This window comes from Desmodus rotundus, chromosome 12 (genome assembly GCF_022682495.2).
Source record: "Desmodus rotundus isolate HL8 chromosome 12, HLdesRot8A.1, whole genome shotgun sequence".
In the NCBI taxonomy this organism is placed as follows: Eukaryota; Metazoa; Chordata; class Mammalia; order Chiroptera; family Phyllostomidae; genus Desmodus; species Desmodus rotundus.
In genome coordinates this window covers 70288082-70360170 of record NC_071398.1, presented here as the reverse complement: position 1 = coordinate 70360170, position 72089 = coordinate 70288082, and the positions used below count along the sequence as shown (strand labels likewise).

General features: G+C 41.7%; 2 protein-coding genes and 2 pseudogenes across 2 annotated transcripts; 3 read left to right on the top strand and 1 right to left on the bottom strand.

Moving 5' to 3' along the window:
* Positions 1–12702: 12702 nt before the first annotated feature.
* Positions 12703–13360, bottom strand: LOC112315360 (high mobility group protein B1-like; annotated as a pseudogene).
* A 16623-nt stretch (positions 13361–29983) lies between these two features.
* On the top strand, positions 29984–30775 carry KPLCE (KPRP N-terminal and LCE C-terminal like protein). The gene has a single exon (XM_024572864.2). It carries the CDS (start codon positions 29984–29986, stop codon positions 30773–30775), a length of 792 nt encoding a protein of 263 aa, XP_024428632.2.
* Positions 30776–45013: 14238 nt separating this feature from the next.
* Positions 45014–45306, top strand: LOC139440405 (late cornified envelope protein 2A-like; annotated as a pseudogene).
* A 13663-nt stretch (positions 45307–58969) lies between these two features.
* On the top strand, positions 58970–62773 carry KPRP (keratinocyte proline rich protein). The gene is made up of 2 exons (XM_024572772.3): positions 58970–59006; positions 60386–62773. The coding sequence occupies exon 2, from the start codon at positions 60414–60416 to the stop codon at positions 62055–62057; it is 1644 nt and encodes a 547-aa protein (XP_024428540.2). The 5' UTR covers positions 58970–59006; positions 60386–60413; the 3' UTR covers positions 62058–62773.
* The last annotated feature ends 9316 nt before the right edge of the window (positions 62774–72089 follow it).

Below are 72089 nucleotides of genomic sequence, written 5' to 3'. Positions count from 1 at the left end.
AGCCTATACCAGTTGTGTGCCCCAGCAAGTGTTGAGGTTGCTGGAGCAAAAGGGAAATATGTGGCTCACTGCTGGAAGAATGGGCAGGTACCAAGCCATTCTTCTCAACAATCCCAACGTCTCCCTCAAAACTGTAAGTAAGTTAAATCCTGCCTCTCTTCTCCTGGAGTTTGACTCAGCTACGCTAATACATGACTGTGCTGAGATACCTGATGAGGTATATTCTAGCAGAACTGATTTACAGGACCATCCTCTAGAAGAAGCAGACTGGACTCCATATGCAGATATGGAAACAGTTATAGGGACAAAGGAAAAAGAAAGGCTGTGCAGTTGTGACTCTTGAAGGAGTAGTGGAGTCCAAGGCCTTGCCACCAGGAACCTCTGCTCAGAAAGCTGAATTGATTGCATTGACAAGGGTACTGGAATTGTCGTGTGAAAAGAGAGTGAATGTATGTATCAACTCAAGATAAACTTTCCTAATTTTGCATGCACATGGTTTCATCTGGGAAGAAAAAGAACTGTTAATTTCCAAATAAAAAGGAGATTAAGCATGCAGCAGAAATTTTAAAATTATTAGAGGCTGTTCAGGTACCTTTACAGGTAGCAGTTATGCACTGCCCAGGGCATTAGAAAGAGGACACTAAAGTGGCTAGAAGAAGCAATCTGGCTGAATGGGAAGCAAACAAGGCTGATAAAGGAATGTTTATAATGCCTTTGGTACCTGTTCTGGACTTATCACAATTTGACCCTGATTATTTGATTGCAGACTTAGAGAAAGCTAAGGGCTGGGGTTTTGATGAAGAAGGTCCTGATAGTGGATGGAAAAAGAATATGAAAGGAGCTACACTGTTTTCCTGAACATTTAGTAGAGACAGTCATGAAGCATTTGCATAAGGCCGTACACTATGGAAGAGACTCATTAAACACCTATGTCAAACCATGGATCACAGGTCCTGGAGTTTCTGAAAGCATAAGACAAGTAATTGCTGGATGTGTTGTGTGCTGGAAGAACATCCCCAAGACAGATCCCCATCAAAGGAGAGAAAGAAAGCAATACCAAGGACAGTGTCCCTTGAGGACTGGCAAATAGACTTTACCCAGATGCCAAGGGTCTGAGAGTGGAAATATTTGTTAGTCTTTGTTGACACCTTTTCAGGTAGAAGCCTATCTCACTATAACAGAGAAATCTTTGGAGGTAGTGAAAGCCTTACTGAAGGAAATAATCCCCCACTTTGGCCTCCCTGGCAGCATCCAGTGATAACGGACCTGCTTTTGTTTCAGAAATTACACAGGAGGTTAGTAAACTTTAGGAATCAAGTGGAGACTCCACATGGCATGAGACCTTAAGCTTCTGAGAAGGTAGAAAAGATGAATCACACCTTGAAGAAAAATATAGCCAAGCTGTGTCAAGAAACTCATTTCCATTGGCATCAAGCTTTGCCTGTTGCCCTGCTCAGGCAAAAGGGTGGCTCCTCGAAGTGGGACTCAGTTGAGTCTCTATGAAATTGTGTCCAGGTGGCCATTTCAGGTCACAATTGGGGTGGGAGATATATGTATATAGATAAAAAACTGAAGGTAAAGAAAATGTACAACATTTAAGTCAGACCTTAGCTGTGATGAATGACTTTGCTTGTATTAGAGACTTCTCTCCCACAGGTTTGCTGCATTCCTTTGAGCCTGCAGACAAGATGCTACTCAAGACTTGAATGGCAGCATCTCAGGAAGGCCAAATAGGAGAAAAGTGGACTGAACCTTGGGACATGTTCCTCACCACCCCCACCATGGTGAAGCTGGCAGAAATAAAACCTTGGACTCATCACACCAGAATAAAGAAAGCACTGGAGGAAGTCCTAAAAGTCATCTTTAGAAAACAATGACTTATGTTCTTTAGAAGCAGGGTACAACCAAGAGGAGGGCCCCAAGAAGGGATTTGTAATGGGGTCCAGAACTCAAGGTATCCAGGAAATGTTAGAAAAATATAGAGAGGATGTCCTCACCCCCACAAGCCTGAGCCAGGGGGGATGGGACACATGGAACAGGGCCATTCAGAGCTGTTTTGGGTAGCAACAGCTTTGCAGCCAACCCCTGGCATGATCATTTAACATATCTATAACCTTTAACTGGTTTCATGGATGTGTTAAATAGCTGTGGCCATACTTTGAGCCAGGGGGATGGGAGCAAATTCCACCCAAGGTGGGACTGGGAACCAACTCCCCCTGGTTACAGGGCCTGCGTGAGAGCTTGGAGAAGATTGGCTCCATACCATGGGGCCACACCTGCCCAGACTTACTATGGCAGCACAGTAAAGCTGGAAGAATACGGGGATGCTGGCAGGTGTAACTGACTGTAGGAGGAGTCGGAAATGGGGCTGCAAAGGAACATGGGCACTGGGATTTAAACCTAGGCCCCGCAGCCATAAGAAAGGAAGGCCACACGGTTCTGAGGGGAAAGGAGAGAACCACGAGGTTCTGAAGCAAGTAGATAGGTGGAGGGCCACACGGTTCTGAAGTGAATAGGAGAGGACCATGCGGTTCAGTGTGGGAAAGGAGAGGGCCATGTGGTTCTGAGGAAGAGAGAAGACCATGCAGTTCTGAAGGAGTGAATAGGGAGGACCATATGGTTTTAGGGTGCTTCTTTTTGCCACGCAGCTTAGACAGCAGGAGAGACTTTGCCGGGAAGAAAAGGGGAGAAAGGACTCTTGCTGGTGGGCCATGAGAAGGTGCCACATGGTTTTGGATTAACTGGAGATTGCGGCAGCCACACAACTGATGGTGCTGGGAGCCTGAATCACAGACTTCTACTTCTTTTCCTGAGATATGGTACCCCACAATGGGCACAGGGAAAGGGAAGGACTGTGCATCTGTGGGTATTCTAGAGGACTTTAGTATCTTATTGAAGACATTCAGCCATTACTCTAAGTCTGTATAACTTTTAAATAAATAATTCCTTTCCTTTTCACCATCTCTGGCATTGAGAGACATCTTTCCTCTGGTGGCGGGCATTTTGAACCTAGCAGGTGTGTGTGTGTGTGTGGGGAACCTCCAGAGACAGAAAAGGGGGAATCCTTTCTGTAATAATTTATAATGAACCACCCCCCGCCTGCTCTGTAACACTTTCTTTACCTCTTGTTTTGAAACCAGAAAAGACACGGAAGTTTGGACTGCCTGTCACTACCAAACCCAATAAGCAGAGACAGCGATTGAATCTTTGTGGGCACTTTATTCAGATGGCCGGTGATCTGAGAAGATGGTGGGTTCATACCCTAACAGACCATCTTGTCTTTTCTTTCCAGGCCAGACGTTTTATAGCAGAGAATAAACAGGTGCAGTGAGGGCTTTGAGAATCAGGGAAGACTGGGTGAAAGAATCGTTCCTGTCCTGGGCAGTTAGCTGTTCCCAGGGGTGGGTGCTCTTCTGTTTCTCCCTGGAACACAAAGGCCCAGCTATTTCCAGTTGTCCCCAGGCGGTGGTCTTTAGCAGCGCCCCAGGAGTTCGGCTGTTTTCCCAGGAGCCAGGATGGGCCTTATCTGTAGTTTCTGAAACAAAAGCTTTAGCATGTACATTACTTGCTAGGCTTATAACTTTTTACCTTAAACTAAAATTTTCCAACTCTTGAGTCCCCTCTCAGTTTAACCACTTGTTGTGGACATCTTATTCCTTTCAAATGAGCTGAAAATACTTGGGTATATTTAGCAAAAAAAAAAAAAAAAAAGTTCTGAGTATTTCTGACTTTTGCCTTACAGGAGGAATTTATGTTGAACTTTCACTTCATGTCTTGTAGGTGTTTGTGCTGCCTTGGAAAGCCTTAGAAATTATACTGTGTTTGAGCATATAGAAAAGAAAATGACTTACTCTGATATTTATAATTGGGGACCAGTGGTAACTATAAAGGACAGGGAAATGTTTTCATTGAAGGTCGCTAATGTAGCCCCAGCTAGAGAGTGTCCAACTTCTGTCAACTGTACTAAAGACTGTCTTGTGCTCTCAGCAGGTGAGAAGATGAATTGCACCACCCCCACTGACGTATCTTATGCTTATGCTCGTGTTAAACTGCCAACAGGATGGTTTCTAATGTGTTAGAAACTGATTGGGAATTGATAGGGGACTCAAGAGTTGGAAAATTTTAGTTTAAGGTGAAAAGTTATAAGCCTAGCAAGTAAGATATATGTTAAAGCTTTTGTTTCAGAAACTATGGATAGGGCCTATGGATAAGGCCCTTCCTGGCTCTTGGGAAAACAGCTGACCTCCTGGGGCACTGCTAAAGAATACCGCCTGGGGACCAGTGGAAGCATCCAGGCTATTGTTTTTTCAGGGAGTGGCAGAGGACCACCCACCCCAGGGAACAGCTAACTGCCCAGGACAGGAATGTTGCAGTTTCTTCTACCTAATTCTCCCTGAACTTCAAACCCCCTCACGGTACTTTGTTTATTCCCTGGTATAAAAACATTGGCCTGGAAAGAAGAGGCAAGATGGTCTGTTAGGGTATGAACCTGCCATCTTCTCAGATCACTGGCCGTCTGAATAAAGTGCCCATAAAGAGTCAATCGCTGTCTCTGCTTATTGGGTTTCGTAGTGACAGGCAGCCCGAACTTCATTGTGTTTTCTGGTTTCAATCTCAAAGGTGCTGTGTTCTGATTTAGCTTCAGAGCTAATCTGGGAGCAACATTGCTCTTATATTATCAAGTACTCACACCTACCCCTTTGCCCTCTGGTGGAGATACTACAATAAAAAGAGACAATTACAAAGAACAAGAACAGGCACTTGTGAAATTGAAGCAGGGTGCAGCCAAGAGGAGGGCCCCAGGAAGGGATTTGTAATGGGGTCCAGGACTCGGGGTGTCCAGGAAATATTAGAAAAATGTATATAGGATGTCCTCACCCCCACAGGCCTGAGCCAGGGGGGATGGGACACATGGAACAGGGCCATTCAGAGCTGTTTTGGGTAGCAACAGCTTTGCAGCTAACCCCTGGCATGGTCATTTAACATATCTATAACCTTTAACTGGTTTCATGGATATGTTAAATAGCTGTGGCCCTGCTTTGAGCCAGGGAGATGGGAGTGACTTCCACCCAAGGTGGGACTGGGAAGCAACTCCCCCTGGTTACAGGGCCTGCGTGAGAGCTTGGAGATGATTGGCTCCATGCCATGGGGCCACACCTGCCCAGACTTACTATGGCAGCCCAGTAAAGCTGGAAGAATACGGGGATGCTGGCAGGTGTAGCTGACTGTAGGAGGAGTCGGAAATGGGGCTGCAAAGGAAGATGGGTGCTGGGATTTAAACCTAGGCATGGCAGCCATAGAAGGGGGAGGACCACAAGGTTTTGGGGGAGAAGGGAGTAGACCATGCGGCTCTGAAGTAAATAGGGAGTAGACCACGCGGCTCTGAAGTAAATGGGGGAACCACGAGGTTCTGGAGCAAGTAGATAGATAGAGGCCCATGTGGTTCTGAAGTGGGGAAAAGGGCCACGCGGTTCTGAAGGAGAGTAGAGAGGACCACGTGGTTTTGGAGTGCTTCTTTTTGCCACGCGGCTTAGGCAGCAGGAGAGACTTTGCCGGGAAGAAAAGGGGAGAAAGGACTCTTGCTGGTGAGCCATGAGAAGGTGCCACATGGTTTTGGATTAACTGGAGATTGCGGCAGCCACACAGCTGATGGTGCTGGGAGCCTGAATCACGGACTTCTACTACTTTTCCTGAGACACGGTATCCCGGACTGGGCACAGGGAGAGGGAAGGACTGTGCATCTGTGGGTATTCTAGAGGACTTTAGTATCTTATTGAAGACATTAGGTCATTACTCTTAAGTTTGTGTAACATTTAAATAAACAATTCCTTTCCTTTTCACCAGTCTCTGGCATTGAGAGACGTCTTTCCTCTGGCGGCGGGCATTGCGAACCTAGCAGGTGGGCGTGGGGGAAGGAACCTCCAGAGACAGAAAGGGGGAATCCTTTCTGTAATAATTTATCGTGAACCACCCCCTGCCCTTGCTCTGTAACAAAATGCCAGACTAGCTATTCACAATAGCTGATGCCCTGTGGCTGAGGAGAGAAGAGAGTGGAAGAAAACATTTCTGTTCATGCTGCCACTGCAGCTTTGCTGGTGGAGCTGGGCATGAGAAAATCGCTGGTGGGGCTGGTCAGCCCTAGGGAAGGGGTGCTGTCAGGGAACCCCAGGCCTTCTGCCAGCCCTGTCCTTGCCTGTTTCCCTGTCGTACATTGCACAAATCTGAGAGTTGGCCTGAGCTTTCACTTTCTTTCTGTTCTGGATATTTTTTTTACTCATCTATTTCCACATTTCTTTATTGAAAAACTAATTGTTGGGCATCGGCTATAGGCCAGACACCATACTGCAGCATCAGAAGGCATCAAGTCCTACCTGAAACTATCACTTGCACAGAAATTCTTGTCTTGGGGTCTGCTCTGGGGAATCTTAACCACCACTTTGATCTTTTGGCAAAATCTATTATGTAACAAAACAAATGAAGCTTAAACTACTGTTAATTGAAACTGGAAATTTGTTGAAAACAAAATACATTTTGTGTTTTTTTTTGAGATGCATTAAATCTTTATCCATATACACATTTTCTGCAAGTAAAATTGTCTTTGTGCCCTAAGACACATGAATTCTATTAGTGTGGTGCCATGCTTTTTTGTGGGTTTTATCATGTTAACCAGCCTCAGAATTACTCTGATAATTCTGGGATACAATGGAGAGAAAGGCGAGAAAGGCTATTCAAAGCCCAGGGAAACGAGAAACGTGCTAGAGGGCAGCTGACCACCAGATGCTCTCTGGGACCAACGAATAGGGATGTCAACGGTACTACGTAGGGATAATTAACCGGTTTTCTATTTTCTCATAATTTACAGCTATTTTACTTTGGTCAGAAATTATTTTTGCAAATTTAAAGTTGATTGGTAAAGAAAGCTAAATGATTACTCTTACAGCATGGAGGGTTTGTTTGTTGGGCTAAGCCCACAGGCAGGGGCCACCCAACCAGTTTTCTATTTCAGGAGATAAACAAGGGCTGTGGCTGGTAGCCTTGGGGATGGAGAGAAAGAGACTGCTGCATCATAGGCACAGCCACTCTGTTATCAGAATCTCTGCATGTTTGAGTCTAGAATTTGACCCACATAGATTCTTCTCTGGCTGGCACTGGAATTGCCTTTGTCTTCCTTTTGGTACCTGAGCCTGCTTGCTCCATATTCTTGAGTCAGGAGCTCTATGGTTCCTGAAGGATTGAACTGGGGAAGGAAATGAATGAAAGAAGAAACTCTATTTGGATCATGGGGCTTTCAGGTATTCTAACAATCCTTGCCTCTCACCTGTTCTTGGTCCCAGCAAGCAGGGAATTCAAGGGCAATGGCAGTTAGCTATGGCCCCCTATAGGAGGCCTGTTTGCTGAGTGGGTCCAGATGAAGCAGGACATTGATCCAGTCTCCTGGTCTAGTCCCTTTGGAAACACAAACACACTTTTAATAAAACAGCATCAGCAACAGCTAATAACTGACAATAGTCAACACTTACACAGATGTCATTTGGGGACAGGCACTGCTCTTCACATGTTATACATATTAACCCTTGTAATTCACAAAATCCTTTACAGATATTGTTATCTCCATTTCACAGATGAGAAATCAGGTTCAGAAAAGTTCACACAGCTAGTAAGAGACAGGGCTAGGTTAGATGTTAGATCTCCACAGGCCTAGGAGGAATGAAAATCACCAGGCGAGAAAATGGCACTGTGGGAAGCTGCCTGCAGACCCTACCCAGGAAGATTAGGGTCTGGGGATGGCTTATCTAGCATAACAGGATGCAGCTTTCACCCAGCAACCAGCTCTAGCCAATCAGACTCTAATACCCCAACTGCAGGTTGGCTCCAATTTCCCCCATGAGTCCCAACATCCCTCGGTTGGCTCCACTTTCCCTCTTATCCCCACTAATAAACCCTGCTCTCCTTAGCTCGCTGCATCCATCCAGTTTCTTGAGTGACTCTTACCTAACACTTAAATCCAATAAGTTTTTGGTCAATAATCTATGCTTGGACAGAATGGGGGATAGAATAAGAAAACTTTTTGTATATCGAATTCCAAAAACAGAATAAATGCTTTCTCAGATATTTTTTAGGCTTTATTTAACATTTGCATTAATTTTTTTTAAACTACAGAGATAGCACCATAGGCTGGATGTACCTGGAAAATGTCTGTAGCCTGTGCTAGCTTGACTGAATCTCATCATCAATGCCCTGCTAGCATATGACAGCCTCCCACCCTGGGAGAAGGAGATATCACATAGGACCACAGTGCATGGCTTCTAGATATCACACCCGTTTCAACCCCCCTGTGGACCCATCAGCAGCCTGCTTTGTACATGTGCCATCTACAGCCTCAAGGACCAGAGCTGCTTTGCACCTGTCCTGTCACTCACAGGGGAGTATCTTCATTTCTCAGTCAGACAATAAAGAACTTACATGTAACTTCACCTCCCCCATCCCATTTATAACCAGTTTTCTGGGTGATTAAGGATGCGGAGGGAAAGGAGGGAGAACACATTCTGAAAAAGTCATACTCTATGGTCTCTCTCTCCAGTTAGCTGTTAGCTGAAACTATCTGCTATTGAGGAGATTTAAAAGACCTAAATTAAAGCTTTGCAATGAAAACTTATGACATTATAAGTCTCTCCCTTAGCCTTCACAATTTTTAAAAAGTAAAGTCACCTAATGCCAATTTTCTCAAAGCCAAATTTTTGCTGTTCGAACTGGCTTTAGATTGAACATATACCATGGTGCTTTATGTGAATTGCTGGTTGAAAAATTAACCTGCTTCCACCTACATTAATGTCTTCTATGATCATCTTCAAGATTAGATTTATATTTTTCTACTAATTGAAATTCAAACCATTTTTCCCCATCATTGCCTTAAAAATTAGCCAGATAACCATTCCAAAAATATGACCTGAGAAAGGAAGTGGGAGCTTGTGATGGACAAGAAAACTCATGGTCAGAGAACTAAAGAGCAGCACTGAGCTGGGGCACTTGAGAGAGTCAGGACAGAAGAAAGTCTCAGGAGCTGTGACCCAGGCGAGGTGCAGGAGGAAAGAGCCCGCACCAGGACTGGAAAGGGACCACCAGATAGGCACAGACAGAGCAGGGCCAGGGGAACTTGCAGGGCCTGTAAGGAGGGGAGAACGCAGTGCATTCCAGATAAAGTCAAGGTCAATAAGAAGCCTGGCCTAGCAAAACAGAGCATTGAGGTTGAGAGTCAAGAAGATTAGAAGGAACTCTAAGGACTGAGGAACCACATGGCTATCAGCCCAGGGAGCACTCTCACTTTGCCCCCCTGCAGGAGACAACCAGCAGATTGGCCTGCTCTGCAGGCATTTCCCCTTTAATTCATCCTCTTTGCCATTAGAGTAGCCTCTTATGTGTGTGTGTGTGTGTGTGTGTGTGTGTTTCAAAGTAAACGTTCATCTTGTTAGACAATAAAAAAGGAGTCGTGCTTTTTTGTAGAAATCTAGAAAATATGTTGAGTAGAAATACAAATAACCAGCAGCAATTCGTGGCTATGTTAAATATAAGGGCTATTGTTCTCCTTCAACTTGTACTTTTATAGAGTTGTGATTATAAGATGGATGTAATATTTTATCTTTTACATAAGCAGTAGTTTTTATTCCTGGGAAACACCATAGAAACTTACTTGAAATCTTAACCAATTTTCCTCCAGGAATCTATGCAAAGCAATAAGGAACATAAGACACACACACATAGACACACACACACACACACTCTACACCTGCACGGGGACCTGTGATGAGGCAATGAGGCCATGGAGAACAGCAATGATAGGACGAAGGGCCTCAGTAATGGCAGTTCTCAGAAATCACTGTGAATACTCAAGTCCCAGTTAGCACCTATGAATAGGACAAAGATAGAACCAGGGGTGTCTGCGAGGCACCACAATTACTCAGGCACCCTAGAGTGGCAGATTGCAATAGCAGCATCTCAGCAAAGTGAATGGAATCTTTGGGGATGCAGAGGTGGGTCTCACAATCACAGCGGCCCATGGAGATACGGAGCAGGGGTTGGGGATTGGGGGATGCAGACTAAGGGCTGGTTTCAAACCCCACCTGAACACGTCAGATATTGAGTCCAGGTCATATGGCTACCTAGTCCTTCACTGTGGCAACAGAAGAGGGAGCCCTTGAGCAGACAGGCCTGGAAAACTACCCACCAGGTTCTTCCTCACCTCTACTCCACAGAAACCTCCTGCTAAAAGGTGGTCCAGTAAAATCCAGTTTTGCCGATATGTGAGACATAAGTGTAGAAACTATAAGGCATTATAAAAAACATTTTGAAAAAGTACACTAGAAATCTGTTATTACAAAAACACACAGGAGACAAATGTTGCAGCAAAGAAGATAAAAAAATAACAAATAATAATTTGAACATGAATATTAACATTTTCATGGAACAATTGACAATATGGGAAAAGAAAGACCTGCTGGCAGATGACAGCAGAAAGTACCACCAACAATAACAACAGCTCAGGGAAAAATGGCCGGAAAGTAGAAATGAAACAGAAATTGGTAGAACTCAAGATCAAAATGGAAAAAGAAGGAAATAAAAAAAAGACAAAACCATTTCAGAAATAAAGACAAGATGTCAAAGGACACACAAGAGGACAGAAATAACAGAAAACATGATAAGGAACATTGATGATAGAAATTTTATTGAAAATCCAGAAATATAAAAATTATTTTTAAAACATTGTGGAGAAATGATAGAGAAGACCAGCAGAATAAATCTAGCACACACATAATTAGAATATTCAAAGAGGCAAAAATGGAGAGTAAACCTTTTCAAATATAATTCAGAACATCTGTTCTGCAGGACAAGCAGATGTCAGTCCTTATTTGAACAAGCACATCGTGTGAGGTAGTGAGACACAGCCTAGTAAAATTATTACACTTTCAAAATGAATGAGGAATCTTGGTTAGCCAGACAAAAAGTTCAAGTCACTGTAAGGGAAAGAAAATCGGGCTTTTCCATAGCAACAGTCAATGGCAGAAGACAACAGAATATTGCACACAAGGTATTTCGGGGTCAGAAGTGTGAACCAAGGAATCTGATCCCTTCCAGCTGTCCTTCCACTGGAAAGACAATAGACAAACAGGTTAAAACTTCCAAGAGCCCAGAATTTTGCTTTGAGGAGCTCTTCATGAGGAAATAATTGGAAGATGACCATGAGCCCATTAAGTGATATCAGGAAGCTTCGTGGACAAGGGTGAGCTGAACTCATTATGTTAAAGACATAATCAGAGTTTAGTGTAATAAAGACAAAAGATTTTGTAAAGTAGTATAACCAACCTAGGACTACTATCATCATATAATAAAAATAAATGCAAACCACCTCACCAGAAAAATAATTTAACAGTGTAGATTGGCTCACAAGGAAAAATTCTGTTCTATATTCTATTTATGAGACACACCTAAAGCCAAGTAATTCTGAAAGTGAAAAATAAAGAGCTAGATAATTGTACACCAGGTAAATGTAAACAATAAGCAAGTAAGGGTTATCTGACTATTAGACAAACTATAATTCAAGCTTCAATGTGTTTAAAAGTCATTATTTTGCTAAGAGAAGTAATTGACATCAAAATATAATAATTATATCTTTTAAGTGGCATATAGAAACTTTTGTTTGACAGAAATTATAAGACACATCAGAAGAAATATAGAAGCATGCTAAAAATAGGATGAAGAGGATCTAAACATTAATAAGGTAGAATATATATATATATATATATATATATATATACAAAAAATGTGCTTTTTCACAATTGATAATACACCTAATTTTCAAATGTTCATGAACATTCATAAAAATGACCATTATAAGTCCATAAAGATTACCTTCAAAAAACCCCATAGAATATTGATAACATTCTCTGATTACAGTGAAATAACTCAGAGATTATGTAGAAAATAGGCAAGCCAAAAGAATGTTTCGTTAGTAAGTTAAAAAAAAATCTGTGTTTTCAATTCACAGCTTAAGCCCAAATACAAAATAGAATGGGAAGGAAACTAGAGATTTTCTCATTAAATTCAGAAAAAAAGACAAAGGATGTCCACCCTTTTCAATGCCTTTTAATATTGTATTTAAGATATTAGCCAATGAAATTAAACAAGAGAAAGCAATTGGAAGCATAAGAATTTGAAAGAACGAGATAAAAAATTTTAATAAAAAATTGTATTTACTTAGAAGCATTCAGAATGTCAGCAAAACAGCTGCAACCTTTTTTTTTTTTTTTGCAATTACAGAGTGGTATTCAGTTAACAGAACAACAATTATCTTGTATAAGCTGCATCAGAGACACTGAAGATGAAAAAACTACCATGCCCATATATAACTAGTTTGTGCTGTGCACCAATAAGAACCTGCTTTAAACTTCCATGCCAATTTACAACCCCCACACTGTACCAGGCAAGGTTAGTGGCTATTGAAAATACTACCAGGACAGGGCTATCTAAAGACACATTCAATAGTGTGTTAACTATACAAAAAAAAAAAAAAGACACTAAGACACTGTACAGTTTAAAAACAAATCTTACACAGCCTTACATTTCAATTTTTTTCTTTAAAAGGAGTGAGTTGTGTACAGGAGGGTTAAATGCTTTATAGACAAGAAAAAAAACTGCGCTAGAACCCACTTATTCATCATCATCATCTTCATCTTCATCTTCTTCATCTTCCTCCTCATCCTTTTCATTTCTTCATCTTCCTCCTCCTCCATCTTTATCTTGCTTTTTTCAGCCTTGATGACTCCCTTTTTTGCAGCATCAGGCTTTCCTTTAGCTTGGTATGCAACAATATCCTTTTTGTATTTTTCCTTCAGCTTAGCAACCTTCTTTACATAAGGCTGCTTGTCATCTGCAGCAGTAGTATTCCACATCTCTCCCAGCTTCTTTGCAACATCACCAATGGAGAGCATCCTGGCCTATCCATTGGTTAAGCCAGATGCTCTCCTTTGATTTTTGGGCCATATTCAGAACAAAACAAGAAAAATGCCGAAGGAGTCCTCTTGGGTGCATTGGGATTCTTGAACTTCTTTTTTGTTTCCCCTTTAAGAGGAATACAAGTTTTCATTTCTCTTTCATAATGCGCCTTGTCCACCTTTGCTATGTCTTCAAATTTACCTTTCTCTTTAGCAGACATGGTCTTCCACCTCTCTGAGCACCTCTTAGAAAACTCTGAGAAGATGACTGAAGCATGTGGGCTCTTCTTCTTGTGCTCTTCCTGGCAAGTTTGCACAAAGAGAGCATATGATGACATTTTGCCTCTCGACTTCTTAGGATCTCCTGTGCCCATGTTTAATTACTTTTCCTCAGTGAGCACAGAGTCGCCCCGTGCCTGTCCTGCTCACACCTGCCCAGGCACTGTCTCTGTGGAGCTCAATGTACTGCAATGGCTCAGAATGAGATAAAAATAACTCTGCAAATAATATAGTGATGTATCTAGAAAGCCCTAAAAAGTCCATGGAAATACTACAAACAGTAAGAGGAGTTAGAACAATAGCAGGTTATGAAGTCAATATAAAAACGAACAGCTTTCAGGCAAAGAAAAATAAGAGAGAAAATACAAAAAATGAAAAATCCCTTTATGATAGGAAAAAATGACAGGTATAAACACAATAATATATAGAAAACCTCTGTGGGGAAATCTGATGTGGATCCCGGCCCACGGGATCTGTTGTTGTGGCTGTAATATACAAATACACACAGACTACAGAAATCCTGTGTACTATAAAGGACACAAGGACAAAATCAAGGGGGAGGGTAGAGGTCGGGGAAAGAGGTGGGACTGGCTGGGGTGGGGTAGAGGGAAGGGGAGAAAATGCAGACAATTGTAACTGAATCAAAATAAATTAATTAAAATCAAAAAAATAAAAATAAAAATAAATAAAAAAATAAAAAGAAATCCTGTGGAGAAAAAGGGATGGCATGGCCACTCTCTAAGTGAGAGAGGGTGAGAGGGTTAGAGAGAGTCCAAGAGAGAGCCGACCCCTGCCTGGACAGGCTTTTATTGTTTTTCTGGGCACATTACATGGAGGATGATCCTCATTTACCATGCACAGGTTCACCACAGGTGATTACCTTTTAAGGACGACAAATGACAGAACACTGCTAATTACTTCAAAGAGAAGGATGTTACAGCTGGAGAGGGAAGCTGCTCAATACTCCATACTTGGGTGGTTTAGCACAGACTTTAGGAAGGTGAAGATACTCAGTGAACATTTACTGCCTTAATTCAGGGTGAGGGAGCTTTAGCAAGAGCAAGTCTCATAGCAGTCAAGGTACAGTGCAGGCCTGATTTCCCACTGGAGAACCTATCCATGGACGTGGGTCCTGCCCGCCAACCTCGCTCCCCACTGGCTTTTCTGAGTGGGGGCTGAGCCACATTTCCCATGCTTGGAACAGTTCCCCACAGAGATCCATAAACATATTCTTGAAAGACAGAAAAGTACACATGAACAAGTAGAAAGACATAACATAGAATAGGAAGACAATGTTATGAAGAGACCAGTCCTTTCTAATTTCTAATTTAATGCAGTTCCAATTCTAATGAAGAAATGCATATAAACCAACAAGAGGATGGCCCTTTCAGCCATCCAACTGGCAAAACTTGAAAACTAATGATAAATGTAGATCAGGATAGGGAAAATATTATTCTCTTAGGCTCTTTGTGGCAGTATAAATTGGGATGATCATTTAATAGTCAATTTGTATATTCAATTAAAAATAAAGGTTAATAGTCTATGTCCCAACAGTTTCACTGGTGTTATCCTCCCTAGAAACATATTTGCACATGTGCCATGGACTTCTATTTATGTGAACATTTAGTAAAAATCTTACAGGGATAGAGGATGCATAAATAAACTGTGGTACTAAATGTCATGTTTTTGGAAAATAGAAGAAAAGAGAGAAGGAGTGGGGAGAAGGGTGTGGCAGACAAGGCCAAGGCTGTGACATCTAATAAGCAAGCCCACCGTCCTCCTCCATCACAGCACTCTCAGATGATGGTGATTGACATGAGCCCACCAAATAGTCACTGGTTCTCATGAGGGTTCAGAAAATGATCCAGAAATTCATCATCAGTCATTGTCATTATGGTAACATCATCAACATCTTCATTATCACTAGCTCAAACAGCATCAAAGGCATCTTCAGAAAGAAACTATTTAGTGATGTTTTCCTAAAATTCATGCATTAACTGAACAAATATTTGTTTACCAAGCATGTAACATAAGACTGACCCTGGTTGTGGACATGGAGCTTTTAGTTGATCTGTGCCTGCCTTCATTTGTTATAAAGGTGACAACATGGAGAAATCAGTGCAACTGAAAGAATTTACTACTTCCATTTCCTGAGTAAGAGGCATATCATGCCACAAAAGGCCACTTGGAGAAGCACCAGGTTTTGGAGGCAGCAGCAGGAATCGGGGGGAAAAACATGGGCCACTGTCTTTACTGTGTTTTCCATGGGAAAGGAGAGACAGAATGGCTTTGTCTATTGGCTAGTTTGAATAACTTCAGTGGGCTTTTGGATATATCGGATGTCTCTAGTTGCCTGGGACCTGGCCTTGGGTTGATTTAGGGCAGGTAAAATACTGGCTTGATGCATGAGAGTTAGATAAGGAGGTGGAGTATGGACTTGGGATTGGTTAGTTTGTATGTGATGACAGGTGGGCTCACCAACAAGCTATTTTACAGTCTCCAGGAATTGCCTATCCCAGAAAGGGAAGTTTTTTCCTAGCCACCAGGGATCCCTAAAGATGTCACAACATTATAAAACACAGGTAATAAAAAAATGGGATTATTATGGTAGTTTATGGGGAAAGACAGACAATTAAGCAAGCAGTTATAGTACGAGCTATGATATGACTATGTATAGTTATGTTATAGGATATGTTATGTTATGTTATAGTATATGTATCGTTCTGTTCCGAGGAAACAAACAGGAACCTAAGTTACTCTAGGTTTCAGGAAAGATGTAAAAAAGAATTGGTTACTGAAGGTGTACACATTTCTGGATTTCTTCCCTAAGTAAGAACCATCTTGTTGAACCTCCCTCTTGTAGTCTGGGGCTCCCTCGGTTACTCTTGCAATGAAAATAGTTCCCATTCCATCTCTCATAGGCTTGATCCATTCTTTCAGGTCCATCTATTTTTATAATCAGTGTGTGTGAGCAGGTGAGTGTGCATGTGTCCCCCAATGTATGACATTCCAGTGTCAGATTGTCTTAGAAATTGTCTTGAAGTGCTAGTAATAGAGATCTGATGGCTTACTGAGGACAGGGATTTATTTATTTTTCTCCAAAATATAAAATCTGAAGGTAAGCATTCAGGGTCGGCAAAGTACCCTGTGATGTTATCAGTAACTCCAGCTCCTTCTCTTTTTGTCTCTCCATTCTTGGTACTGGCTGATGCATGAGACAACATGGCTGGCTGAGGTTCAACTATCACATCTCTCTTCTAAGGAGGAAGAAATAAGAAGGGAACAGAACAAGTCCTTGTTAAAAAGCCTTCCCAAAGCTTCCTCAGTGATTTCTACTTTGTCTCATTAGTTATCCCTATAGACAGAGGGATCTGTAATGTATAACTCTTTCGCTGAGCATGTTGCTAACCCAGAAATAAGGATTCTGTATGTTAGAGAAAAAAGTTATTAAGTTTGAAAGTAATAATTCCATTTGTGTATATGTGTATGAAATGCTTTTATATTACTACCCAACAGACATTTCTAATTCCCTAGTAAATATTCATTTTATTTCCATCACAATCCTTTGAAAAAGGTAGTGTAATCTCCATTTTGGTGGTGTAGAAACTGAGGAACAGAGAAGTTAAGTAACTAACTCAAGGCTACACAGCTGCTATATCGTAGAGAAGCAAACTCAAAGAGTCTTGCTCCAAAGTCCAGGCATTTAATCACTATTTTCTTGTGCCACTTTCTCTTCTAGAAAAGATGGTTGGATCCCCCAGAACTGCAGCCGACCAGCTCTGCTCCAGGACACTTGGAAGGGTGACTTCCAACATAAAAATCCATACACTTTTACCCACTGTGCCACCTCCATGGGCTCTAACAACAGCAAATGCCAGGGGCTCTGAGGTGAATCTGAGAGGCAGGGCAAGTTAGGGATCCAGGCTGGGATTCTCAGGAAGCAATTATAAAAGGCTGACAAACCCTGGCATTTCAGTGTGCTCTGTTGCTCCTGGAGGCAGACATCAGTGAGGGAAAACTGTGATAGTGGAGATGTCCAGGTTACTGCTTTCTTCACCCCCACCGCCACCCTAACCCCATGGCCAGTCAGCAGGACAGTGGGGAGGCCCTGATCAGCCCTTCAGGGGAAAGGAAACATCATTCAGAGAATCAGGCTGAAGGTGAGTAGCAGAGGGGGAGGAAGGACAGGAGCTGAAGGGGAGGGGACCCATCCTTTCTGAAAGTTCCAGGGGTCTAAATTTGACTTCCTTTAGCCTTTTCCTGTCTTACTGCAGTATTTTCATAGCCTGGGGCACTTCAACTCAAAGTTGAATTTCCTCATGTAGCCAGCAAGGATACGGTATTGTCAATTATCTAATGGTAGTTTTGAGTCTTAATCTAACACTCCACTCAGAGAAAGACTCTTTTCTCATGATATAATATTTTGTCCCTGCCCAACTATACATCTGTTTTGTGTCCTCAGATGAGCCCGTTCAGAACTTGTCACATTACTGTGCTAGGTGATCATAGACGCAGGATCACAGTGATCTGAGCAAACAGATCCTGACCCCAGCAGAAGGCAGCTGGAGATCCCAAGGCCTCAGGACAGCAGATGAAAGACTGTAGTAGAGACAGAACAAGTTGGATGTCAGGGAGGACCCAGTACCTACTCCACTTGTGTGACATTATAGCCACCTGTCCCTCTAGGGCCACCAGTCACATGAGAGCCCAGGCCTGGGTCTCATAAAAGGTGTTACTGGGACTGGCTGGCTCCTCACCCACTCTGGCTGTCCTGATACCTGTCCACTCATCTGCATTGGGTCTATAGCTGGGTGAGTGTTTAGGGAGCCCAGGGAAGGCTCTTAGCAGGGTGGAGGTAGAGCTGGTGAGCTGTCAGAGGAAAAATGGGTGGAAGAATCAGGCAACCCTGAAAAGGTGATAGTTAAAGAAATATGCAGAATAGATTGTTTTATTTGGATCTGAAATAAAACTCACTTTTTGATAGAGGAATGTAGAAGTGTGATATTTCTAGGTGACATTTGTTAAGAGTCTCCTCTGGGGCTGTTACCAGATGAGTGAGAACAGCTGTACTAGAGTCTATGTCAGCTTTGCCCTCGGGCTTGGCTTCCTAAAGCCTAGAGTCTTGGGTGCCCTTTTACACCTGGGTGCCAGCTTCATGGGATTCTGGAAAGACTGACACCACTTCCACTCTGGAAATGAAATACCATTTTTTTAAGCACATAGATCAATGTGAAGCTTATTAAACCTACAGGATGAATTCTTATATATTTCTAAGGTTAACTCATCACTTCCATGTGGACAGATGCACCAATGATGTGGGACTAATACTACTTTATGTTTAATGTACATAAAAGATTTTTATTCTCTCTGAACTCTGTTGAACTTCTGCTAAGATGTACTGACAGCAGAACCAGCAGCAGTGCCAGCCCCTTCCTAAATGCCCCCAAAATACCCTCCAAATTGCCCACCCCAGTGCCCAGTCCCATGTCCTCTTCCAGTCTCCTCCTGCTGTGGCCCCAGCTACTGGATGGTGGCTGCTGCCTGAGCCACCTCAGGCCCCATCTCTTCCACTGGCTCTGGCCCCAGAGCCCAGGCTGTACTATGAGCCCTTAGGGCAGGATGTCTGGCTGCTGCCATTGCTTTGGGAACTGCTGCTGAGCTGGGCCCTAAGGACCACTGAGGAGCAACAAAGGAAGAACCAAGTACCAAATAATCATGGGCCTGCCCCTGCCTGATGGTTTTTTACCATCCCCTGAAATTTCGTTCTATACCTCCTGGGCTCATCATGTTTTATGTAGACTCAGTATTGCTCTGGCTCTTATGAACCATATTCAAACATAAAGCTCAAATTTTATGGTTGAATTGTATTTTATTTCACTGTATTTAAGTTCCTTGTTAGAGCTGGGGTCCTTAAAATCTACTTACAAGAGAGCTTTAATTTAGTCAACCTCTTCCATTGCGGTGTGAGGCAAATGCAAAATCAGCCCCCTCTTTAATTCAGAGCTGCTCCAGTGAAAGTGTGGTAGAGACCCATCAGTCAAGGCAGGAGGGACAGGTGATGGATGGGTAGATTCAGACACAGAGGGGCAGAACGGAACCTCCATGAGTCTCCTAGAAATGACCTCCTAGATCATGACCATTCCTAATGAGGGTAACTATAGACTTACATTACACTTATTTAATCAACATTTTATTATTCTGTATTTGTTTCTAGAGTTTGTGTGTTTAGATTATAATAACACAAAAATTAACATCTTAAATTTTGGAATTTTTGTTTAAGTTTTAGAACATTATCTAAAATTCAATTTCCACATTTAAAACTGTTTATAAAACTGATGCAACAAAGATATGTGAGGGTAGTTTTAATGCATCTAATCCAGAATTGGATAGTAGCTCTTTAAAAGAATCAATGATAGATATGAAATTATATTTTATTGATTTCAATTGTTATTCTTTGTTTTTCCAAATATTTAGTGTTTCTTTGAATTCCCTACTTTGTAATTTTTTAAAAATAACTAGTACCTATTAATCTCTAAGACCTCGGTATTTTCTTATGGATTATGTGGATTTTGAAAATTATTAACTTGAGTAGTTTGGTCATTCATGTCCCTAACAAGTCCTACAAATTTTGTTTGGTGTTTTATTTATTATGTAAATTATACTTCCCTTTGAAGAGAATGGCATGATTTTTCATACTTCAACTCTTTTACAGTAGTATGTAATACTGCTCATTATGTAATTTCATTCTTATGGATCCTGAATAATTTCTAAATATTTCATGTTTAGTAATTCTTATGTAAAAAGCCATTTCTACTTGCAAATTCAACCCTGAACTTGCTTATATATATCCTATGATCACTTCAGAGAATTTTCTAATTCTAATCATTTTCAAATAAATTATTATATTTTTTATTTTCTAAGTCTATAATTATGCTATTTGCAAATTAAAGATATACCTGGAGTATTTAACTTGTTAAATGTTATACAAATTATTGAATAATCGTGTATGCAGGTTATCACATTCTTGAGTTTTCCTATTATTTTTTCCTTTTTATTAGTTATTTTGTTTATGATACTTATCAGTGCAGGCATTAATGAATGCCAAAGGTCTAAATAAAAGTATATTTAATATATAATTGAGAGCATGTTGAGCATTAATATTTTTGTGAATTGCAAAAACATGACTACTATCTGTTGATTTTCATAAAAAACAGAGCACTTCTTTATGCACCTGTGATGGTAATCCCTTGTAAGAACACAATTTGATAACCACTGAACTAATTCTTGTATACCCATAAGCACCCAGGACTGCCTTGCCTCTTCCATGAAGCCTTAACAGATTTCTTCACCTAACATGGATCTCTTCCTTTATGTCTAAAATGATCACTGGCTTTTATCTCTGATTGTATATACAATTAACTAGTAATCTTAAAAAAAAATACTGATGTGGGACTACCCAGAAAATCAGAATCAGTTGCTGTTGCGTGGTATCCTGGCAGCATTTTAAAAAGCTGCCTACTGAGCCCAAGCTGGTGTGGCTCAGTGGATTGAGTGCCGGCCTGAGAACCAAAGGGTCACTGGTTGTATTCCCAGTCAGGTCACATGCCTGGGTTGTGGGCCAGCTCCCCAGTACAGGGCGCTTGAGAAGCAACCACACATTGATGTTCCTCTTCCTCTCTTTCTCCTTCCCTTCCCTCTCTAAAAATAAATAAAATCTTAAAAAACAAATAAAAAGCTACCTACTGCCAAACATGGATTTGCCTTCAGTCATGCCCTGTCTGCTGGTTTCTCTTGTATTGAGGGTCTGCGTTACCATCTAACTTCTCAGGTGTCTCTGCTTCTCTCTCCAATTCAGTTTTGAACTTAGTGAGGACAGAAGCTAAAGTCTTTCTATTTTTCACAGGCCTGGGGCAATGTTGGTCACAGATTATAGGCCCAGATGTGGCTGAGATTGTTTGTTATGATAACTGTTCCTGTAGCCCATGATCTCATCCCTATTTCTGTGACACTCTCATCTGAGCTTTGAGTGACATGCCTGGGGCATTGCATTAGTGGAGAGAGATCCAGTGATAGGAGGACATTCCTAGAGAGGTGCTTGCCAGGAAACTTTTCCCAGCCCTCCCTCAATGCAGGCATTCTGAGTTGGTAACAGAAGTTGTCAGAAGGCAGTTAGTTCCTGGTCCTTCAAGGGAGGGAATGCAAGCTTGGAAATTAGTCATCTTCCTTGGCCTTGTTATCAAATTCATTATCAACACCAGCATCAACTTTGTCATTATCAGACATCTATTTCCTAAGATAGGTGTTTCTAGAAGTGCCTTGTGAGAAGACTAATAAAAAGATATAAAAAGATTTGGCTACCAGAATGAACTTTCTATAAGTAGGCACACCCAACACTAAATTTTCTCATCCTATGTGTCTATGGTCTGGGACAGAAGAAAATGTTTTTGGTTTTCTTGCTATTTATTTATTTATATTTTATTTTTTATTGTTTTATTTGTTAAATCAGTTTTTATTTTTCAATTTCAGTTGGTATACTATATTATATTAGTTTCAGCTGAACACTCCAGTGATTAGACATTATATAAATTAAGGGATCATCCCAATAGATCTCATACCCATCTGACACCATACATAGTTATTAGGATATTAGTGACTATATTTCCTATGCTGTATTTTACATTCCTGTGACTATTCTGTAACTACCTATTTGTACTTCAAGTCCCTCCACCTTTTTCACCCAGTCCCCCAACGCCCTTGCCACCTGGCAACCATCAAAATATTTTCTGTATCTATGAGTCTGTTTCTGTTCTGCTTGTTCATTTATTTTGATTTTTAGATTCAATTGTTGAAAGATATGTATTTATTGACATTTTATTATTCATATTTTTCTTTTATTCTTCTTAAAGAAGACCATTTAAAATTTCATGTAATACTGCTTTGGTTGTGCTGAAGACACCAACACACATCATAATTAAAAAGCAAAAGGTTAAAAACAAAGAAAGAATCTTTTTAAAAAAGATTTTGTTTATCCTTTTAGAGAGAAGGGAAGGGAGAGAGAAGGAGAGGGAGAGAAACATCAAAGTGGGCTTGCCTCTCACATGCCCCCTACTGGGGACTTGGCCCGAAACCCAGGCATATGCCCTGACTGGGAATCGAACCAGCAACCCTTTGGTTCTCAGTCCAGCACTTAATCCACTGACCCACACCAGCCAGGGCCAAAGAGAGAATCTTAAAAGCAGCAAGACAAAAGTGGTTAGTTACCTACAAGGGGATTCCCATAAAACTGGCAGCTGATTTTTTAACAGAAACTTTGCAGGCTAGGAGAGAGTGGCAAGAAATCTTTAAAGCGATGAATAGCAAGGACATACATACAAAATTCTTCTACCCAGAAAAGCTATCATTTAGAATTGAAGGACAGATAAAGTGCTTTCCAGACAAGAAAAAGCTAAAGGAGTTCATCACCACCAAACCAGAATTGCCTTTCTTTTTAAAAATAACACTGTTTTTAATTATGAGAAGAATTCCTTCTATACACTCATTTTCTTGTATGGTAAAAAAGCTTACTTTTTAAAATGATTACCACAGTGTATGTGTGCCCACGTGTGCATGTGCACACACAGGTATGCATACACAAGCGAAACTGAAGGGGGAAGAGGGAGGAAGAGAGAGATGGTGATGGTCCAGTGCTTTCCAGAATGGGTGGAAAGCAGTGGCTGGCCTCACCAGGGGCTAGTGTGACAGGGTCACAGCCTTCCTAGGATGCTGTTCTTCTGAGTGAAAAGAAAAGCCTTATTTCTTACCCTGCCCACCTGCTTTCAGTCTTTTGCTCTTTGCTCAGGACTAAATGAAACTATGATTATTGCACATGGTTGATAGTGGATAACAGGTAGAAATACTAGCAAAACTAACAAACAGTCCGTTAGTACTTGCTCACATGGTAGGCACAGGCTGTATTTCACATTAATATTTGCTTGGATGGTTCATTTACAAGATATTTATTGGTTATTTACTGTGTTCCAAGAGCAGATTTAAGATCTAAGGATATAGGTGTGAACAAAACAGATAATATCATCTTACTTATTGAACTTGTTCTAATAAAGGAAGACTGGTGACAAACAAATGATTAAGAAAAAAATGTGTTATCCACTCATTCAACAGAAGTGTTTTGAGTGTGCCAAGTGCTTGTATATGTCACTGTGGACAAATCAGTGAACACAAGAGATGAAGGTTCTTACCTGATAAAGTTTACATTCTGATGGGAGAAAATGGAAAACACACACGTGCATAAAATAGGTAATGTGTTACATCGTTATAAACTCTATGGAGAAAAAGAGAGCTTAGAAGAGGGACAGGGCACAGCAGTGGGTATGCATTATAATTTTAAACAAGGTTAGCACCAGGCCTCTCTGAGGTCATATTTGAACAAAGACTTGAAGGAGGTGAGCCAGGTTGCCACATGAGTACCTGGGAGAAGAACATTTTGGGCGGAGAAAAGAGCAAGAGCAAGTTCCTTGAAGCAGGAGTGTGCCTGGAGTGTCAAAGGAACTGTATGTAAGGAGGCCAGAGGGTCAGCGAGTATACTGAAGTACAGAGTGTGGGACATGAAGTCAGGGAAGTAAGGAGTAGGGCTGTGAGGTACAGTCTGTCTCTCCCTTTGAAAGCGGTAGTGAAGATTTTGGCTTTTATCATAAAAGGATAAGAAGTCATTAGAATGTTTTCAGCAGAAGAGTTACAGGATCTATTAATGTCTTCATGTTACAGATGAGGAAACTGAGTTTCAGAAAGTTCAGCAAATTATCTAAGATCACACAACTAGGAATTTGCAGAGCTGTGACAAGAACTGGGTACTCTGTGAAAGGAGGCATAAGTATGTAACATTGCAGTTGGCCGTGTGTTGAGGTCTTGGAGAGTTTGAGATAAAGAACCGAACATGCTATTTGCACTGGAAATGTGGACGGAATGGTTGGGAGGAAGGGATCCGAGAGGGGACGTGATCCATTGGATTCTATATGCAGGGATATATTAGGGGAACATGGATTTCCCTGTATTCTTTTTCAGTTCAACTCTGAAATGCAAAGATGAGGCAATTTCAGTTGAAAATTTCAGGAGGTAATTGAAAGATTAAATGCAATGAAACAGCTCTACAAAGTGGTAAGTAAAACTGAGGGACTAGTTACGTTGGGTGTATTATAACAGAATAAATGTGTCAGAAAATGGCCGGCAGGAGGTCAGGGAAACCAGCCATTCCAGGAGAAAGAGGAATATTTGGTCACCAATGTCTCCTGACTTCTGCAACCAAAAGGTCCCTGGTGCTGTCTTGCCCTGTGTCCCTGGCCCAGAACAGCCCACAGGACACTGAGCCAAGTATGGCTGTGGTTCTCATGTTTTGATGACTCACATGTGCACACCTGGGAGTCTCTTGTAATTCTTGAAAACACTCTCCACTCCACAGAGGATGCCCCTTAGAGGACTTCCATTAGCTCTTCTTGTGGTAGTCATGGTGAATTTGGGGGGAAGGGAAGGGAGATGAGGAGGTGGCCAAGTGAGGGCGCTCCCTAGCAAGGCTGTCTGGTGACCCGTGTTGTAATGGAACATGCCCTGGATGGGATTCAGACATTCCTGTCTGGAGTCTGCTCTGACTTGGTTGTGTGGCCTTGAGCAAGTTTCTTTCCTCTTTTGTGGGCCTGTTACAATGCAAGGGCTGAGCCCTGCACCTTAAAAGGTCCTTGCTGGCTGTCCATTCTGTGGCTATACAATATAATACCTCAATAATCTAGGAGAGATCCCTGATTGTCCCTGAAATAATGGTGCAGGGATTCTGGGGCAAGCCTCAGAGCTGAACCCAGAACACAGACACATAGACATGGGATGGGCTCTAAGGGAGGGGCCTCTGCACTATCTTCTAGTCTTACACAGAAGTGAGATTTCTTGCTGGGTACAATGTTCCTGTGTCTTTGCTCTTCTAGGTGTGTGGCTTCTCACTTCCTTCCACTTCTTTTTCACACACACACACACACAAAGGACCCAGATTTTGCTCTCAGAGTGTCTCCAGTCGCTGGTCAAAGGAAGCTCCCAGGATGAGAGGAAACCCAGGCCCTGCCCTCAGGGAGAAATATGTCAACTTGGGCACCTACCACTCTGCTCTCCTGATTGGGGCTGCTGGCACCATTGAGTGGCATCTTGGTGGGGTTCATGCCCTGAGGAGCACAGCTTCAAACACGTAATTAATGTCAGGATTTGTAGATACTGATGCTATAAGGGACCTTTAGGGATAATTTAGTATATGTTTCCTGACTAGGAAGATGGTAGTAAGTCCCGAAATTAGCTAACCAGAGGGACTGCAGAGAATTCTTAAAGACCAGATCTTCCTAAGAACAGCCCATTAGGTCAGATGACCTGTCTCTTCAGGCAGGGGCCAGACAGATGATGTGTGTTAGTCCCCTCCACCTCAGAGATGCCAGGATTCTGATTCTGTGAATTCATGAATATCTGTCCCTATTACCCTGTGAGTCTACTGGACTACTATTGCATGAATACACAGGCTTCTGATTCTATGAGCTTGTGTCCAAAGAGAAAAATAGGTTTGAAGATAACCCTGTGAGTCACCCTGGCACTTGTACCAGTCATCTGACTTCACCATGCCTTGCCTTCCTAGCCTATAAAATGGGCAGGGCACAACCCACCCACCTGTTTTGGTGGCACATGGAAACAGCATCTCTCACCAGGGATGTTAGTGCTGCCTGAAGATGTCAAACCCATTAGTGAGAACCTGACCCCAGGGAGCAGGAAGTGAGCCAATCAGAGCTCACAGATGGCACAAGACACACAAATTGGCTAATAACAGAATGGACGCTCACCACATGGAGGAAGGAAGCTGGTCTAGGGTGCACTGTCAGTGTAAAGCATCCTCATTCATTCATCCATTTATATGTTTGTCTAGTCAGTGGTCCCCAGGTCCTATGCTAGAGCCAGGTGTTATACAGTGAACGCATCCACAGTTACCACTGCGTGGAATTACATAAAGTCTATTGGGGATAACTCTGTGGATGGCTAGGATGTGGAAATGCACATTTCCTTTGTAGAATAGTCTTCTACAATCATAGACTGTCCCAGGAGGGGCCTCATCAAACTATTTTAGAGTGGAAGAGCCATTGACAGATGATTGGATAAAGAAGAATGTGATATATAGCCTGATGTTTTATGAAGGAAAGAGAAAATTTCATTCCATTATATATTCCATTATATATATCACAGTATATATATATTCCATTGTTATATAAAAAAGATGTCATAAAAAGATGAAATATTGTCATTTGTGACATTATGGACCTTGAGCATGTTATGCCAAGCGAAACAAGTCAATGGAAAAAGACAAAAAACATATGATTTCACTCATATGTGGAATATGAAACAAAAAGTAACAAAGGAACTAATAAAACAAGAAACCCCACATAGCTAACAGACAGCAGAATGGTGTTTACCAGAGGGGAAGAGGGGCAGGGGTAGAGACTAAACTCTGGGTGGGGAGCACACATTAGAGTACACAGATGTCAAATTATAATCTTGTACACCTGAAAATTGTATGTTGTTAACCCTTGTTACCTCAATAAATTTACTGAAAATAATTTAGAGTAGAAGACACAGCAGGAATCACCCTGTGAGGCAGTGACAGAACCAGGACAAGGGCTTTGTTCTATTTGTGCTTTGAACACTCTCTCTCGTTCATGTGCCCTGAAATGGCTGGCCTTCCAGGGCATTTTCTTCCTGGTAAAGTGGAGCTGTCCCATCCTGCGTGTGAGATAGTGGGCCTCTTGGCTGTGTCTATTAGGTGCTGAAAGGTATGTTTTCTAAAACATCATGGATTTTAATACCAGAAGCAGCATGTTGTGGTAGGAAAAATCAGTAAAATCTTAAGTCTCTTATTCCTGGGTTCAAATTCTGAACCTATCACTTCCAGTTGTGTGAGCCTGGACACATTTGTTTGTTTGTTTACTTATTTATTTGAGACACTATTATGGGGATGAAATTTGATAAGTTATGCCATGTAAAGTGTCTGGCCCCAATAAAAGGTCATCCCTTTTCTCTTTCCTTCATAAAACATCAGGCTTGGGTATTAATGGAGGGGGAAGAGCAGGCACTGAAACATCCTGAAACCACATTTCTCCTCACACCATCCCCTTGGGGAGAGGGACTGGTGGGCTTCACAGAGGAAGCTAAGGAGTGTTACAAGCCCACCAGAAGCACGAATGGCAGGAGGGAACAGGAAACTTTCCAAGCCGGGGGAGGATCTCCCCTTCTTGCCTCCACCAAATTGTTCAGGGACAGACCTTAAAAGACCTGGTTTGGAGTGGGAAATGTTTATGAAGTAGTAGGGGTTTGTGTTGTGGGTTTTTTTTTTTTAATTAAGGAAACTTTAGAGCATAAAGGCTTATGGGTCCTAGGGTATTTGAGGATCCATTGTGGACAAATGCAGAAGCACCTTTCAGCTGAGAGGCCACAAGCATCATGGTGGGGCCTGGGTTGGCTGATTTGAGGGCATGGCCATTGGGAACCAGTGCTAGACTCAGGAGCAAGATAACTTTCTATAGTGGGCAACTCAACATACCTTTGTGGAAAGAACATGGAAAGAACTTGTCTGAAACTAGACAAGCTTGGGTCCGAATGATATCCCACTTCCTACCAATGGGATGATCTTGGTGAAATTGTTAGGTCTTTGGGTCTTATTTTCCTTTCTGTAAAACATAGCCTATACCACAGGGTTATTGTGAAGATCAAATGAAGTAACAGATAAAACAGTAAGACAGCATTCAGTACATAGTAAGTTCTCAATACATATAATTTCTACCTCTCTTCCTATATACACTGCACTGGGGAAAGGAAATGAGGCAGAGATTCAGGGATAATGCTATGTCCAGAAACAAGAGACAATGGATCATAGTGATAAAGATCATGGTTTATGAAAACTAACTTCCCACATTTAAATTCTAGCTTCTCTACTTACTTGCTTGTGACAATAGGTAACTTCGTTAGTCTTTCAGGGCCCCAGGGATAGGGCCATCTATAAGTGTGTGCACCTCATGAACTGTTTGGCATGTAAAGAGAATTCAACTAAAAGTTAGGGTCTACTGTTATTGTTATCACACAGTGCTCATTTGGCTGGAATTCTCCCTGTGCAGGGCTCTTGGGGATCTGGGCATGGAAATGAGGTTCAGAAAGATGAGGATAGGGAGGTCATGGGGCATGAGACAGTGAGGACAGATAGCCTAGATACAGATCCTAGAGGCTGGGATCATCAAGAACTCACCTAGTTTCCCAAATAAACTTAGAATAACCTGTCAGCCTATGGAACAAACCATTTCTGAGGGCCTTGCTGCCATACTGAAGCAGAGACTACTGAGCCAAACTCTTCCAGTGCAGCAGCCCAGACCAGCAAGAGCCACCGTGGAAACCCTCAGAAAGAACACACCATTTAGGCTGAGAAGATGCTATCGTAGCTTCTGGCACAGCAAATGATAAATTGAGCCTCTAACCACATTTTGGAGAAGTCCATGAAGACTCAAGCAACCTAGAAACATCTTAATAGGGATAGATCTCATCTCCTAACTTCTTGTATAAGAAGACTGACTTGTTTCATGAAGAAAGTATCAGGAATCATTTATCTCATGTTCAGGAAAATTCAATCAAGCAGAGACATGCCCTGACTATGACTTAAGAGCCAGGCACACTGGGCAGGAATCTCATCAATGCAACACCAGCCCTTGTCCTCGTGATCACTGGTGCTTCATTCAGATGCCATTAAATTGCCTCACTATTGCCCTATAAAAGGTCTCCCCAATACCAGATCCTCCGATTACTGGCTTCTTCCAGTCTTGCTCCTGTCAGCAAAGAGGGTAAGTCTCTGCACCAGGGATAATGATGTAGCATGAGAAACTTGTTGAAGCTGGCATGGAAAACTTCAGGGTGAGGGTGGTCAGGACTAGGCACTGAGGGTAGCTGCTGAAGGAAGCTGATGGCAGTAGCTGGTAGGAATGAGCTTGGAGGATTGAGGGAGAGGAAGAGGTATGAGTGGAGCCATTAGGCCTATGGGAAAAGGGATTTTCAGAGAACTAGGTCACTGTTCTCTCTCTCTGAGTACAGTTATGCCGCCCTCTGTTGGGTCCATTAATGAGGTAAAAAGATAGTCTAGCTGACGTAAAGAGCAATGGTGGAGACTTACTCAAATTCGGCCTTGTTAGGGTCTGTCAGGCTCAGCTTGAGACTCATGTTGGCTTGGGGTCTATGGACGTGAAATTGCCTTCCTTGGGCATGCCTGGTTGGGCAGGAGGAAGGAAAGCCACTGTTGAACAAATTGATGGCAAAGTAAAATCAGTGGGAAACAACAATTTTCCAAGAAGAATTTATAATGGAGACACTAAAATGAGTAAGGGGAGGGGAGGCTTAGAGAGTTGGGTAGAAATGTAAACATCACTGGTTCAAGCCCTTCATTTTCCATTATGGAAACTGAAGCCCAGTGGTGAGTGGTGTCTTATCCAAAGTCACACAGCCAGATAAAAGAACAAGAGCTGAGCCTAAGGTGGCTGAGTCCACCTTAATGCCTGGTTGACAGCTTCTGGATGCCTGTGACCTTCTTGAAAGGCTATTGCTGCTACAGGTACCCCTGGAAATCTCCTTAGTTCTGATGAAAACTTTCCTTTCAGATTTTGCAAAGCCACAGAAAGATGTGTGACCAGCAGAAACAGGTGCAGTTCCCTCCATCTTGTGTGAAAGGATCGGGATTGGGGGCTGGGCAAGGTGCCAAAGTTACTACTGTGAAAGGCGTGGCTCCGTGCTCAACTCAAACCTATGTGACATGCCAAGCTCCATGCCAGACAACCTGTGTGAAGTGCCCACCTCCATGCCCAACTCAAACCTATGTGGCATGCCAAGCTCCATGCCAGACAACCTGTGTGAAGTGCCCACCTCCGTGCCCAACTCAAACCTATGTGAAATGTGCAACTCCATGCCAGACAACCTGTGTGAAGTGCCCAGCTCCGTGCCCAACTCAAACCTATGTGAAATGTGCAACTCCATGCCAGACGCTTGTGAAGTGCCCTGCTCCATGTCAGACCACCTGCGTGAAGTGCCCAGCTCCATGCCAGACCCAGAGATACTATGTTCAGTACACTTCTCCTTGCCAGACCTACTACGTTCAGGCTCCTGCAAGTGGCTCGGCCACCCTGTCCTGTGTCCCTGATCCATGCTCTGCTCCCTGTTCTACCAGCTACAGCTGCCTGGCTCCCCGGACCTTCGGAGTGAGCCCCCTCCGACGCTGGGTCCAACGACCCCAGGACTGCAATTCAGGATCAGCTGGCTGCTGTGAGAATTCTGGATGCTGTAGCTCTGGGTGCTGCAGCTCTGGGTGCTGCAGCTCTGGGTGCTGCAGCTCTGGGATAGGCTGTTTGGGAATTATTCCCATGAGGTCCCGAGGTCCTGCATGCTGTTGTGATCATGAGGATGACTGCTGCTGTTAAAAACAGAAAAACACCTTTGCTTCCGAATTCACTGTCTGCTCTACCTTCTAGAACTTCAGTAGCCCCTGGGCCCCTGCCCGTCTTCCCAGTGATGTAGAACCTCATTGCTTCACCCCCACACTTTGCTTCTTTATCAAGGCAGCCTGCCAGAGTTAGCACAACCCCCAAACTTTGGTAAGAATAAAGCTTTGAATGCAACTCAGTGACTTCTGTCTGTGTATTTGGTCCACGTTTTTCCATTGGAAATTCTACTGCCTTCCTCTCTTACTCTTTCTTCTCAGCTAGAGGAAAGGTCTGCATGGACATGACCAAGCAGACTGAGCTGGTGCAATTCCAGCGGGGGATCCCTGTGCATTCTAGAATGCTGTGAGTACACTTCCTTCTGAAAGTTAGCAGCCTGTGAGGGTGGATACTTGAAGGCTGAGGGATGCTTCTTGCCTGCCCTGTGATTAGTATGAGGAGAGGGTTTGGCCATGATGAGGTCCTCAGGGTAGCATGTTCTCTGAATGTAAGTAAACTCAAAGTTCATCTTCCTGTATATTTAAGGAATGTGAAATCAGATCTGCTCAAGAGGATCACTGGATGATGTCCCTACTACTGTGCGAGTGTCTGGAACCCATGGTGGCTTTGTGGGTCACATTTTCTCATCTGATAGGCTTGCCTTCCTGTGGCCATAGGGTAAAGTTCTGAGGAAAGAGGCTAGCACTCTCTGAAGGAGGTAGACATTCCCTGTGTCAGCCCTGGGGAGACAGCCCTGAAAGGAAGTGAGAAGTCTCCAAAGTGAAGGTGAGCCTCGTGGGACAAGCATCTGGGTCCCAAGGCCAGTCAGCCTTCCTCAGTAGCATGTCCTTTTCCATTGCTTTGCTAACTCTAAAGGCTTTGGAGTGGACTTTAAAAACTAGAAACTGTGAACACACGCATTTAAAATATAGGTAGAGGGACAACTGCTATTCAAAGCAGCCCCAGCCCCATGAGGCCTGGGGCATGAGCATAGGAGACAAGATGTTTGGCACACACATAAACAAATGGATGGACAAGATCAGGCAATCTCGTGTTTGCCTCTAAGCAAGCTATGCTGAGTCTTCCTGGGACAGACACAGAAGGTCATCTTGAATGTTATGCTGCCTTTGCACATCTAAATAACCTTTGGCTCCACAAATCAGACTGTCCCTCCCTTCAAAGTCTCGAACTTGCTGCTCAGTCACTGGACAGCCATTCAGAGTTGGGCACATCCTTACCCAGGACCGTGATTTTCTCTTGTATCATCAAGTGGCACCTGTAATGTAGGAAGTCAAGTGCTATTTATTCTGCAATTAACATGAACATGTAATGCTTTCTACATTTATTGTTTAAAAATTAGATAAGTGTCACGAACTATGGAAAATGTTAGTAGTACAGAAATTTATGGATAAAAATTAAAAGTTACCTTTCGACTTCTAATTCCATATCATTTTCCAAGGATGATCATACTGAGTTTGGATTATATCCACCTATCTTTGTCTAGGAATCACTCATAGATAAGCCATACAGCGCTAAAATAAAATTCCTGAAGTGGTCTAGTTTTTGCAGAGAATGGCACACCAGAAAACCAGACTAGCACTGACGTATCAAAAAATAGTGTAAGGAAACGCTTCACTTTTCCAATTGCCTTTTTTTCTAAGTTGCTGCCTCCATTGCTTAGCAACAGTATTTGTTTCTCTGAAAAAAAATGGTGTAAGGAATCCAGTTCATAACCCATAATATACTTTTAAAGCCCCATTTTCCCTCCTCTTCATGTCTCCCATATCCCACAGCTGCTCAGGAGCCACTCAGTAAATGCCCTCAAATGCTAACATCCAGGCATTGTGGCTTCTTTTATCTCTTTCTTTCCTCACCCTCTCCTTTTTCCTCCCTACCTGACTCAGGCCTGGTCCTAGTTGTTTAGCCTAGTTGGCTCTCTGGCTCCTTTGTTAATTTGCTCTCTTCTTTATCATGATCCTGAGATTCTCTGTTCCAAAGGAGGTGACCCAAGAACAAGAACCTCTCTTTTTTTCTTCAGCTGTTATAACTCTCCAGCCTGTTCTTTTGATTGTGTCTAGGGAGGGGGGCTGAGATTAAACTGGCTATGGGAGACTGAGCAGCCTGAGACCAGGACTCCAGAGGCCCTCATGAACCTGGCCAGTCTGGAAGGTCTGGAAGAAACTTTTAGGTCTGATTTTCATTCATTCATTGATTTTGTTCTAGGCACCATCTTTACTATGTTGGAGTTTATAGCAGGTAGGAAGAATAAACAATCGAGTAATTCAGTACACCGGTGTTAAGACACATCTGATCAGAGCTATGAAGGAAGGTTACCAGGTACCCTGACAGCCTGTACATGCACATTTTACCTGGCCAGGGAGATCAGCAAGATTTCTCTGGGAAGGTGCAGCTTGATCCCAAGCTTGAGTGGGAGTTAAATAGGGAGCAGCAAGGGAAGGCTTCTCCAGGCAGAGGCAAGAGCACAGACTGGGCTCCATGGGAGGAGGGAGACTGGCAGAGTAAGGAGCTGATGGGAGAGAGTAAAGATGAGGCACAAAGGGCCTGGTGGGTCCTGCTACAGATGGCGTTGATGGAGGTGTCCATGGAGTCAAATCATTGCAAGGTTCTAAGCAAGCAGGTGAAACCGCATGACTTGTGCTTAGTAAAGTCTATTTTTCTTTGCAGAAAGAAATTCATATTTTTAGGGTATATAAAGAATAATCTAAAGAAATTACTGAGCAGCATTTGTTTACCTGGTTCTGTCCCAGCCCTGTCAGTTGTAACTTGTCTCTGGGTCCAATTCGCATAGCTGTAAAATGACAGCTTGGGCTGCACTGTGAGTAAGGTGCCTTCAAGTGTCAACAGTAAGTGACCTTTGCCTCCTAGTACAGGCACCTTCATACCACTGTACGATGCTGATGCTCTTTGTCTAAAATTTATGGTTCTCAAAGTGGCCTTCAGAATATTCAGTTTCAGGAGGGTTTTAGGTTAATCAAAAGTTCTACCATAGCCGGTGTTTTAAACTTTAAAAACTCTTAATGCATTGTTGCTTATATAAAACAATCCAGATTTCCTAACTCCTACAATATTTATATAGGACATACTATGAACAATTTAAAGAATGACAAGTGCAGACAGTGGAGCCAAACCCCTGGGATGCTGCTGTCCTGGGATCTCAGATGAATCTCCTTTTACATAATTTTTCTAGAACAGGAAAATTTGCTGAATAGAATTCAAACTCCCCTTCAGAGTGTGTGATATTTTTCAATGATGTTTTCTTTTTCAGGAAAATGCCTATGCAAAAATTACTGAAAAAGGTAGGTTAATACATAGAGATAGATTTCATAATATTTCCCACAGTTAAATAAATATATAGCCATATACATTACTTTTTTATCTTATAATATATTACACATATGTTGTATATGAATGCATATTGATATTATTAAATATTCATAAGAAAAATGACTTAAATCTATTCTTGACACCTACAGAGAAGGGCAGAGGGAATTGGTCTTTATTTATTGAGGGCCTACGATGTGCTGGGCACTGTGTTAGTAGTCAGTGTGCATGTGAAGCTTCTCTTATGTGGGCAGTGAGATGACTGATGTAAACTGCCTGGCAGGTATGGGGGAGCAAAAACCAGTTTGTGGTAAATCCGGCATTTGAGTCAGACAGGTCCAGTTTCCTAACCCTATGACTTTAGATGAGTTATATGATCTCTCCATTCAGTGGGAGTGTGTCTGATTAAACTGCCTGACATAGTACCCAGTGAATATTAGGTCCACAATGTGTTAAGCCATTTTCTTGTTCTTGGTTGGAGGGGGTTTGTCAGTAAATCTGAAAGGCAACTTAGAGAGTAAGTGAGTGACAATCATATCAAATGAAAAGTTTTAAGGGATTCTCATGGTTTGGAATTTTATAGTTGTAAGTTAAATGCAATGAGAGAAGGTTTCTTTATGGATAAAATTAAGAAAATGTGTAAACCGACATTACAAATACCTGTTATTCCCCAGCTTCTCCCACCTCTGTTCTTAACCCTGCTCTGCCACAACTCTTTTTGTAACATTGAATAAGACACTTCACCTCTTTGGGTCTCAATTTCCTCCTATATAAAATGAGGAAGTTGGATGAGACAATCATTAGAAATCTCTTCTATCTCTGATAGTCTGTATTTCCAATTCTTTCAATCTACCTCAAAGTTCAGAGAAGTATTCGTCCAAGAAAATAGAAATGGGTATGGTTTGATGGGTAACTAGTTTCATCCCTTCAGTGGGAATAAAGCACCCAGAGTGGGCACCCAGATAACATAATAGCTTCTCCCCTGGGCTCAGTGCTTGACAAGAAAGGAATATAGGCCAGGTCCTCAGACAGAAATTGGCTGGGAAAATGTCACAATCAGATGTCATTCCTTATCATTGATGTAAGCATCTCCACCCAGCTAATGGTTGCTGAAGACTTGATTAACAAGGCAACTGTGTGAGACAGGTGGGTGTTGGAGGGGGCTGGGCCACGGGGTAAGGCAGAGGGGGTGGAATAATATGTACTGCACCAAAGGGATGAGAAAGATTGACAGTGATTAATATTTACAGAAGCCCTTATGGCCAGCTTCGTGTTCAACTCACATAGATGGTCTTCTGATACACCTGTTCATCTTAACCTATTAAACCAGGCACTCTGTTATACATAGGGACTGGGTCCCATTTGATTTGATGTCCTCAGAGCCTGGCACAAGGTGAGACTCAATATATTCTTGTCATATAAAAAAATGAAACCTCCTGATTTATGTGCCTATCCAATGGGAATTTCCTGGATTGTTTGAATCCAGTGTGATTACCTAGGGAGCACTAGAGAAGACTCATAGGCATGGTTTCTATGGACTTCTCAGTCAGAAAAGGGTCAATCTGAATACTACCTGCTGCTCATTGAGCCTACCTTGTGCTAAACATTCCACAAACCACACCTCCAACCATCAGACTCAGATACTGCCCTGCCCCAGCTCCTCACCCTACTCTGCTTCAATTTTCTTCCTACACCATTTTACTACCTAATACTACATTACATATTCATTTGTTTATCATTTTGTCTTTCCACTAGATTGAAAGCAACTTGAAGGCAGGGTCTTTTGTATCTTATTCACTGCTGTACCCCCAGTGCCAAGAACAATGTTTGGCCCACAACAGTTAATACATATTTATTAAAAGGATGATTGAACCTCATTTAATCTTCACCATTATCTAAAAGGTAGTTACAATTTTTATCCTCATTTTATAGCTGAGAGTAGTGAGCCTTCTAATAAATAACTGATCTAAAGTCACACCAATCATAGCTCAGATTTCACTCAGCCTTACTTTGAAGCCTTTGTTCTTCACCAATAAGTGGTTCTGCCCACTGTTTATAATTTGAGCTCCTGCATGTGGGTTTCAGTGCCTTTATGACAGTCGAGGATCTGCTTCTATCAGTGTGGTTTTTTTTGTCTTCAATTTCTCTTTACTTTACTTTTGTGTTTCCTTTGCACTTTGGGTCTCTTTTTAAATATCACCAATCATAATAACCAAAAACCAATGCAAAATTTAGTTTGCATGCTCATTTTGAATAACAGAACGATTTCAAGCCCATTATCTCATTTTAAAAAACAAATGTATGCAACAGGATTGACATCACTACTGCTTTGATGTAACAGACAAGGAGCCTGAAGCTCAGAGAGGTTAAGTAACTTGATCCAAATGACCAGCATGTGGTGGAGCAAGACTCAAACTGGGAGCTTTGTACATAGATCTTATTCTCATTTTCTAGACAGCTGTTGTTCACTTGGGTCTCTCCATTTTCTACATTCTTCTGTTTCCTCATCCTCTGTTCCTTGCCCCCCTTGACTCTCATGTCCCTCAAAATAAGGTTATTTTTTCTAAGACAAACCTCCTGAAGGCCTGCATTCACACCATCCCCACAATTGGGGACCTATGGTCTGGGGATAAATCCAGGTGGCTGTGGAAAGCCCAGGCAGAGGAGATGGCCTTACGTCTCAGGAATTACCTGCCTTATTCACACACTGGAACTCTCACCTTCTGATTCCACACTTCCAGGAAAGGTTTACTCACTCATTGAATAAACAGTATTGGATGCATGTTCTGTCCTTGGGGCTGGGTGCAGGGAGGAGTGCTAAGTGCTGGGAACACAAGATGAATAAGGCATGGTCTCTGCTTTCGAGGGGTTCACAGTCTTTTGGTAGACACAGCACATCAAACAGCAAAACTGAAATGATAAGTACAGCAAGTAAGGCATAGAGGAAAGACACTCAACTTACCTTGCAGGGGGAGTCTAGGGTCAGGGCAACATATGAAAAGTTTATTATGAAATTTAGGCCAGAGATAAGCAATACTTCAGCTAAGGAGGGGACAGTGAGGGGTCACTGACCTGAACATGTACTTTTAGCAACATGTTCAGTTGCTAAAAAGTTCAACATGTACTTTTAGACTTTTGAAAGCCTAGGATGCAAGTGCCTCTCTCCAGAGATGATCTGTAATGGCTTCTGCCAGGAGACCAGGGGGTTCCTGTTCTAGTACCACCTTTACAAGGCAGATGGATAGAAGGGCCTGGTTTCCTTCAGGGTCAGCCTTACCCTGAGCAAGCCCAATTTACTCAGGAGGGTCTTTTGGTAGAGCTCCCAGCCTGTGGGGGAGCCTCCCTCACCAAACAAAGTCACCAAAAGAAAAAGTTGATTAGTTTGATTTTACCCTTAGGGCAAAAGCAGCTTCCTTACTCTGCTATAGTCTCTCTAATTTCTATTTTCTTTCATTTTTCTTTAGTTTTTGCCTGGTAATTTATATTTCTATCATGTGTATGAGTGTACATATATACACATGAGAATAAGAAATATACATGTACACATGTGAATATAAATAAATAGATTTTATTCATCATTTTGATTGTTTTTATTACGATAGTTTATCAGCATAATATGGGCTGACATTATTGAAAACCGAAGGTTAGATCAGAGTGTCCTAAATAATGTTCCTATAAAAACAAGTGTAAAGAAAGGTTCCCATGTTTAAATGCATCAGGAAACAATACATTGTTTGAAACATTACATTGTAATGAGCTTCCTGCATGTGATTGAATAATAAAGGGTCTGAGGTCTTGCTCCAGAGAAACTTCGTGTTTCTGACCTAATTTGACTCCACCTTCTGTGTGTGCATGTATGTGTGCCAGTGTGATGTGCATTTACAGAAATACTACATTGAACACATGGATTATGGAACAGTTTCCCGAAGAAGATACCGGTGTCCAGCAGTTGCATGCTTCCCATGCCATTGTGGAATGTGGCCTCAGAAAGCTCTGTATCTTCAAAGATCTGAGCTACTGTCTCAATAGAGATCAGGAAAAAGACCCACATATTTCCAATTCTTATGATATTCACATTATCACACAGTTTCACATACTTGGGCTGTTTCTGGGTCATTGGATGTTTAGTAGAGCCACCTCATGACACAGTTATGAAATATTTGTTGATGTTTATCACAGATGCAGGAAAAAAACAGTCAGCATCTACTATGTGCTGGACATTGGCTGGGTGTTTTCCCATTATTTAAACTCAATTATAATGAATAAAAATTACCTACAGACAGCAACTGATAGGTATCCTCTCAATTCCAACAATCTGAATGTCAATCCCTTTATAATATAGAGTGTATCGGGTGAAGTTTACACTGCAAGCAACACTCAGTGTGGTAGAGTGGAAAAAGTGCAGATAAAAAAAAGTGCTGTAGGGTCAAATGTTTCCAGAGTACAGGTTTATCTTTACTACCTGCTAGTTCAGTGATGTTCACTGAACTAAAAGGAATATTTAATTTACTTTTTAATTGTGGTATATAGCATTATATACCACCACATATATATCCTATTATATATATGACATTATATAGTTATATATAGCATTATATATATGTCATATAGCATCATAGCATATAATGCTATATGACAGATAGCATTACTTTAGTTTCAGGTAAAAACATAATGATTCAATATTTGTATGTATTGCAAAATGATCACCACAATAATTCTAGTTAACATTCATCACCATACATAGTAACAGACTGTTTTTCTTGTGATGAGAACTTTTAAGATATGCTATAGTTATCATGCTGTATATTACATTCCCACAACTTATTTATTTAATAACTGGAAGCCTGTACCTTTTGCGCCCCCTTCATTCATTTTACACCTACTGCCTCCCCCACCTCTGACAATCAATATGTTCTCTGTATTTATGAGCTTGGTTCTTCTTTTCTTTCTTTCTTTTTTTTTTTAAAGATTCCCATATAAGTAAGATCATAACCATATTGGTCTTTCTTTGTCTGGCTTCTTTCACTCAGCATAATGCCCTCAAGGTACATCCACATTGTAGCAAATGGCAAGATTTTATTCTTCTTATCACTAATAATATTATATTTTATATATGTAGCACATTGCCTTTATCCATTCATCTCTTAATGAACACTTAAGTTGTTTCCATATCTTGACTTTTGTAAATAGTGCTGCAATGAACATAAGGATGTATGTATCTTTTTGAGTTTTCATTTTCTAGTGTTTTCATTTTCTTCAGATATATATTTAGAAGGGGAATTGCTGGATTATACGGTAGCTCTAGTTTTAATTCTTTGAGGAACTTCCATACTGTTTTCCATAGTGGCTATACCGATTTACATTCCAACCAGCAGCACACAAAGATTTCCTTTCCTCTGCATCCTCCCCAACACTTGTTATTTCTTGTCATCTGCAAGTAGTGACAGTTTTCCTTCTTTTGATTTGGATGACTTTTATTTCTTTTTCTTGTCTAATTGTTCTGGCTAGGACTTCCAATACTATGTTGAATAAAAGTGTTAAGAGTAAGCATACTTGTCTTGTTCCTGATCTCAGAGAAAAGCTTTCAGCTTTTTATTGTTAAGTATGTTAACTATAGGCTTGTCATATATGAACTTTATTATGTTGAGGTATGTTTCCTCTATACGCAATTTGTTGAGTGGTTTTTTTTTATCATAAATAAATTGTGAATTTTGTCAAATGCTTTTTTTGCATCTGTTGAGATGATCATATGAATTTTATCCTTCATTTTGTTAATGTGTCATATCATGTCTATTGATCTATGGACATTGAACCATCTTTGCGTCCCTGGAATAAATCCCATTTGATTGTGATATGTGATACTTTCAATGTTTTGAATTCATTTTGCTAATAATTTCTTGAGGATTTTTGCCTTTATGTTCACCAGGGGTTACGGCTTGTAATTTTCTTTTCTTGTGTGACCTTTCTGGTTTTGGTATTAGGGTAATCATACCCTTGTAAATGAGGTTAAAGTGTTCCCTCTTCTTCTGTTTCTTGAAAGAGCTTGATAAAATCGGTATTATTCTTCTTTGAATGTTGGAGAAGTCCAGGGAAGACATCTGGTCCTGGACTTTTGTTTGTTGGGAGATTCATTCTTGGTAGGCTGTATGTTTACAGAAATTTATCCATTTCTTTTGGTTGTCAAATTTGTTGGCATATAATTGTTTACAGTCATTTCTTATGATCCTTTGGTATCAGTTGTAATGTCTGCTCTTTTATTTATGGGTTTATTTAGAAGTTACTTATCTTATAAATGAAAGTTTGTAACCTTTGACCAACATCTCTTTTCCTCACATCCAGTCTCTGGTAACTATTCTACTCTCTGTTTCTATGAGTTCAACTTTTTTAGATTCTACATATAAGGGAGATCATACAGTATTTGGCTTTCTGTGTCTGGCTTATATTACTTAGCTAAATGTTCTCTAGGTTTATCCATGTTGTTGCAGATGGCAGAACTCTTTTCTTTTTTAAAGATAGATAATATTTCATTGTATGTGTATAAGTATATACACAAATAATGGAATTATATATATGATATGCAATAATATATATTATATATGATGTAAATCACACTTTCTTTGTCAATTTATCCATTAACAGACACTTAGGTCATTTCCATACCTTGGCTATTATTAACCATCATTTCTGAGACCTGCTGCCCACAGTTTTTGTTTTTCAGAAAGTTTGTGTTTTCTCACTCATTTCCTTTTTCCTGGTGAGTGTCTGCCCATGAATGAAGATATCTATGGAAAAGGGACTATATTCTGTATTTCTGGGTGGAGTTATCTAGTCATGTATCCTCAGCGAGAACAAGTACCTGACTCTGGAACAAAAGCAGGTAAAGTGTGCTCTTCACTCATTTTCCTGCATCTTCATGTCTGTGCCTTGATACAAATTTATATTTCTGCAAGTGTTTTAAAGAAAACAAAGGTATCTTTGTGGTTCAGAGTGGGATGAGGAGAGAAACTCTCAATCCTTCTTTAAAACATATTAAAATATCTTTAAAAGGGTAGGTTGTATACGGGAAAACCAGTTCATTTATTATTAAGTTTCATCAAAACTATATCTTAAAATCACTATTTAAAAAGAACTATTCTACTTTTAATTATGAGTTTGGAAAATGCATGTTTTAGTAAGAAATGAACCCTTAGTGGCATAAGGAACAATGGGAACTACTTAATTTAACATAAATTCATTTTACATAATCATTGTCCTGGTTGAGTCCATTGAACTATGCACATTTAACCACCACTGATATCAATTCTATTATATTTTTCATCAGTTATAATTCTCCTAAAAACAAATCTAATTTTTCCAGTCCATAAGTATTTTTTCTCTGAACTTCAGCAACATTCAGCATCATGAATTCAATTAGAGAATAATATGTGGTCCTTTAGTTCCATGTTAAATGCAGAGTCTCTGACATACAATCACCCCATATTACCCCCTCTTCCCCATTATTTTCATATCATTATACCTCTTACTTTGCACATCTCCATGTCTCACTCTGACACACTGTAGCTGTCCATACAGATCTCTGCACCAATCTTTCCCTTCTCCACCTCTGTTCATGTGCATTGCTCAAACTCTACCTTCAGTCAGTCACGCCTTAGTTTCACAGAGAGTAGCCTTGCCTATAATAGTCTCTATCTGCCTCATGTTAAAGTTAGTGAATTGTTTCCTGGCTGGGCCTTCCAGACAGTAAATTTTTATAAGACCATCTTCAAAGATAAGGGTAGTTTCCAAATCTCTCTGGATCCTCCCTATCACCTGATGCAATGCTTTTTTAATAGAATGGGTTTAATAAATGGTGTTGAATGAGACACACCTAACTCTCATTCTTGTTCCATATTTATCTTCAGAAGCCTCCACCTATGGCCTCAGTTGAGTCCAACAAAGAAAATAGGACAATAAAACTTCTATAATATCAGGTCTCCTTAGTGACAAGAAAATCATGCCAGACAGAATAATGTCTATTAAAATATCTAAACGTGTGAAATAATAATATTAATCAGAATAGTAGTAATAGTAATTGTAGGAGTAGCTACCACTTTTAGAATTCCAGCCACACACGTGGTGCTATGCTAAGTGCTTTAGAGGCAATATCTCATTTTTTTTGCTTACAAATGAGAACTATGATCACTATTTTGCAGGGCAAGAAACTGTAGCTTAGAAAATATAACTTGCTGAAGATGGCACAGCTTGCCCACAGAGTGGTACAAATCCAACTTACATCTCATTGACTCCAAAACTATCCTTTAAAACCAATACTCTGAAATATCTCCTATTCATCTTCAGTCAGCGCCTTCTTTTCTTTCAATCCTCTGTTCCTCCAGTGTCAGTTGTCACCTATCTTGACTGAAAGTTTGATTAGGGTCAGTATCACCCTCACTTTCATTAATTAGCATTAGATTTTGAAAAAACATTTTGAAAAACTCCAGTGCAAATCAAGGCCTCTGCAAACTGCTGCGGGTCTTTGACTCAGCGCCACACGTCTCACAGCCAGTCGGGCACCGCGACCCTATTTCGAGTGATATGCATTACAGCAGCGTTTTCTGCATTCTATTTTTCTACTTCATTGATCATTTATTCTTTGCACTTCCTGAAATAGTGATCTCTGCTTTCTCTGTACTACTCCTTTCAAAGTTATTATAAATAATTTCAGTCATCACCATTGAAATGACTATTTCTATTAAGTCACTAATGCCCTAAAACTTGCCAAATCTAATGAATGCCATCTATAGCATATGACAATGTGAGTGAGCACACTCTTCTTTTTTTTGAAATTTCATTTCTTATTTTTTTCCAAATTGCCATGATTTTTGTCTGAGTTTTCAAGACAGGTATTTTAACTTTCTTTCTTAGACTCCTAAATTTTTACATTTCCTTTGTCTACCCACTAAAAGTTGGAATACCCCCAATGATCTGTGCCCAGTTCTATCTTTCACTGTGTATCTCTCTCTTTTTTCAGCATGCTATCTTCTGTAGCAACCTTAGATACTCATACATCTTCAAATGGTTATTTAATTACCAAAGAACTAATCTGGTTTGTGATAGGTGGAGCCCTTCTGTATAAGACTAGTAAACCCTGGCAAACCCTTGTCAGAATATTTCTCTATTCCCTAAAACATGCCCCAGCTATGATGTTGCTCAATGACCTTAGTGGTAATTCCTTAATCACAGCCATTTAACCTTGTGTATGTTAATTAGTAGATTTTTAAGTAATGTCAACTTAAAGAAATCCACTCAGGTCTTATTTTATTTCTCTTCACTGTAGGAATTGATTGTTCCTATACAATACAATAGCTCAATAATATAGCTATTCTAATTCACAAGCACTTTCAGCTCTCACCTTCAATTTTGAAGCAAAAAGTCTGTTAGAACTTCCAAGCTCCTTCACATCTCAAGTTGCCTCTCCCCTCTGATGAGAGTACTGTCATCTCAATGAGTCTACTGCCCTTCAGGGGCCACCGCGCTTCTCAAAGTCTTTACTGTCATGCCCCCTATAGATTCTTTGTGGTCCACATTCTGCTCACCTGATATTATTTCCACAAAACTGTGCTCTCATATGTTTCTAAGAACTAAGATCTGGCATTAGTGAAAATAACATACACCTCCCTGGGAAACTGTCTTTCTACAAGGGGTTCTGGAGGCCAGCAGGCTGCCGTGCACCTGCCTGAGTTTGCCTAAGTGTCTCATAAATATCTCCCTTCCTCTTCCTGATATTTAATCTTCATCCTAAGTTTACTGTGCCACAATAATACGAAGATGTATAAATCATGCACAACTTTCAAGGGTTCCAAGTTTAGACAGACAAGTAGAAAGACTGTGAGATGGCACTGAGGTCCAAGCTATGAAAAACATGAACAAAAGATCAAAATCACATGGCACATAACAGAGTTCATTGCTTACAAAGAAGTCATCCTCCAAGACCATCTGCTCCTAAAAACAATCTGGATCATCTTTGTGTCACCAATATCTTGCAAAATTCTGGGCCCAAGGTAGACAAAATGTATTTCCTGACTTCCTGATACTGAATGAACAGATGCAGATGGAATGGCTGGCCTGTAGCAGGCCTGGGGAGCAGACATCTGGGTGTCTCTCCCTTCCAGGGTCCCTCGTGGCCCTGTGCAGGGAGATCCAGGAGCCCCAGGGCAGTGAGTGTGAGAACAGTCACATCATCCCTGGTTGTGAAAGTGACCGCTCTGCATACATGGGCTATGCCTCACTCCTGGGAAGACACTGGGCCCAGGTTAAAAGGGCTCCAGTGCTGAGTTCCTCAATCTCCTGCTCTGCCAGTGACAGCTCCTGCCTCCTCCACAGACCACGTGAGTTCTTGCAAAGGAGGCTGCAGGGGGACTGGAGTGCAAGAAGGGATGGGCAGAAGAAGGCAAGGAGAAGGAAGAAGTCATTCGGGGTGGGAGACATGAAGGGTCCTGCAACTCCCACAGGTCTTGGTTCTAAGTATCATCATGTTTTAATTTAATCTTTGGAAAACAAATGTCCTTGGATATGTCTTATCCATCTGACATCCTTGAGATTAAGGGTTAAAATTGAATATATTACATTGTGTCCTTTGGGGACAAGAAGGTTTATGTCATGGTGACTTTTGAGCCCATGTAGGGAGATGATCAACATACATATGGAAGCAAAGTAGAATAGGAGAGAGAATATTTGTTAAAGCTTGCTCTCCTCCATAGCAGTTTCCAAGTGCCATTGTAGGGCCTGGTTCATGAACCAGCTAGTTGTAGAAAGTAGGCTTCTATAAAAGCCAGAGGAGACAAAGGATAATGAATTCTTGAGATTTTGCACTGATTTCTTCTTTGTTTCTCTCAGGTTAACTGAGCTTCTTCTGAGATGTCCTGCCAGCAGAACTAGCAGCAGTGCCAGCCCCCTCCCAAGTGCACCCCCAAGTGCCCTCCCCAGTGCCCACCCCAGTGCCCAGCTCCTTGTCCCCCTCCAGTCTCTTCCTGCTGTGGCCCCAACTCTGGGGGCTGCTGTGGTTCTAACTCTGGGGGTGGTGGCTGCTGTTTGAGCCACCACAGGCCCCGTCTGTTCCACCGGCACCAACACCAGAGTCCTGACTGCTGTGAGTGTGAGCCCTCTGGGGGCTCTCTGGCTGCTGCTATGGCTCTGGAGGCTGCTGCTGAGCTGGGTCTTCCCCAAAGAAGAGCAGCAATGAGAAGATGCAAGGAATATGGACCCACTTCTCTGAACTTCCCCTCACTTTACATCCTCTCTTCTGTTCTGCATTTTGAGATGCCAAAACAATGAAGTCTTCTCACAGAGCTCTTCATAACTCCCTGGTTCCAAACCCCACACACCCCTCCATGGAATCATCACTCCCTAAATTCCACAATGAGAAAAATAAAGTTTCTTCTTCTAACAGCCCTCCTCCTTACTCTTGATCTCTCACCCACACAGCACCACCTTCCTGCACCCCTTCCCCTCCCCTGTGGATCAATGTTTCCCTGGGCAGTATCGCCCAATTCAGGTTCTGAACATACCAGAGAGCATGCTGCTTTGCACAGACAAACCCCAGGACAGAGACCCAGAGCAAGTTCAGTGATCTCATTCTTTAGTCTGGAAAAGGGACTTCTTCCCTCCCTGTCAGTTCCAGGGTTGGGGACTAGAAATGCCACACATGTAGTGGGGCATTGGCTCTTATGCTTACTGTAATTCATATTAAAGAATACTCCTAATATTGATCATATTTTATTTTTATAGCATTTTTTGATGGGTAGGTAGGAAAGACACAACCAATAGCACTGAGACATGAAGATATAGGGATTTGAAGAGGCCCCATGGAGAGTCCATAGAAGAGCTGAGACCAGAGCATGAAGCCCCAGTCTTTTACTCTTTTAATTATTTCTAAAGTCATGTGATCAAGCCTATATACTCCAAATTATTTAGCTCTTTGGAAACTATTTCAGAAATGATTATTTTACCATTAGGTGAGCATCATAATATAATAAAACAGATATAATGTTAAATAATAATAATATAATGATGACAATAATGGCTATTGCCTTTATTGAAGTCCTGTTCATGGCCCGACTCTTCACATAACTTATTTAACTTTTATAACAACCTATGAGCTTGGCTACTTACATTTTATATGTGATGAAACTAACCAAGGCTCAGAGAGAGTAAGCGACTTGCTCAGCTGGAGGGAGAGCCATGGGATAAGTCAAATTCTTTGCTTCTCCAAAGACTGTGCTGTTCCCGTGGTCACTCAGCCTCCTAGTTGTGGGTTTTACTTCTTGAGATCAAGTAAAATAAAGTGTCTTACAGTGCCTAAAACTAGTATAAGGTCAACAATCCACTTGGTAAGTTAAGATAGTCTGCACACCTGTGTTCCTGCTTCTGCTCCAGCTCCACGCACACCATCCTTCACAAAACATTCCCAGCCCTAGGCAGCTCTCATTATTCTGCGGACCTCTACTGCCACATGCTAATCAGGGGTATCATTGGCTATTTATCTGCATGGCCTTTGGATTGTTTGTCTTCTTCACTTGAGAAAAAGCTCTCTAAGAACAGAGGCTACATTTACATTCATTTATCTTATTATTGTGTCCTTAGGATATAGCATAATGCTTCATACACGGTAAATACCTAGTAGCTGAATGAATAACTGCATGCACCAGAGAATGAATGAATCAACATCAACATCATCGCCACCATTCCTTCAAAGTATATTAGTACTGAAATACCTTTTTCGATTGCTCCATCCCCTCGGGACACACATATACTAAAATATATTTATAGTCTACCTGAAATTGAAATTCAACTGGAAATCCTGTATTTTTAGTTGTTAAATCTGGCAACAGTACCCCAGACACCTGGGGGCCATCTGATTTCACATTTGCAGGCTCACAGTCCCGACTCCCACTGGTCTACATGTGTGGCTTTTTCTCCTGAATGAAAAGGTAAATTTTGGACGGCCACAACTCCTGATTCTTCCTCCAAGTGCCCCTTTTATTATGCACCTACTCTGTGAGTATGTCTATCAGAGCCCTTGTCACCCTGCATTACATGTGTCTCTTTAAGTGTTTTCTTATTTGACTGTAAGCTCCTTGGGGATGGAGGATGTGAGTAGGCAGGTGCTCAGAGAGTGTTTGTTGAGTGAGTGGATGATGATGGTTCTTAATCCAATTCTAGGAATGATAGGTGATCTGTAAATACTTGTTGAGTGAACTGGATTTAGTAAGCTCCATTTCCTAACTAAGGTCTTATCCATTTAGCATATACTGTTTGAGATAATGACTATTAATAAGGGAAATATAAAAGGAGTAGTTATCACCAAGAGGAAAATACTATTTCCCTGGATTACAGGTTGGCTTTCAGTGAACAGGTTTTTCTGTTATTTGGGCAAAGATGCCTGACTGAGGCTGAAGCAGAGGCTGATCCCTAGGTACATGTATATCAATATCACAATATGTATGTATATATACACACATGCAAATACATGTATCATCTTCATTGAGATATAACTCACATACCATACACTTCATCCATTTAAAGTGTACAATTCGATGTTCTTAGTATATTCACAGAGCTGTGAAATATCTAATTTTAGAATATTTTCATCACCCCAGAACAAAATCCTATGGCCATTAGCAGTCACATCTCATTCCCCTGAGTCCTAATTTCTGTTTCTACAGATTTGCTTGTTCTGGACATTTCCTATAAATGGAATCATAAAGAATGTGGTCTTTTGTGCCTGGCTCCTCTCACTTAGGATAGTGTTTTCAAGGCTCATCCATGTTGTAGGATGTGTCAGAATGCCATTCCCTTAATATATCACATATGTTTATTCATTCAACACCTGATGGATGCTTGGGTTGTTTTTACATTGTGGCTATTGTGAATAATGCTACAATAAAATATTCATGTACACATTTTTTAGTGGATATTTTCATTTGGCTTGGTAGGATTTTCATTTTGCTAAGAGGGGAATTGGTGGATCATACTGTTTTCCATAGTAGCTGCACCATGTACATTCCCACCAGCAATGTACTGAAGGTTCCAATTTCTCCATATTCTCCCTAACACTTGTTACTCCCTTTGCTTATTATAGGCATGGTAATGGGCATGCAGTGATATGTCACTGTGGTTTTGACCTGCCTTTTCTTAATGACTAGTGATACTGATCATCTTTTCATGTACTTATTGGCCATTTGTGTATCTTCTTTGCAAAAATGTCTATTTGGATCCATGGTCCATTTTTAAATTGTGATGTTGTTTTTATTATTGAGTTGTAAGTGTTCTTTATTATAGATACAAGTCTTTATTCATATATATAAATTGCAAATACTTTCTCGAATTCTGTGGGTCATCTTTTCACTTTCTTAATGGTTTCATTTATAACACAAAAGTTTTTAATTTTTCTGAAGCCCAATTTATCTCTTTTCTGTTGTTGTTGCTTGTGCTTTTGGTGTTTTATCTAAGAAGCCATTGCCTAACCCAACACCATAAAGATTTACTCCTATGTTTTTTCCTAAGACTTTTATGGTTTTAGCTCTTACATTTATGTCTTGATCTATTTTGAATTTATTTTTGTGTGTGGTATACAGAATCATGTATTTGATCTTAATTTCACCCATATTTTAATGAACAACTATATAATCTTATTGTACAAATTTTTAATCTTTCTACATATATATCTAATGCTGACACTGCCTATTGTCATAGCTTTATATCTATTCATGTATTTTTTTCATTGTTCTGCCTCAATCTGTAGTTTGATCTCTTTTTCTAATTCTATTTCTACTTTTAACATTAGGATGAGAAATAACCTCAGAATTTCTCGAGTCCAATTGAGGCCCAGAGAATTTATATGATTTTACTGGAGGCCATACAACTTTTTATGTTAATAAAAGATATTTAAATAAGTAAATTAATATTATAATAATAAATTAACCTCAAGATTAAAATTAGGCAAAAAATATATAAGATATCTAAGTCTCTAAACTGGAAAGTAGTTTATCTTTGAAATCCATAGCAAACAAATAATTTAAGCATAGAAGTCTAACCTATATTTTTACTTTCAATTTAATAAAGGAATCCCATCTATCTAGCCATCTTTTTTAAAAAATATATTTATTGATTATGCTATTAGTTGTCCCATTTCCCCCCCGCCTCACTCCACTCCATCCTGCCCACCCCCTCCCTCCCACATTCCCTCCCTATAGTTCATGTCCATGGGTCATACTTATAAGTTCTTTGGCTTCTACATTTCCTACATTATTCTTACCCTCCCCCTGTCTATTTTCCACCTATCATTTATGCTATTTATTCTCTGTACCTTTCCCCCCTCTCTCCCCCTCCCAATCCCCTATTGACAACCCTCCATGTGATCTCCATCTCTATGGTTCTGTTCCTGTTCTAGTTGTTTGCTTAGTTTGCTTTTGTTTTTGTTTTAGGTGTGGTTGTTAATAACTGTGAGTTTGCTGTCATTTTTACTGTTCCTATTTTTCATCTTCTTTTTCTTAGGTAAGTCCCTTTAACATTTCCTATAATAAGAGCTTGGTGATGATGAACTCCTTTAACTTGATCTTATCTGAGAAGCACTTTATCTTCCCTTCCATTCTAAATGATAGCTTTGAGGATAGAGCAATCTTGGATGTAGGTCCTTGCCTTTCACGACTGGGAATACTTCTTGCCAGCCCCTTCTTTCCTGTAAGGTCTCTTTGGAGAAATCAGCTGACAGTTGCATGGGAACTCCTTTGTAGGTAACTGTGTTCTTTTCTCTTGCTGCTTCTAAGATTCTCTCCTTCTCTTTAATCTTGGGGAATGTAATTATAATGTGCCTTGGTGTGTTCCTCCTTGGGTCCAGCTTCTTTGGGACTCTCTGAGCTTCCTGGATTTCCTGGAAGTCTATTTCCTTTGCCAGATGAGGGAAGTTCTCCTTCATTATTTGTTCAAATAAGTTTTCAATTTTTTGTTCTTCCTCTTCTCCTTCTGTCACCCCTATAATTCGGATGTTGGAATGTTTCAAGATGTCCTGGAGGTTCCTAAGCCTCTCCTCATTTTTCCAAATTCTTGTTTCTTCATTCTTTTCTGGTTGGATGTTTCTTTCTTCCTTCTGGTCCACACAATTGATATGAGTCCCAGTTTCCTTCTCATCACTGTTGGTTCCCTGTACATTTTCCTTTGTTTCTTTAAGCATAGCCTTCATTTTTTCATCTAATTTGCGACCAAATTCAACCAATTCTGTGAGCTTCCTGACTACCAGCGTTTTGAACTGTGCATCTGATAAGTTGGCTATCTGTTCCCTGCTTAGTTGAATTATTTCTGGAGCTTTGAAGTGTTCTGTCATTTGGGCCATTTTTTTTTTGTCTTGGCACATCTGTTACTTAAAGGGGAGGAGCTTTAGGTGTTCCCCAGGGTGGGGTAACGCTGGTGGCTGCGCTGTGACGCTGTACGTGGGGGAGGGGCCAAGAGGGAGAAATGGCACCCGCTCCACTCTCTGCTGGATTGCAATCACTCCCTCTGATACCCACAGTTAAATTGGGCCCCTCTGGTGCTGGTTCCAGAGTGGGTGGGCTTGTGCACGCTCTAGGTCCCCGTGGGCCTCTCGAACAACCTCTTCTGTGAGGCTGGGAGTTTCTCCTGCTGCCGCCCCAACCCCCACGGGTGTTTTCAATCAGAGGTTTGAGGCTTTATTTCCCCCGCTCTGGAGCTCTGGGCTGCGCAGTCTGCTTTGATCCCAGCTGTTCGTCCAGGTTTATCTATGCGAGAATGTGGGGCTGCGGGATGCTACCCACCTCTCTGCCTGCCCCGTTCTCCACCACTCTGAGTCCGGCCCTCTTGGTTTATCTGTGCGCGAATGTAGGGCCGCAGGGTCTGCTTGTGGTCGGACTGCCTGCCCCGTTTGTCCCACACTCCGCCAGTCTTGGTCCCACCATGGCAACGCGAGTCCTCTCCGCCCCAGCTGCCCGTCTCTGCTCCTCCTACTGGTCTGGATGAATGTTTATTTTTTATTTACTTGGTGTCGGACTTCCTTGCCATTGGATTTTCTGTCAGTTCTGGTTGTGCGAGGAGGCGCAGTGTGTCTACCTACGCCTCCATCTTGGTTCTATCTAGCCATCTTATGTCTACAGAAGTCTTTTCTTGTATCCTATCAGAGAAGCAAATCTTTTAATTGGTCCCTAGGGCTTATTGCTAGACTTATTTATATAATACATTCAATAAACATTTAATGGGCACTTTCTAAAAACCTGCTAGGCACCATCTTCTGCCATCAAAATTCTCATCACCTTGTGAAGAAACCAGACACATCAGCAAAGAAATGCAGTATTTTTAGGTCCTATAAAAGAAGATTGTTGGGGACCCAAAGGTGATCCATTTTACCTGGGATAACTGTGTGTGTAGAGCCAGGTAAGACTGATGGAGACAATGGTGTTTGAGCTAAATGTGATATTTAGCTCAATATTAATATGGGAAATATTAGTAGATGGTTAGCATACATGGAGAATAGAGGTAAATAGGGAGAGAAGGAGCAGGAGAGAGTGTTCTGAGCAGAGGAAAAAATTCTGAGAAAAAGCAGTGAAATGAAACACCAGACTACTATTAGGAGTAACTGTGAGGAGTTAAGATGTAGCTAAAGACTTCTCAGTAATCAAAAAAGATCAGTGTTTGATGTATCTTTGCCAATGAGTCCTCTTTACTGTGCTCTAAATCATTAGCTATTGAAACCCAGTTATATTGGTAACATTCTGTGAAACTGAGGATCTGATTAAGCAGGACTTTCCATTTGCCACTATGACAATTGAGAGCTTACTATGATTTTTTAAAAGTACTTGGTTTAGTTCCTCACTTGACTTAGAAAATTATTGCTTGATGGTATGGGTGTTACAAGATAGGAAGTCTTTCAGAAGTCCCACATTTTTTTATAGTAGCTCCTATAGACTCCTCTCCCCACTATCCCCTCCCCACTCCCCTGTGGCTATTGTTACAATGTTCTTAATTTCAATGTCTCTGGTTATATTTTGTTTGCTTTTTTCTTTTGTTGATTACAAAGGACACAAGGACAAAATCAAGGGGGAGGGTAGAGGTGGGGGAGGGAGGTGGGACTGGCTGGGGTGGGGTGGAGGGAAGGGGAGAAAATGCAGACAATTGTAACTGAATAAAAGTAAATTAATTAATTAAAAAAAAGAAGTTCTACATTTTCTGTACAACTGAGTACAACTTGCCTAGCCTAGTTTTTATTTTGTCAATGACACATACATATATTCTATTTAACTGAGGCAATATTATCAAATTTGCAAAATGTTTAAAAGACTTAAAGTAGATAAAGCTCTCTTTTGTGTCATTGTATGCTCTGTTTAGTATTAACATTTCTTTGTTCTCCCTAAAACAACCTTTAGGTGTCCTTGTTTCTTCATTTATTAAACAGTCATGTGGTGACAACATATGATACTATTTCATGTCATTGCCTTTACTCTAGTTGACACATAGGTACTCTGTGGCTTAAATATACATCAGGTATATTTAAATATATACCTGATATATACACATGGGGTGTTTTTCCCTGAGCCCAGCTTCAAGCTGGGCTCAGGGAAAAACACCCCATGGTACTCCATGGGAAGGTAAAACCACGACTACTTCAATTCTTGAGGGTGGAGGTCATAAGATTCTAAGACTTTATATGGAAAGATTAAAAAAACACTCAGATGACAAATATCACCTCGCTTTCAGGGATAAGATTCAGTACCTCTGGCTACTATAGTGATGTGAGGGAGACTAAAAGGAAAAGAAGACTGTGAAATGATTCAAACGAAGGAGAGCCTAATTGAATCTGTTGAAAACATACATCTTTGCAAACAGGGTAAATGTTGATGTTCTAGCTCTCAGGATCAAGACATCACTAAGACACCAGTAAATTCTTTTAAGGTTCAGCAAGCAGGGCCCCAAAGGATCATAAATCCTGGAAAAGGTCTCAGAGTATAACAAAACATAGAGTGCATCTCCATGTGTTTGAAACTCAAGGTAACTTCATCTCATTTTATATTTACTCCCCAGGGCTTCTTTCTCTACTTACCTTGCCTAAGAATCATGAGGGGTTTTTTTTAATATAATTTTTTTATAATTTTAATTTTTTATTGTTATTCAATTACAGTTGTGTGCCTTTTCTCCCCATCCCTCCACCCCACCCCAGCTGAACCCACTTCCCTCCCCCACCTCCACCCTCCCCCTTGATTTTGTCCATGTGTCCTTTATAGTAGTTCCTGTAATCCCCTCTCCTCACTGTCTCCTCCCCACTCCCCCCTGACCATTGTTAGATTGTTCTTAACTTCAATGTCTCTGGTTATATTTTGTTTCCTTTTTTCTTCTATTCATTATGTTCCAGTTAAAGGTGAGATCATATGGAATTCTACTCAGCAGAGAGAAAGAAGGAGTTTATACCCTTTGCAACAGCATGGATGGAACTGGAGAGCATTATGCTAAGTGAAATAAGCCAGACGGTGAGGGACAAATACCATATGATCTCACCTTTAATATAATTTTTAATTGAATTTTTTCATTACTTTTTAACCCACTTATACTCCTTCCCCCCTACCCCCGTAATCACCATACTGCTGTCCATGGCAATGAGTCCTTTTTCTTTTTTGCTTGATGCCTCCACCCTCTGACGTCCCCAGCCAATAGCTGTCATCCTGCTCCTATCTATGAGTCTGTCTCTATTTTGCTTGTTATTTTAGTTTGTTCATTAGATTCCACATTTAAGTGAAATCATATGGTATTTGTCTTTTTCTTACTGGCTTACTTCACTTAGCATAATGTTCTCTGGGTCCATCCATGCTGTTGCAAAGGGTAAATTTTTCTTCTTTTTTATGGCCAAGAGTAGTATTTTATTATGTAAATATCCTATAGCTGTTTTATCCACTCATCTAGTGATGGATACCTGGGCTGATTCCATATCTTGGTGATTGTACATAATGCTGCAATGAACATGGGGGTGCTTATGTTCTTTAGAATTAGTGTTTGGGGTTCCTTTGGATATATTCCCAGAAGTGGCATTGCTAGGTCAAAAGGCAGATCCATTTTTCATTTTTTGAGGTAACTCCATACTGCTTTCCATAGTGGCTGCACCAGTCTATATTCCCACCAGCAGTGCACTGGGGTTCCCCTTTCTCAACATCCTCAGTGATGACAGCCATTCTGGCAGGTGTGAGTTGATATCTCATTGTGGTTTTAATTTGTATTTCTCTGATGATTAGTTACATTAAGCATCTTTTCATATGTCTATTGGCCATCTGTACGTCCTCTTTGGAGAAGTGTCTATTCAGGTCCTTTTCACATTTTTAAACTGGATTGTTTGTTTTTGTTGTTGAGTTTTGTAAATTCTTTATAAATTTTGGATTTTAACCCCTTACCAGATGTATTGGAAAATATGTTCTTCCATTCCATGTGTTGTCTTATATTTTTTGATGGTCTCCTTTGAATCTAGGTTCTGTCATTTCTAAGCTTATGACCTACAACAAATTACTTCCTCTTTGAACTTTTGTTTCTTTAGTTATAAAATAATGATAATAATATGTACCCACAGGGCCATTTTAAAGATTAAGAGAGTTAACATTTGTGAAATTCTTAACCAAGTGACAATTATATAGCAAATGTTCAATGAACTATGTCTGGATTTGTGTCTGCTTTCAAGTTGCTTCCGTATTTTTAAATTAATGCATCTGTAAGCACTGCTATCCCCATACCTCTATGTCTCTTTCACACAATCTATTCCACTCCTAATTTGTACCACTTAAACTTCTGTATTTTTAAAAATCTATAACTCAATATCTATCTTTTGCTCTATATTTCATTATAATTGTATCTATCTCTATTTCTATAATTTATAGATAAGTCTATATTCAACTCTCCTGATATCATTATATCACTTTTGTAAATCATTACATTATCACATATTCCTAGATTTATATCTTTATATTTCCAGCCATTTATATTTTATCCTACATTTCTATTTCTAATCACCCTATCTATCTAAATAGCATCTATATGTTTTTTCTAAAATTAGTGACTTCTCTCTGGAGATAACTGCTGCCTTTAGCACATCCTTTCTCTCTCTCTTTCTTTCTCTCTCATCCTCTATCTCTTTGCTAATTATTGCAACTTTTAATATAGCCTTCATACTATCACATATCCACTTATTACATTTCAGTAGATAATGAAAGAAATCAATTTATAAAATACAGTATAATATATGCATATGCTAAACTTATATGTGTGCAGGATTGTACATGGGTGTGTGTATGTTTGTATGCATTAAAATTAAATTATTTAATCAACAAGGTGAAATGAAACTGTGCACTGGGACAGTACCTGTTTCTGAGGTACAAAAATATATATACACCAGAACTTCTTTACCTGGAGGGACTCATAGGTTGAGTTGAAGAGAGGAATGTAAATAATCAGAGAACATGTGATAGCTCTGAGATGAGGTGTGTCTAAAATTCTTCCAAAACATAGAGTGAGTCATAGCTTTGGGGAGCCAGGGAACATTATAAAACAAATGACGTTGGAGTTGTTTCAAATGATGAGCAATAGTTCCATACATAAAAGAGAGATGGAAGGGTATTCTGGAAAGAGGAAACAACACTCGCAAAGGTCTGCCACCGCGAATATTAAGACATGCATAGGGAATTAAAGCCACTACTTATGGCCTCATTTGATTTTTTTTTTTTGATGTTGTGTGAGGTGTCAAAAACTGAGGTCAGTTTTCTTTTTTAAAGATCAGTCTTGTAGCTATTTTGAAAGTTACATGGAAGAAGAAAAAAACAAGAGCCAGAGGAAACTATTGCATCAGTCCATATAGGAGATTGTGAAGACTTGAGATACAGAGGGCCAGTGGGTATGGACAGTAGGGGATGTAGTTGAGAGCAATTATAAAGTGGAATAAACAGTGTATGGGATTATATGTTGGGGTAAGGTAGAAGGAGGATCAAGTGTGATTCCCAGGTTTCTAGATTAAAGAATGTTATGAATGAACTTAGAAAAAGAATATTTATAAAGGGAGGTAATGGGTAATTTTGTCCACATTGAGTTATTTAAGCCAAAAAGCAAAAAGCCTAAAAATATACGCATGTTAGGCCACATTGAAGCTCATCTACTGGGCCAATTTAGTTTGAACACATCTCCAAATAAGGAATGCCCTTTGTAAGAGTTTTAAACCTCACTGGAGAAATGAAAAATATGCTGTATCTATCTCTACCTTCAGACAATCTCAGTACTAATTCCTTCTTGAACCAATGGTGACTTTCCAAATCTAGGACCTTCTACATCAAAGAAGGAAGAATGTCAGGATTTAGATGCTTTGTTTTTTGGCTTGGTGACTAGGCTCACTCTAAAAATCATATTGTTGAAAACTATCACCTAGTTTCATTGTCAACTAAAACTTCTACCTCTCCTCCACTGCTGTCCCACTTCTCTTTGTAAGAAGCAAGAAAGCAGGAGTAACAAGAGTTGCAGTGCCCTTTGGTCTCTGGATTGAACAATATCAACTCATTTTTCAGTGCTTTAAGATGTTTGAACCAAACCCAATTTCTGCAATCCTTCTACTCATCTATGTATCCATCAATCAACAGATTCATATTAAGTCAGGAGTCTAGAAAGACTGAGATGAATAAGCTAGAGATTCCTCCTTCAAGAAGTGCATATTCTATCAAGAGATGATTGGGAGAGATGCAGCCATTAGGATTCAGTAATTCACATTCTTGTAGAACCAGCTGAACTATGTTCACAGCTTTCCTAGTTCACTGCTTTCATGACTACCTTCTAAGCCAGCATCAAGTCCCAGGGCTATCCAAATTTGGAGCACCTTGGTAAATTGTGTGATCAGAGAAGTAAGTTCTCTGTTGTAGTGGAAAGAGTCTTTGTCTGGAGCTAGAGCTTCCTGGGTTCTTTGTCCCTCCAATGCCATCATTAGCGTTAGGGCTCCACATAGGTTCATTTCTCTCTGGGCTTCAGAATCTTCATCTGGACAATGACAGTGTGGGACCAGATAGTTCCTGGTAGTTCTTGTTGCTCTGACATTCTGAAAGTCTCTGATCCTACTCAAGTTTGGAATAGTATTTAGAGATTCCTTTGCAATGAGTGATGGGATCCAGATCTTGGGCTCAGAAGTCAGGTTGATCTGAACATAGATTTCCTCATGGGAAGGACTATATAGATATAATTGGCATGTGTACCATAGGTCCCAAAGAACTTTCATACCCATAATCTGATTACATCTTCATGAGAACCTGGTGAAGCATTTTCTCTCCCATGTTCCTAAGAGGAACATAAATCCCAGAGTGCTAAATGATTAATTAAATGCTAAGTATTTTAGATTAGTTATCTTGTTTAATTCACACACTAATCCTATAACTTTTCTGATTCTTATTATTATTCTCTCTTTCTCTTTTTTCCTTCTCTTCTTCCTCTTATTTCTTTTCCTCCTTCTCCTTATTTTTCATCTTTCTGTTTTATAAACAAGGAATCTGAGGCTCATGAAGGTTAAGTGGCTTTCACCCCATTAGCAAGTACGAGAGCTCAGACTCAACCCCAAGCCCCTCTAAATCTAAAGTCTCTGATCACAAGCTAGATCAGAATCTTAAATGCCTACAGGATCTGGAAATTACACAAACAAGTGAAATTATCCACATGGAAGGATTATTTCACTCCCTTTGAATTTCACCAGGGGAAAATAAAAACACAGGTAAAGTAGTAAAAGGAAGCTTACTGTTTACATTTCATTGTGGATAGAGTAAAAAACAAAGGTGGAAAATTACAGAACATGAAAGTCTACCACCTATCTAAGAGGGGCAGGTGTTAATTAGGTTGAGGTCAGGTCAGCTCACCTATGCCAGATCTTTTGGTTTTAGGAGAAAACTGAATGTACGTAATCTTTTAAAAAAATCTGTTTCTAAATATTAATTGTTACTTACAAAATTATGTAACCCAAATCTTTTTAGGTAAAAGATAAGAAGATAACCATCTCAACTGTGTTGGGCTCACAAGATGCCAGTTTATTATTTCTGTCCTGCACTGGGCTGCTTACGCTCTCAAAGGACTACTCCATAGCATTAGCTGTGTACCTGCTGTGAAGCCATCAGGCTGCCCAGCCTGGGACTGGGATAACGCAGGCAATCATCGATCCAGCTGTGTCTGCTGCTTGACCAGGAGTTACTCCGAGTGGATATTAGACATTTTGAATATCATACTTGACTGGAAGCTGTTATGTAAAATAGTTGCCTTAATCCTTACAATACTCAACAAAGAATATTTAATATCTCCATTTTCCATAAGTAAATTAACACTTAAGTCAGTTATAAAGGTCACAAAGCTGTAAGTTGCCAAGCCGGGGTGTTAGACTCAGGTCTGACCCAATGTTCTCTTCATTCTGTACCTTCAGGGTGATTTTAACTGCTTCCATTTAGGAAGCTTTTCTTCTTTTATATCCATCTGGTGAGAATATCGGACAAGAAAGAAGGTATGGGCTTGGAATCATCGTTCAGGAGAAAAGATACCTTTGTCACCCCTCACCATCCCCACCACCAGCTCTTCTTAGGGTGGACAAGAAACAGACAGCGTGAAAAAGTAGGAAGAAAACAAGAATCTGCTCCTCCATAGTCCAGAAGCTTCAGCACTGAGATGAGACACTCCCACACCCTGTAGGTGACTGCAAGGACAAGCACACAGGGAGGGGACCGGCTGCTGGAATGCCAACCTGGGTGATGAGCCAGGCAGATGCCAACCAATTGTCTCATGGTCTAAACCAGACCCGGAGCCCTTTATATAAAGACAGGCCTCTGTCCAGTTGCCTCTGACTGAATGATTGCTTGTCTTGAGGAAGGTGAGTAGGGACTGGGTCCTGGGATTGGGATGGAGGTGATGCTCAGAGGGTGCTCAGATTCACAGGGGTGAGACAGAGTGAGGGGAGAAGCTGGGGGCAGAGGACAAGTAGTACATCAGCTTGAGGAGAAAGTTCTGGTGGACTTTTAGGGGACATGAGAAGAATATCTGTGGGGACTATGTGGAGAAATGAGGCACTGAAGTCAGTGTATTCACCTTCAATAACCCTGGCCTCATGCCCAGGTACCATTTTTCCTCTGTGAGCAGAGTCAAGTGTAGGAGGGTTACCATCCCCAAGGACATATGTATTTAGATAGTCCCTATAAATGGATAATGGAAGGCTTGGCCCTACATGAGAAGTATTTTCAGTATTTCAGGAGCTTATTGAGAAGTGTTTAGTTGGGGAACTAAACTAAATTTGATTGTCAAACCAGCTTCCCTGCTGTGCTGGTCACTGGGCTGCCTGTACGTGAACAGGTGGATTTGGGGAGGGTGGAGTAATTGTGTGCCTGCCCCCCCCCACATCATGTCTGTAATGCTCCTGCAACGTGGGCATTTAGTGGGGCTGAATGTCAGTCTTGTACCTAGGAATCTGGCACTCTGTGGGTTACCCATCTTAATTAAATCTCCTGACTCTCGGAGGAGCTGGAGGGAAAACTTTTCTGAAGCTAGCAGGTGACTGAGGGCAGCAACCTGCCCGAGCAAGCTGTCATGTTGGTCCAGAGCCTTTGAAGTCTGGTGTTCTGTGTGTGCCCATGAAGGCCTGCTTAAACAAATCCACCTAAAATAGATTGAATATGGAGAAACAAACTTTTTCTATTGCTTTTGAGCTGCCCAATAACTAATTGAATTCTTTACTTCCAGTGGATGCTTTGAGAGCACGTGGTTCTCATATAAATGCATATATATGCATGGTTTTCATTTTTGCACAGTGAATGTATGTGAGGAAATTCAAGCCCCTGTGGTTGTGAGTCTCCACTTTGGACTACAGCCTTGCACGGGTTATCTCTACTTCTGTAGCACTCCCTCCCACCACTTAGGACCCCAGGAAGTGATGGGAATCCTCTTGTTATCAGCACCCTCTTGTGCTGGACACTGGTATGCCCACCCTCCAGGGAAAGAGCATGGACACTGGCAGCTCTGGCTGTGCCCTTGGAGCGATCTCAGATCGCAACCTCAGACAGGTCCTTGGGCACATCCAAGGTGGGTCTCTTGGACAATGGTGACTAATCTTGGGTCCAGAAAACTCAGTAAATATTCTCCAGTATAGGTCGAAGGTGGGGGAGGAAAGGAAAGTCCAGGCAAGAAGCAGAGTGTCTTCTTGGTCCTGGCCTCTCCTATTAACTTTCACCCTCCTAAAGCTGGTCTCTCATCCCTCAGGTCCTGCTCACACGTCTGCATAGGAACCATGTGTGACCAGCAGCAGATTCAGTGTTGCCTGCCGGTCCCCCAGTGCTGTGTGAAGGGTTCCTCCTTCGGCCCTTCCCCATCCCCCTGTCCCCAGAGCCAGGTGGTGTTTCAAGCCCCTTGTGGAATGCAAATCCTGGAGTGCCCTGCACCATGCCCAGTTCAAGTTTCCCAGGTGAAATGCCAGGCTCCATGCCAGTCTAAGACCACCAAGGTGAAGTGCCAGGCTCCATGCCAGCCCCAGACCACAGAGGTAAAGTGCCAGGCTCCCTGTCAGTCTGAGGTTTGCTATGTGCAGTGTGGAGCCCCAGGCCCTGTTCAGACCTGCTATGTAGATTGTGCTCCAGTTTGTTATACAGAAACTTGCTATGTGGAATGCCCAGTCCAAACCTATGTACCCTATCCAGCTCCCCAGCCTGTCCGGACTTATGTAGCGTGTCCCCCAGCATGCCATTCTCAGGGAAGATACTCCACCCAGGGAGGATTCTCCACCCAAGGCCAGTATCAGGGCTCTGTCAGCAGCGGTGCCCCTCAGCGTCAGTCTCGGGCTTCCTGTCGCACTTACGCACCCCAATGCCAGACCCAGGGCTCTTATGGGAGCATCCCTGTGCAGCGGCGCTGTCGAAGTACCAGCAGATGTCTTCCTCCTCGCCAGCTTCAGCCTTCTTACCGCAGCTGTTCGCCACCACGGCGTTCTGAGTCCTACCACCGCAGCTGCGTGCCATCAAGATGCGCTTCGGGTTCCTATAACTACTGCACCCCGCCCCGCCGATCTGAGCCCATCTATAGTAGTGGATGTCCTCGGGGTCCCACTTCAAGTTGCTCTCAGAGATGTGGACCCAAGTACCGAGTAGAAATTTCCTCGCCTTGCTGTCCCAAGCAGGTTCCCCCCCAGAGGTGTCCTGTTCAGATTCCTCCCATCAGACGCTGCTCTGAGAGTTGCGCTCCAAGACCCTCCTGGGGTGCCTCCTGCCCAGACCTGAGACCACGTGCAGAGCCACGTCCACTCCCAAGCTTCTGTCCACCCAGGAGTTTTGACCAATGTCCAGAGCCATCACTGCCGCGACGTCCACTTCCTGCGCCACGTCCATGTCCACGCCCAGAACGATGGGCAAGTCCAGAACGATGCGCAAGTCCAGAGCACCACCCATGTTCACCACGTCGACTTTCAGAGCCCTGTCTGTATCCGGAACCAAGTCCAGCCCCACGTCCAGCCCCACGTCCAGCCCCACGTTCAGCCCCGCGGCCTCACCCAGAGCCACATCCACAGCCTTGCGAGCACCCAGAACCTTGTCGAGAGCCAATTCCCCTTCCAGCACCCTGCCCAAGCCCAGAGCCATATGTGCAGCCTCGGAGCAGTCTCAGCCCAAGCTTAGGACCAAATTCAATTCCACGCTCAGGAGACCTAGGCTGTCTTGAGTCCCACCCAGGTCGCCTGGACACCGAGGGCCCCAGCTGTGGCCCAGCTCACTATAACCAGTGTGGAGATAGTGGTGCTAGTTATGGACCTTGTGATGTGTTTCCAGAGCCATGGGGTCTGTGTGGTTATGGAGACCAAGGAGGAGCCTCTGTTGGAGCAAAAGGTGGGGCCCCTGCTGGAGCAAAAGGGGGGGCCTCTGCTGGAGCAAAAGGTGCCTATTTTTAAAGGAAGCATGGCTGAAACATCCCTGCTCCTGCCATGAAAATGTTGCTCCACCTTTCCCAGCACTCATAGTTTCTGTGTTGTTTGCAACATTCCAAAGACAGCCAGGGCTCCCTGCTGCAGAGGTGATGTCCAAATTCCTTTGCATGTCATCATAGGACCCACACGTGGGTCTCAGACACCTCTGCAGCCTCACATCTGGCTCCTCTCCAGTACACACCCTCAGTTCTTGTTGGACCAGTCTCGCCACCAGGGCACATCTTGGGTGTTCCCCAGGACATACCTTCCATATCCCTGCCCCCAAGCCTCTGTTCATTCCCCAACCCCCATTCCTGGGCCACTTCTCTGCTACTCCCAGCATCTGAAATCCAATCCATCTTTCAAGACCTCTTCCTCAGAGCCTTTTCTGCTTGTCCCTACTCACAGAAGCCTGCACTGACTACCTAGAACTCTCTGCATCATCTACACCATTCATTTGGCAAGTGCCTTACATCTCTTGAACTATTTCACTTCTCAGGTGTGTCTGTCTTACCTGCTCAACTAGGTTGTACACTCCCATTTGAGTTGGGTCAGAATACCCCTAAAGTCCCTTGCTTCTCTTGGGGTTGGTAGCTACTTAGCCAGCCTAATGGGTTGGCAGCTTGAGCCATGATCTATCTTGATGGGCAACCCTAAGACTGGGGCAAGAGGAGGCCATGTAACAATAAAGATGATGCTACACTCAGATCCTGAGTCCTATGTAAAGCCTGTTTGTTATTCCTTTCTGACTGTCTGGGATGAGCTTTAACTTTTTCTTTATTATTTTTGGGGGGTTTATTGTACCCACAACTAAACTTTCTTTAGACTAGACCAGGTAAGCTTCTTTGTGGTTTTTCTGTCTCCCCTCGGGGTCTCTGGCCACTGAAGGGAAAGGATGAATGAAAAGGCACAAGGAATGAGGAAGCAGGGAAGAGAACTCTAGCTCTTCAGTCTAGTGGTAAAGGTCTTCAGGCCTGTGTTGGTCAGGTTGCCCAGCTCTGGGGCCATAGTCACTGCCATGTGATCTTTTTGTGGAGTCAGGAGAGGAGAGAAGGGATCCTCTCAGGCTCTCTGGGATAATCTGCACAGGACACGCTTTTCTTTCTTTCAGAATAAACTATCTGCACTTTCTTTTGGGGACATACTAGAAAAGGAAGCATCTGAGGCTGATTCTGCTCCCAAATCCCATTAGGCATGCTGGTTTCGACAGCATGAAGGTGGGGCTTGCAGGGGCAGGAGAGCCTGGGATGTCTCTTCCTTCCACTCCTTGGAGATGAGGGAAGTGCTGGCTGGAACAGTGTTTCTGAGGAGAACCCTTCTCTAGAGGGACAGAGTGCTTGAGGCCACCAGGACAAAAGGGAAGCAGTCTGGTCTGGGACTTGATCCAGGGTCCTCCTCCTCAAGGGCCACAACCCCAGATGGCCCAACAGCTCCAGCACCATAGTTGGGCACCACAGATACAGGGCCTGGCTCTGAATATGTCTTCCCTCAACCCAGGGATCTAGTTCTTGCAATATCAGTAGTGGAGAACCTGAGAGACCACCTAGTAAAATCCTGTGTTGTATAAAGAAAAAGTGTGTTGTGGAATGCAAATCATGGAGTGCCCTGCACCATGCCCAGTTCAAGTTTCCCAGGTGAAATGCCAGGCTCCATGCCAGTCTAAGACCACCAAGGTGAAGTGCCAGGCTCCATGCCAGCCCCAGACCACAGAGGTAAAGTGCCAGGCTCCCTGTCAGTCTGAGGTTTGCTATGTGCAGTGTGGAGCCCCAGGCCCTGTTCAGACCTGCTATGTAGATTGTGCTCCAGTTTGTTATACAGAAACTTGTTATGTGGAATGCCCAGTCCAAACCTATGTACCCTATCCAGCTCCCCAGCCTGTCCGGACTTACGTAGCGCGTCCCCCAGCATGCCATACTCAGGGATTTCACATGAGACTCTTCATGTGAAATCCATTCATTCCTTCGTTTATTGACAAATATTCATTGCTTGCTTGCTAGGAAAACACTGGTAAAAGTGATAGACAGAACTCCTGTTTGCTCTCAGAGAGCTTGCTCCCTTGCATACTGCTTCTCCTAGTGTGGCACCTGGGGCAGCAGCAGCAGCATCACCTAGGGCCTTGTAACACACACAAATGTATCACCCCACACCTACTGATACAGAGACTTTGGGAGTGCGACTCAGCTGTCTTAACCTGACCTCCAGGTACTTCTGGTGCCCAGTAATGTGTGGTTGTTACTAGTTTAGTAAAATACCTTAAACAGGTAGAATATGAACATATATCTATATATCTATATCTATATCTATCTATGTATATATATATATATACACACACAGTTGAGTCTTGAACAATGTGGAAGTCAGGCGTATTGACTCATCTGTGACTGAAATCTGAGTATAGTTTTTGACTCATCCCTAAACTTTACTATTAATAGCATCCTATTGACCAGAAGCCTTACCAATGACATAAACAGTTGGTTAACACGTTTTTGTATTATACACTGTATTCTTACAATAAAGTAAGCTAAAAAATGTTAAGAAAACCATGCAGAAGAGATATATTTACAGTATGGAAAAAAATCCACATCTAGGTGGAACACCACCATTTAAATCAATGTTGTTCAAGGTCAACTGTATAAATAAGTAAAAATATACACACACACACATATGATGAGGTCTGTCTGGGAAAAAGTCCAGCCATTGTTAATATAATGAGAATGGTTTGTGCGACATTAGTGTAACCTGGAAGCCAAGGAGAGTGGACTGGAAAGCACGTGCATGAATGATGACAACTTCACTCTACTAGTCAGTGGGGGCAGTACACACCTCTGTGTGAGCATGTGTACTGTGTGGCCATTATATTCCTAATGAGTGAGTGAGTAGAGCAAGGAATCTGCATCAAATTTTGCATTAAGCTTGAACATTCCTCTGTGAAAACTATTGAGGTGATTCAGAAGGCCACAGATATGGGCAACTGATGATTGGCAGCTTCATCACAATGATGCGCCCACTCATGCATCTTGTCTCATGCAGAGGTTTTTGGTGAAACATCAAATCACCCAGGTGACTCAGCCCCACTACAGCCCAGATTTGGTGCCTTGTAACTTCTGGATTTTCCTACAATTAAAATTACCTTTGAAAGATTTCAGATCATTGATGAAATTCAGGAAAATAGGACTGGGCAGCTGATGGTGACTGGGAGAACTGTGTGAGGCATGATTATCCTATGTACTGTAATTCTTGTACCTTGCATCTTGCCATTTTGCACAGCTGGAAACCTAAGCACACAGGATATATGTGACTTGCCAAAGCCATACAGACAAACTTGATTCTACTACACATGGCACCTTTCAACTTGGTCACAGTTCCTGCTTCCAGAGATCTTCCCTGTATCAATCCAGTCATTTTTCTAACACAGTTTTTGAGTTATTTATTGAACATGTTATTTTTGCCAGTTCTACATTTGCTTCCTCTCTTAGAATCCTGGTTGCTTTGGGAACTGCATCTTCTCAGTGTTGCTTGCCTCCAGGGTCTTGGCAGGGTCTAAGTGGCTCCCATGGGACATTCCTCAGTTTCCATTGTCCAGACCCCTAGGTGAGTACAGGGAGAACAAGATGGCAAAGAGGCTTGGAAGCCCCAGATTCTCATTAGATGTCACCCCTGTTCTCTCAAACACATTCCTGGACAAAGGTCCCCTTGTCTGGAGGGTAAGCAGGAAGAAGTCCTTTCCCTCAAGGTACAGAAGAAACTCAGTCCTAGCTGCAAGAGGTTATTCATACCTAAGAGCCACTTATCCACTCCTCTCCCATTCCCCACACACATCCTGGGGCAGGGAACAGGCTCTTTATGGTAATGATCCTATTACCTGCACTTTCCTCTGGAGATAAACTCTGGTCCCAAGGATAACTAGGTCTGGAAAGGGGTTGAATGATGGGAGAATAGAGAGGTCTCTGGGTGAGTCAAGCTGGAGCTGAGTCAGAGAAACCCAGGTGGCCTGGTGCTCACTCACAGCCCAGGGCTGTGCAGAAGCCAGCCTCAATGCCATCTCTGAGGCCAAAGGAGCTCAAGGTCTATACTCATCTCTCCTGGGGATAGTCTGAATTGACCTGAGAGCTCCTCTACTTCCTCTGACACTATGGCCAGCCTCAGGTCTCCAGGCAGCCCATAGTGAAAAGTTCCAGCCTATCTATAGCTGTTCAGAGGAAAGAGTTACCAAGGAGTGTATGTGTACCTGCATGTCCTTCTGTGGGCTTTGCATGCTTCTTTGTGTGTGCCTATGTGTCTTCTGTTTCTCTCTGCATGCTTTAAAAGCTTCGTTTTTGTTTTTGTTTTTGTTTTTTTAATGCATTTGGCAATGGGGACTGTGACCTCAGGACCATGGTTTAGGACATCCTACAGTTTTTCAACATTGACTTTGGATGACCCTTCCCAGTCATCCCTTCCACTCCCCGCCCTCCAGCCTTTCACTGATGACCACCTGTAGCTCTGCACCTTTTGCTTATATGTCAACCATTTGAACAAAAATTAAAGAATCTCTAGGGCCAGGGCTGAGGATTCAAATCAAATTTTAAAAAAGATCATTTATAAAGTTCTTTAAAGGTGCTCAAAGATTTGTGAGAGAGATTCCTGTTTGAATCTCAAGCTAATCTGAAGCAATTACTTATTGCATAGTGATGTTCCACTTCACAGTTTGATGGAGTATTGCCAAGAAAATGCCAATGCATTGGTGAAGTCATGTAGTGCGAGGCAGAGTTGGCCAGACTCCTATGCCTGACATCCACCAGGCTGCCTGAAAGGGGGTCTGGCTTCTAGAGATGAGGGGCCAAGTCCAAATGAATGTAAGAGAGATTGGGATCATGTTTCCCACCTTGGGATCCTGTTTATACCTCTATGCTTTCTCTATTTTTTCCCTCTTTCTAAACCTGTCACCCTGGTATTGGCATCCTCATTGTAGAATGAAGAAATTGCTCTAGATGTTCTCAGAGGTTCCTTCCAGACCAGGTGAACTAATCCCTCTTTCATTACCCTAGGCTAGGGTAGGGGGGCACTAGGCTAGGGTAAAATTACCTGGGAACCCACTTAAAGACATGAAATCCCAGAAGTCATCCCAGAGCTACTTAATTTGATTTTCTAGAGAGAGAACCAGATATCCATTTGAAAATTATTCCGATCAGCTGGAGATAGAAGCCATTGCTGTAGTGAATTCCCAGGTGCTCAAGGCCAATAGGAGAGTTGACACGTATACATGAGTGAGATGTGGTGGCCAGATGGAGCTGATTGCTAACTGTTTTTGTGGGATGTTTTATGTAATTACCTGTTGGTCATATCAAATTTTCTACTCTTCAATCTCAAGACTAAGGAGTCTCTTCCTCTTTCTCAGTTAAATTCCCAACCCCACTGCCATCTAAAGTACCCAGAATGGGGTTCTTGTGCATGGCTGAGGGAGAGGGGTTGTCTAGTATGTTACAGATATTTTTACTAGAAGATGGTAGACTTAGTTTTGGTTTATCTCTCCTTTATCTAGGCATTACCCAAATATTAAGAGGGAGAAATTTCACATCCCATAATTTGTCCTACAGACTGGAATAGTCCTGATGAATAAGCAAATAGAACTGTCATGCATAAGGGAATAGTTCAACTGTTTATAATGGAATAGACAGGTAGATAGGAGTAATCAGAAGACAAGCAGTGCACATGTGGATACTTTGCTGACACATAGAAGAATAGTCAGGTGGTGACCAAGACTTCAAGAAAGACTAGCATACTCCTGATTTCTGGCACAGTTGGACATCCCAGAGAATCCACATGCTTATGGCCTGAAACTAGTTAGAAAGACCGGGTGATTCATGATGATCCATGTGCTTCCTCATCGCCAGGAATCATCAAACACATTCATCCAAAAGATGAAGCTTTCTGACCTAGAAGACTAGAAGGCAAATATCTAGAAGCCTAGGGATAACCCAAGCTGTGCCAAAGCCAGTCATCATGTTCCTCACCACATCTTGTCATAGGAGCCCTGACCTGGATTAACACCTTCTCTCTGGTCTCCAGTGTTATATCCGTCAGGAAGAAAACCACTTATCAACTTGTATCAACACTTCCATTTATATGACAAATAGTTATTGAGGCTCGGCTATCTGCCAGAAAATGTATGTGCTTGGTCCTGGAAATACATTGGCGAGCAAGGCAAGCACTGTCTTGCTTAAATAAAGTCTGGAAGACAATGGAGTTTTGAGCTTCCATATGGGAGGCACAGGGTACCATGGCAGTCCATAGAAGGGACACTTGAGTGGGTCAGGGGCTAAGAGAAGGCAACTATGGTCAGAGACATGAAAGATAAGTGGGAGTTATCTAACGAATGGAGAAAGAGGAGAGCTTTCCTGTCAACATAATGGACATAATGACAGACAGCTCCAGGTGGGGTATTTCCTCTTTACTAGGCCATCCTTACTGGTTCCTAACACTTGTATGGTCCCAGGACTCCATCCTTATCCTGCTCTAATGAACTTTCTTATCAACATCTTAGAGGAAGACTTGATAAGAAACTGACCTAAATTTTGGGTGACTTCAAGTTACCAGGGAGAATTGAAGAATAGATGTCTGATTCAACATGGCTTAGATAATGGATCTAATCTGATAAAATAAAATGTAATTAAGATAAATATGAAGTTCTGAATTTAATTAAAGATCAACTGTACTTACAGAAGGTGAGTGGGTGTACATATAGGCAGCCACATAAAGCTTAGTCGATTAAAATGGATCAAGAATGAGTTTGTCTGTGGCAAATGGTAATGAATTATTATTCTTAACAGACATAATAATATTGCTCTGCTTGGCCCATACCATGCACACCCGGGCAGCATGTTCAGCTCAGGTCAAATGAGAGTGAGGTTGGAGGATGATGACCTGTTGTGTGTTAGCTACCACCTGAGGCAGGGACTCTACATCCATCCTCATACAACTTGAAAACGTGTTATTATTCATTCCGATTTATATACAGTGTCATACACAAACACACACACAAATCTCTCAAGGTTAACTAATTTGTCTGATAATATATCTAAGACCTGAAAATGCTAAAATCCAAGCCCAGGCTTATTTTGTTCCAAAACTTAGCCTACCTCCTTGTGGAAGGAAGCATAACGTGAGTGTGGGTTTTTTTAAGATTTTATTTATTTATTTATTTAGAGAAAGGGGAAGAGAGAGAGAAAGAAAGGGAGGGAAACATCAATATGTGGTTGCCTCCCACGTGGACCCCACTGGGGACCTGGCCCACAATGCAGGCATGTGCCCTGACTGGGAATTGAACCGGCAACCCTTTGGCTCATAGCCTGTGCTCAGTCCACTGAACTACACCAGCCAGGGTGTAATGTTGTGTTTTAAAAAGAGTAACTGCTGCTCTCTTGCATTATTTGAAAGGCTTTCTGTCAGAAAAGGTGAAACTCAAGAGCTTAAATCTAAAATGGAAACTATAAGAAAAAGATTTTGGCTGGAAATAAAAAAAGAATTTAATAACACTTTTGGAAAATAGAATGTACTGTTTATCCATGCATTCAACAAATATTTATTCAAACACTAATTCAGTTTTTAATATGTACTAGATACTATTTTGAGTGTTTGGGATATACCAGTGAGCAAAACAAAGATCCCTGTTTTCATGGAGATAATATTTTAGCAGAAGGAAAGAACAGATATATTTTTAAAATTATAACATTTAAATATAAAAACCACTTTGAAAATAAGAACAAATACACCAATGGGGATGATGTGGGCAGGCACCCCAGGCAGCATAAGAAGGGCAGGGGGGCTGAGCTCAGTGTGGGGGAGAAAGGGGCTCAGGAGTGTATGGAACTGCGAACCCAGATGCAGGAACAGAAAGCGAATAGGAGAGGCGTCATAAGGTGGAGTTTGACCCCAGTTCTACCACTTACTAATTTAGGCAATTTCCCTGACACTTTGTTCCTTTAACTATAAAATGTGGGTAACCAAAGAATTCAGTTGAACCTTGAAAAACATGGGATTGAACTGCATGGGTCCAATTATATGAAGATTTTTTTCAATAAATACTGTAAATATATTGTCTTTTCCTTATGATGTTCTTAATAATATGTCCTTTTCTCTAGCTTACTTTAAGAATACAGTATATTATACATGTAACATACCAAATATGTTAATTAACTGTTTATGTTATCGGTAAGGCTCCCAGTAGACACCTGGCTACTATTAGGTAAGCTTTGAGGGAATAAAAAGTTATATGTGGATTTTTGACTGTGGTGTGGGGTGGGGGTCTACACCCCTTACCTCTGTTGTTAAAGGGTCAACTGTACACATCTGCCTGGGTCGCACTGAGGACTAAATTGAATAAGTTATTTAAAAACACTTCACATATTATTAAACACTACAAGTATATTTGCTTTTGGCAGTGAGTTCTTCACTCCTAAGGGGAGAAGTAGAGGAAAGAGATGATGATTAGCCCTGGGGAACTGCCCATTTGATGAGCAGGTTGGGCCACAGAGGCAGCTCAAGCCAAGGCCCAAGCAGAGGCTGGATGAGTGGAAGGGAAGCACAAACAGGAATAAACACGGTCATCTGGGGCAGGTCATGGAGGCTCGAAGGAAGAGGAATTGAGGAGTGAAGGGATAAGGAACAGCAGACAGGAAACAGATGGGGTGATTGATGGAGAAAATGGCTCAGGCAAAATGCTGAATATTAAAGGATTGTAGGATTTGAGGGACAGAAAGCTCAGACACCAGGATGAATGTTTCGTCCAAGGATATTGAGGTGCACAGCTATTATAAATGGTTATTGGTACAGATGCCTCCTAGCCAACTTGCCATTGGCATGGCTCCTTGGGCCAGCCAGAGGGAGGGGAAATACCAGGGAGGGAACGTTCTCAGCCAATCAGAAATATCTTTTAGGCTTGAATCCGGTTGGGTCCTCAGTCATTGCAAGTCCTTCTGACGTGACCCAGTCTGGATAAAAAGGCTGGATTAAGCAATCAGTTAATTGAGCAGTTATTTCCATAGCCTCTCATCAGCATTCTTCAGAGGGCTGTTTGGTGTGATCAGAAATGTGGGTGTAGTCTTAATCCTCCTGTGGCAAAGCAGGGCTTCTCACCCTCAGCACTCATGACATTTTGGGCTGGATAATTCTGTGTTTTGGGAGCACTGTCCTGTGTAGTGTAGGTTGTTAATCAGTATCCCTAGCCTACCTGGTAGTATCAGACACAAACCCACCCCCCCTTAGCTGTGAAGACTAAATACATCTCCAGATTATCAAATGCTCCCCCTGGGGGTGATATGCCAAATCCACCCACCCTGCCTCACTGACAACCACTGAATTAGAGGAAAGAAGCTCGGGTTTTACTCTTAGGCCACTTCCAATCCAACAGAGATGCTCATCCTTAAGCAATAAAAACACTCTAGGATGTGAGGCAGGAACACAGGTAAACACAGGCAAGGAATCCTGCATTAAGGATCTATGCAAATGTATTTTTTCCTTGAGGGAACTGAATGCTGATTATGGAAGGTAAATTATCTTGGCTATTATAGTTACTATGACTAATAGATTATCTATGACTCTTATTATTATAATTATTTGGCAAATTTACCCAATAGCTCAGAATACTCCCTTTCTAACTCTGCACAGAAATGCCAGTGGCAACCTGAAAAAATTATAAGCAAGAATGTCCATTGCCTTGAAAAATCATAACACAGAATATTTTAACACAAAGAGAAGAAATTTGTAGTGATGATCGGTTAATAGGGTTCATAGGTAAAAGCAGTGTTGGGGAGGGGTAGAATTCCCTCCTCTACCTTTCTTTAGTTCTTATGACTAGACTAATAATAGAAGTGACACAGACTGCATTAACAGGAGAAAAACCAATTTAATATGTGTGTATGAGAGAATCATCATATGAACTGAGGCTCAAAGAAATTATTTAACCAGGCACCTTCTTATATGTTTTAGACAAGAAGACAATAACTTTGTGATGAATTGACAAGACAAAGAAAGTTAGCG

Coding starts and splice junctions, on each gene's coding strand:
- KPLCE (XM_024572864.2), top strand. CDS start 29,984: ATGTGTGACCAGCAGAAACAGGTGCAGTTCCCTCCATCTTGTGTGAAA.
- KPRP (XM_024572772.3), top strand. CDS start 60,414: ATGTGTGACCAGCAGCAGATTCAGTGTTGCCTGCCGGTCCCCCAGTGC.